General features: G+C 41.2%; 1 protein-coding gene across 2 annotated transcripts; it reads right to left on the bottom strand.

The window, feature by feature from the left end:
* Nucleotides 1-30925: 30925 nt before the first annotated feature.
* MED30 (mediator complex subunit 30) lies at nt 30926-49078 on the bottom strand. Of its 2 annotated transcripts, none has more exons than XM_051609800.1 (5): nt 49000-49078; nt 48107-48312; nt 47022-47180; nt 43426-43536; nt 30926-32804 (listed from the first exon to the last, which is right to left on the bottom strand). In XM_051609800.1, the coding sequence occupies exons 2-5, from the start codon at nt 48278-48280 to the stop codon at nt 32709-32711; spliced, it is 540 nt and encodes a 179-aa protein (XP_051465760.1). In that variant the 5' UTR covers nt 48281-48312; nt 49000-49078; the 3' UTR covers nt 30926-32708. The 2 variants fall into 2 exon arrangements, with proteins under 2 accessions (XP_051465760.1, XP_051465761.1); XM_051609801.1 differs by lacking the exon at nt 49000-49078 and adding an exon at nt 48688-48758.
* Nucleotides 49079-72089: the final 23011 nt, after the last annotated feature.

Genomic DNA, 72089 nt, shown 5'->3' with positions numbered 1-72089 from the left:
GGGAAAGCAGGGGTCACTAGAGCCATTTCTTCACTCACCCACTCATGCTGGTGTAAATCGTGTGCAAAGCAGTTGGTAGATTTACACTAAGGTGTTGTCAGGGAGGACTAGAAAACTCAAGAAGAATTAGATTAGCTACAAAGCTAAAGGATGATCAGAAGGTGATGACAGAAGCACAGTAGGAAATCATGAGCTGTTGTGCATGACAGTTTTACAGAAACCTTTTTCCTTTATATTTTTTTCCCTAAGGATTTTTTTTCTAGCATTGGTGCAATTTTACGGAGTAGCTACAGAGAGAAGAGCTGGCTTCACTCTCTCCCCATTTTTCACTATTCAGTCACCTTCTCTGAGGATTTATGTGTGATTTACACTTCTAGAAGTGAGAAGAGATCCAAGCTGTGTTTGTGCAATTATATCAAAGAGGGGAGAGAGGCCAGCAGAACCGAAGTCAATGGATTTTGGAGCTGCACAGCTGTGCTCCCTGCTTGGCTGTTCAAACCACTGCATAGTCAGATGAAGTGGATGCAGCCGCTTTGGAGTCAGAGCAGTTCAAGTCTAGGGCTGCTTTTCAACTCCTAATGACACCTCTGCTTTGCAAAGTATTTAAATATGAGCTTTATTCCTAACAAGTTCATTGCAACACTTGAACCCAAGCACATGTTTCAATGTTTTTCTGAAGCGGGTCTATGGTTTGATAGCATTTTATACTTGAGGTCAAAGTTAATAAGCATCAGACCCACTACACGACAGTGTGAGGATTACCCATTTATAGAGATCTAGAAATGCCATTTGTAATTCAAGTCATTCAAGGGAAGGATAATTTTCCAATTCTGTACTGCTGCATGGGAGAAAACTAAAGCTGGTTATGTGTTTGTGTGCTCTGTGCTTTTTGTAATTTTGCTTTATAAATTGCTCCAGGTTTGGGGGGATTGAAATCCACCTGATGCCATAAAATCCTTCCTATAAAGCAAAGTCTTGTGCCCTGCTGTAACCATGGGGTTCTATGGAACTGTTGTGTTTGCTTCAGACTCCATCTGCAGCCCTTTTCACCCCGAGTGCCTATTAATTACATGACAGCTTCATACCCTGACATAGGGATGGATGATGGATGATCTCTGGCCAGAGTGATCTCTGCTTTCTAGTCACTTGAGTTGCCTTGCCAATGAGGCTGTATTTCTGTTTACTCAGTTAATGAGGATCAGTGTTACGAAACACACAGAGGGGATTCAGTTCACATTACCAGTTAATAGAAATAATTGAGTGGAAGGAAAACTAGTTTCTGATGTCACAAAATGTCTCAAATATGATAAAGTGATTGGAATACAATTGTTAACGTTTCATTTTGCACTTATGGAGATTTGTGTACCAGTTAATACATATTGTTTGTGAAATTATAACGACATAATAATTGCTTGCAGATATATTTCTTTTATACTGGGTGAACCTTCCTCTCTGTTTTTCTAGTCTCTCCAGTCTTATTAATTCTCCAAACATGCCATCAGACATCTGGTGCCAGGATTTGAGTATTTATTTTTTTGTCTTCACATCTAGACTCCTGAAAAGATAGCCAAATCTCTTCATTGTTTTGTGTTTTGTTTTTTACTTCTTTATTTTCTTCCAGAAATCTAAACATTGAGATTTGTGGGAGTTGGAGACTGAGTAATATGTCAAATCAGGCAACTCTACTATGCTGTAGCACATACGTATTTAGCAGATCAACAGATAAGTGCCAGGAAAGTACACTCAAAGCATGTAGCATAATTTCTAGACTTGGTAGGACCAGTGAAACTTCCTGTTGAGTGTTGTGCATTGTGCAGATTTTTTTCAGCATTTATTGACACTCATCTTTGGCACTATTAAAAAATCTCAGTTCTGGTTTGGGAAAACAGCTAGCAATCTAGCACTGTTTACCTGTTTGTTTGACCATCCATCTTCTCATTTAACCAGTATTCATCAATATGAATTTTTATTTTGGAAAAAAACAGACTCAACTGAGACAGCTTTTTTTTTTTTTTTTTTTTTTTTTCAGCAAGTCCTCTTACCAGTTTCAGCTAAAAAATATGTTTAACTCACAGGTAAATTTACTTTTCCAGCATGGAGAATCTTTAGAATAAGAGGAAAACAGGAAAACATTAGGGGAAATAAACAATATTTTCTTCTTCATATATATAGAAATAAATGTCTAAAAATCTTTTTCCCTCCTACTTGGGTAGGCTAAAATCCTAGAAGCTTCTTATATATGCTGGCTGACTAAAAATAGAGAGCATATATCACATTATCATTCATACAAAAACTGCCTGCACAGCCTATGTAGTCCCTGGACTTCTGGAGGCAGGGAGGATAGTTCATGGCAGTACCATTAGATGTGGCTGTGCTCTTCCATGACTTTTTCTCAGAAACAGGATGTTGGAAACCATGCCCCTTCAGGCTCATGTGTCATGACCAATGTCAGCTTCTTCAGCTTGAAAACACAAGTTGCTAGTCAAGATACTGGCAATTATTTCAGTACTGGTAGTGTTTTTTGAAGAATTAATCGAAAAAAAAGGAAAGAATATAGGCGAGACTAGAAAATGAATCATAGACTCATTGAATCATAGAATCATAGAAAGTATTGGGTTGGAAATGACCTCTAAAGGTCATCTAGTCCAACTCCCCTACAATAAACAGGGATATTTCCAACTAGAACAGCTCAGAGCCCCATCAAGCCTGACCTTGAATGTCTCCAGGGATGGGGCCTCCACCACCTCTCTAGGCAACCTGTTCCAGTGATCCACCACTCTCATATTAAAGAACTATTTCCTAATGTCCAACCTATCTCTACCCTTTTCTAGCTTAAAACTATTACCCCTTATACTATTGTTACAAAATGAAGCAGTTAAACTTGAGGCTTCATATGTTGCATGTGTGTACTTTGCTTCCTTTTGTGCACTGGCATGCAAGGCTCTCCACGGAATCATAGAATCATCAAGGATGGAAAAGACCTTAAAGATCATCAAGTCCAACCATCTGCCCTATAACCTCTAACCACTAAACCATCCCCTGAAACACCACGTCCACCCATGTTTTGAACACCTACAGGGATGGTGACTCCACCACCTCTCTGGGCAGCCTGTTCCAATGCCTCACCACTCTCTCTCTGAAGAAATGTTTCCTAATATCTAATCTGAACCTCCCCTGGTGCAACTTGACCCCATTTCCTCTTGTCCTATCACTGGTCACCAGGGAGAAGAGGCCAACACCCACCTCCCTGCAACCTCCTTTCAGGTAGTTGTAGAGAGCAATGAGGTGTCCCCTCAGCCTCCTCTTCTCCAGGATGAACAGTCCCAGCTCCCTCAGCCTGTCCTCACAAGGCAGTTCTCCAGACCACTCATCAGCCTAGTTGCCCTTCTCTACACCATCTCCAGCCCCTCGATGTCCTTCCTGTACTGCAGTGCCCAAAACTGCACACAGTGCTTGAGGTGCAGCCTCACCAAGGCTGAGTAGAGGAGCACGATCCCCTCCTTGGTCCTGCTGGTCACCCTATTTCTGATGCAGGCCAGGATGGTGTTGGCCTTCTTGGCCACCCGGGCACACTGCTGGCTCATGTTCAGCCAGCTGTCCATCAACACCCCCAGGTCCCTCTCTGCTGGACAGCTCTCCAGCCACCCCTTCCCAAGCCTGTAGCGCTGCTGGGGGTTGTTGTGGCCAAAGTGCAGGACCTGGCATTTGGCCCCCATCAGCCTCTTGAATTGGAGGAGCCAAGCATGTGTTGCCAAAAGCATCTCTATGGGTCTCCAGACTGCTATTGTAGGTCAATTCAGCTAAAGAAGGATTGAGGGAGCCTGTGGGTAGAAAGAAGATGGTGGTTTGTTCTACCAGGTAGAAAAGTAATAAGGTAATTATTTTCTGGTGAGGTGACCAGGGTGCAAAGTTGGAAAGCAAAAAGAAAACTAGGGTAAAAAACAGTAAGTGAGAAGATTGTGTGATCCATCCATGCTGTGGCTCATTATTATTACTTGCAACAGCAAATGTTGATGTAAGTGCTGCAGTGTCAGTAATTACTAGGCATGCCTCTCCAGTTGCTGCAGCATGTGGTCAATGAGTTCCTGCCTCCAAGAGATGTTCCACAGTGTTAGAAAAGCGATTTATGCTACTGATAAACATAAAGAGATATTGAAATAGACCCTATATGCTGCATTAGGAATGAGATTTCTCCTACACCTACATTTTGGGAGAAACAATCTCAGACTAGAGAGCTGGTGGAAGATAAGGCTCAGCATCTAGGGTGCAAGTCAGAATATAATTCTCTCTGTTTTCTTCCCCTTAGACTCCCACCAATCTGTTCAGCTGTATCTGGGAAAAAGAAATCAAGCCCACGTAACATGGAATGCTGCTGGGTGGCTTAGTGACATTCAATGATGAATGTTCAACAGCATTGTCATTATGGCTGATGCCTTCAACAGTTTCAATGTCTGTGTTGTACACAAGTCTCTTAATTATATTTTCAGTCAAATTCTTTCTGCCACCTGTAGGCTCTACACATTCTGCAAGCTCAGTATCACAGAGTCACAGAATAGTTCTGGTTGGAAAAGACCTCTAAGATCATCAAGTCCAACCATGACCTAACTCTACCAACCACAGTCCATGCTTAAACCATACTACTAAACACCACATCTATATGTCTTTTAAACACCTCCAGGTATGGTGATTCAACCACCTCCCTGGCAGCCTATTCCAGTGTTTGACAGCCCTTTCAGTGAAAAAATTAATTCTAATATCTAACCTGAATTTCCCCTGGCACAACTTGAGCCCATTTCCTCTTGTCCTGTTGATTGCTGCTGGGAAGAAGAGACCAACCCCCACCTTGTTACAACCACCTTTCAGGTAGTTGTAGAGGGTGATGAGTTCTCCCCTCAGCCTCCTTTCCTACAGGCTAAACAACCCCAGATCCCTCAGATGTTCCCCATAAGACTTGTTCTCCAGTCTCTTCACCAGTTTTGTTGCTCTCTCTGGACTTGCTCAAGCACCTTAATGTCTTTCTTGTAGTGAGGGGACCAGAACTGCCACAGTACTCCAGGTTCAGCCTCACCAGTGCCGAGTACCGGGGGACAATCACTTCCCAAGTCCTGCTGGCCACACCATTTCTGTTACAAGCCTGGGTGTCACTGGTCTTTTTGGCCACCTGGGCACACTGCTGGCTCATGTTCAGCCAGTATTCAGTAAACAAGGCATGAGCAAAGAAAATGATATAGCAATGAGATGGGACAGATGACTGTACTTCTTGCTAATGGAATAGTCTTTAAGCAGGAGCTAATGTGGTGCCAGGTTAAGAGGGGACAATGATGGAGCTGCAGCCACATCACTTGGAGTCTTGCATGGTATGCCACTTGGTGTGGTGCATAGGGGAAGGGGCCTAAATTCCTCTCTATTTGTGGGTAGATCCCCATACTCCTTCAATGTTGAACATGGCTTTGCACTGGAGACCTACCTTATGGCACATATAGCTTTTCCAACATAGTGAAAAGGTCAGCTATCAAATTTATTGCTGAATTAATTTCTTTAGAACCTCACAAGAATGGAAGTCATCTTTGGTTGCAGAATCCAAGTTCCACACTAACACACCACTGCATCAAACACCCTGGCAATCTTTCCTTGAGCTACATCTTAACACAAGTTTGTTATTTACTTGTACTTCTGTTAAAATGCAGATCCAGCAGCTAACTCCTCTGTTTATTTCTTTCAACTTTTTGGTCTAATTTTAGAAGATTATTTTAAAGCCATGAGCTCTTATGATAGCAAGTTAATAACAACTAACTTGCACTTCTACCTTGCTCATGCTTGCCTCTGATGTTATTACAGAGAATGACAATATGAGGAGAGGCTGAGAAACCTCTTTTTGTTCAGCCTTGAGAAGAGAAGATTTTGGGGAGACGACATTACCATGTTCCATTACTTAAAGGGTGGCTACCAAGAAGATGGGGACTCCTTATTTACGAGGAGTCACATGGAAAAGACAAGGGGTAATGGGCACAAGTTGCTCCTGGGGAGATTCCGACTGGACACAAGAGGTAAATTTTTCACCATGAAGACAGTAAAAAATTGGAATAGTCTCCCAAGGGAAGGTGGTAGATTCTTCTATGTTGGACAGTTTTTGAGTTTCAGCTTGAATGGGTGCTGATCAATCTCATATAAACTATAGTAGTACCTAAGAAAGGCTGAACCAGATGATCCTTGAGGTCCCTTCCAACCTGGCATTCTATGATTCTGATTCTCTCCCCTCCCAGCCTCCATTTTGCTAAGCTAAACAAGACAATCTTTACTAGTGTTCCCTCAAAAACCAAATGCTAAAGTTCCTGAATGTCCTATGAAGCCTACACTGCTTCATTCCATGTTGAACTCTTCCTCTTTACTATGTGGCAGTAGAACCGCGTATGGGACTCCAGGTCTTACTAAAGAATTACTTAGCTTATGGCACTAATTATGTCTTACACATGTGGGAACTACCTCACTTGTACACTCTTGGATGTGAGAGATACAGGACATGGGAATACATGAATGTAATTGTCCTCCAGCTTTAAAATCTATGAATAGCTACACATTTGTTCAGCTCTTGTTCTGCTCATTGGGGCACCTCTCTTTTTCTCCCATAGAAAGGATCATATTTTAAATCAAGAACACACTGACAAATATTTTCATAAACTATATTCTGTTGTTTTGCTTCACATAGGGACTGAGCAGCTTAAGGATCAGAGAGCTTTCTACATATTCTTAGTTTATCTTCCTGTGAGCAGATGATTCTGAGAGTATGTGTTGCAGTGTCTGCATGTATATGTGTGTTACTAATACAGTTTCAACCTCTTGACTGATTTCAACCGTATTTTGACAATCAGAGGTACTGAATCCCCACAGATTTAATGAAAAATCAGCCGCCAAGTAGAGGAAGGAGCTGTGCCATCATTGCTACTGAAGTAAAGGCTGCAGCACAAGCTTTCTTTAACCTTTTCTTACATGCTAGGAAATGCTGTCAAGTTCGCAGATATGGAAAACAGTCATTTGGAGCTCACACATTATTGTATGTTGTATAGCCAAACCAGGATACAAATCCATAGGAAACCAGCCTCCACTAGTTCTGCTACTCTAAGCTATTTGCTACATCTACACATTTTCTCTTGCTTAGAGAACTTGATACCTCTGTAAATGCATAACCACCCTTCTTCTGCTGCTTCGTAATATGTTTGGAAATTGTGAAACTGTCAGACATATGTTTGAGTACATCACATGAATAAAGTTCTGCCTTTCCCTCTCTCTTAGACATGTCTCTGTATCTCTGTTTATTCCAGCTGTTTGTATGCTCCATATTTACATCCTTTTCTCAAGCTATAGATTTTATTGTCAACCTTATAGATAACTACATTATCACCACACATACCTTCTCTCTCCTCACCTCCAGAGTTTGGACCTATAGATGGATGATGTAGCCACACAAAGGACACAGAAACAAAGTCATAAATAGGTTATACACCCTCTGGGAAAGGGGGTGATGTTGTGTTGGTTGTGTACAGCCACGACTTTGGACAATTTATATCTAACCTAGAGGTTTTGACTAGAGTAAAGATTTGGCCACAGTTCAAATGATCAAGCAATAAATATACTATTTGTAACATGTATCTGTTAACAAAATATTGGTTCAAGTTACTTAAGTCCAATAGTTCACTAACTTCAATATTGCACGTGATGCTTGGAAGCTGTTCCAAGGGCATTTAAAGAGAAAATAACAGTCCTTGGATGCTCTGTGTTTTCACAATAAACAGCCATAAATAAGATGCTGCTAGTAGACTCCATTTTCTCTGATTACACAGCTACCTGCCTCTCTGTCTATCAGTCACACAGTAAATCTCTCTCTTTCCATGAAGTATCTTACATTGTGCAAAATCAATATGCTGTCAGAGCACTTTGCTACTTTACTGGCAATGCCAGCAATGGCATCTCCCCCACTGAGTGTGACTGCACAGGAGAAAAAAAAATCATTGTGTCTTAGGGCTGGATTTAGTAGAGGTCTGAGAGGCTGGTTCCCCATGGGGACTTTATCGCTTTTTTGGCTCCACTTCAATTAATTTCATGTTTGGGATCCCTCCACCTGGCCCCTTTGGTTTTACAGCCCCTGGGGGCCTCCCACATCCCATGTCTCAGCAAACTTGGCCAGACTGCAGCCACAACAGCAGCAGCAGCAGCAATGAGCTCCTGCCAGTTCCCAGCTCAGCATTATCAGTGTTAAAACATTTACTACATGTGCAATTCTCAAAAGCTCTTAACTGTAGCAAATCAAAACCAATTTTAACCAGAACACTCCAAGACACTTCTCTACAACAAGGGCTATCTATCTGTCTGACAAATTCAAACTTGCTTCTCCCAGCTGCTTTGGCAATGAAGCCCTTAAAAACATAAAAAATAATTTAAAAATTGCAAAATTTTTCTTCTTTATAGATGTTTAAAAAATAAAATAAAATAATTCCCTTCCTATTAAAAACTGGTGATGGCTTCATGGCAACAAAGCAAATGGGATTTCAACTGCAGGAGCAAGTAGAAAAAATTCTGCCTGATCAATAGACATTCAAACTGTTAATAGGAATTAGCCAGAGGGAGCTGGAATGGAAATACCTGGCTCATCTCAATGACTATAATGCCCCATCTCAAAGCAGTCTGAAAATCCAGGGCTGTGGATTAATCTAGGTTTTGGGGCACAGAAACCTAAATCCTTGTGGCCTGTCATTTCACCTGCAGGTATGATGCCAAGCATGTGACTGAACTCTCATGCTTCCTATGAGCACCCAGGCACATACTCAGCTCATGGCTGGGGGGATCTGATGAACTCTTTGAGAGTTCCAGTCAGACTAAAACCTGTAAAATTCTAATTCTGTTTTGCTCCTCACTTTGTATAGCTTCACTGCTGCATTTATAGGTTCAATATACATATGACCAGGCTGTAAAAACAACAACTGAACAAAATTACACCCTAAGGTCTGATCAGCACCAGACTGGGTTTTACTTCTTTCAGGCTATCATCCTTGATTTTAAATTGGAACAGGGAGCGCAGCATGGTCATGTTATTGATTGGATTAGAGAAAAATTGAGCTGGCTGATCTGTATGATGACATTATTGAGTTGTGTTTGCAGCTATGACAGAAACAAAAGAGTTTTTATTGGATTATTGGGGGCACAGAGAGAAAAGCAGAAAGAAAATGTAATACTGAGGTAAGCAGGAATTAGGCTTGGTGTCTTTGTGCAAGAGCTCTCTTCTTGTCTGCTACCCTGTCTACACAGCTCACTGCTGTGTTGGCTGCTGCTGCCTTTCCAAACACAACCAGCCGCCTAACCAAAGAGACATGGGAATTAGTTGCAGTTCCTCATTAGTATATACTTATGTTACATTTGTTCATCACCTAAAGGAGAATATTTGTGACCTTAAAAAAACGAACAAAACCCACTCGGAGGTGAACATCCTGTTCAAGGGACATTTTTATGCAAGGCAGGTCTTTAAAAACTGTGGTGTTGCATGACATCTACTGACAAGCAGGGCACATCACAGTTCACAGTATAAGGGCAACTGACTCACTCGATTTATTTTTACTGGTGATTTATTTTTCCATTTGTTAAAAGTATGTGATTAAGAAGGAATAAATTGCTATTTTTTACCATGTGAATATGTGACAGTGAGTAACTGGCATATATATGTGTGTGTGTATATGTGTACTCTACCTTATGTTTATATACTGCTTTTACATGTTTAGTTTATAGACAGGTTTTAAACCCACCATGTCCAGCAAATTCATTGATTCATCGTATTTATGGCTGAGGAAGAGTGTTAGCACAAGAGAGCAACCTACAGATTATGCTTTTGAAATGATCATATATTTTATGTATACGATGCTTGTCAGTCATAGAAGTCTCCTGTGAAATATTACTGAAATGAAATACAGCTAAAACTCCATATTAAAATGACAGTCTGAATCTCCACTGCTGTGCATGCTGTGCCCTTAGACTGCTGAAATCAAACCATGTAGAGAAGAACCCTATATGGGTCTGGAGAGGCTCTCTGAAATGAGAAGTGTAACATCTTACATTTCCTTTGCTCTGGTGGGTTTTGTCCTGCTAAATGGTCAGAAAAAAATCAGAGCTGCCACTGGCCTCATTGCTGGGTTCCAATATTGGCGTTTTATTCCCGGATCAAAACGTTGACTGTCTTGCTGGCTCTCATGTAGGACAGGTAAGAGGACTGAGGGACAGATGACCAGGGTTCAGAATTGGAGCCCTACCAAAAACCTTCACCTTCTTGCCATTGCCACAGCCTGTGTAATGATTTCACCAAACAATTAATTCAAGATGAAAAGTTTCCACATTGCAGCTCAACCCGATCCAGCACCAGTCTCTTGACAAAAGATGCAGAAGGAAGTGGATCTTGTGAGGATCATCAGCACCATTCAAACCTTAAATGAAACCAACAAGCAAACAAATGAGGTGTAATTTTATCAGGTGGAAACAGAAATCAGTGGAGCTATTAAGTCTGCAACAGCTGAGACTCTGCTCCTTAAATAAGATGCACAAAGCTATTGCTACAACTGGAACGATTTTCGATTCAGAAAGCATTTAATTGGCCCCATGCCCAAGGAAAAGATACCAACACTGGATATTTTTTGAAACATCTTTTCCATGCTGCAACATTGCCCATGTCCTAGACTTGTATGGATTTCCCAGGCTCACCATCAAACCACATGGCACCCAGCCCATGCAGAGCTTTGATGAAGGTACTAGAGGTAATGTCAAAATCACCACAAATATGGCACCAAAGGCCAAAGGTACAGCCAAAATTGTTCCTATAATTCATTTACAGTGCTGTCAAAATAAGGCTAGAAGCAATATCAACAAGTGTTACTGTCAGTCGCACAGTTTTCTTCTAAGTATGAAATATAAGGGAAGAAAATGTGTCTTGTGGACAATCCAGTGCTGAGGGGAAAATACACCAGAAAAAATTGCTTCATTAAGGTTTTGAAGCTGACACCTCAGGCAGCAAAATTCCATACAAAGCACACAGCTTTCTCATTTGAAATGTTCAGTATCCATATGCAGTGGTGGTACAGTCATCAAAACTCCCCAAACAGCTCTATTTTCCCCAGTGCTGAACACATCTGTGCATGTCCTACACGTGTCTGACTTCCACAGACAATGAGAACATTATACATAGTGACTTCCTCAGCCTCACCAAAGAACAGGCCTGAGCTGTCTCTCAGAACAGCCCTAAATCAGAAGCCCTTGGGAATAAGTACAGCAGCTTCCTGCTGGAGGACAAGACCTCATCTTTCTTTATGACATCAGGTCTGTCTGCTTTGACTAGAGGACAGGCCCAGGATGCCCAGACCAGTACCCACGCTGTGGTAATTGCGAGGGTTCCCACTGCTCTGGTGGGCCTATAAAGACACTGTTGTTCTGATCGGTTCCTTACCATAAAGGATACCAGGGATGGAGCCAGCAAGGAGCAGAAGAATAAAGTTTAACAAAAAAAAATGTGAACTGGACATTGGCAAAATTTTTCCCATAGGTGGGGTCTGACTCTCTTTGGCATAATCCTATCAGATATCTATTATTTGGTCCTTGAAAGGATGTCTGAAAAAAATACCAGAAGACTATTACAAAGTTCTAAATTGGTGAGACACCCTGCCCTGCTTTGCTTCATCCTTGCACTGTTAGGAGCAGTTTACACAGGAGATGTTTACATTCTTAATTTTATTTTTTTTTAGGAAAATAGTTTTTAAACCCTCATGGAAGACCTTCTGTCTCACACCCTGTGCTGTTCAGATTCCGCAAAAACTGCCAGGAGGCAGATAAACATCTAAGACAGACAGTGGCAGGCCAGCAAAGCAGGGAGTTGCCTGAGGTTGAGAAAAATAGAGAGAAAGAAGCATGTGCAAAAAAATCAAGGTTCCTGGGGCAAAGTGGAGAGAGCACAAGCAAGCACACCATGCTGCAGCTGAGCAGCCAGGGCACCTAGTGAGGATGGATGAAAGGTCTTTTCTCCCACTGCTGTTGGTCCCTGCCAAGGGCTGTATAGATAGCCCAGGACTCCCTACGCTGGTCAATTACAGAGTGCTAGGAAGCCTCTAAGAAGACTGTGATTCGGTTGTGTGCACTTTTAAATCATCTGAATGGTTCCTGGAAACATTTTTAGCTTGTGCCACCTCTTGATCTGAGCAAAGTATCCACAATCTGGGAACATGAATGGTCCAGGGCTTCTCTGAGGAGGCAATTTGCATGTGGCTCCCTCCCTCTGCAAGCTTTGATGTCAGCTGACCTTTGTGACAGCATGCATCTGGGTACGTTTGATTTACCAGGATGGCTGTAATCCCATTATGCCCACTCTTAGTTTGGGTTCCACACCAGGGAGTTCTAAAAGCTAGTTGTTGTGGTGCCTCAATTGTAGTTGCATGAGTCTTGCTCTTAATTGCCAGCTACATGCTCACTGAAAGCTTCATGCCCTTGAGGATCCAGCTGGTCCTTGGATTTTAGATTACACAGATATTAAGCACCTAAGAACCAAAACATATATTTAGCACTTGCAGATATAAATGCAACATCATAGGGTTTGTTGAAAAAGAACTGATGAGGACTTAACGAACAACAGTGTTGTGTGCTTTGATACTTTCTAAACTGGTAACTTGGCACCAGACATCTTTCCTTGAAAACCTTTCTTTGATTCCCAGTAGAGTCGTATTTGGAATGAGTTTTGTTGTCCAAAAAGATATCTAAGTCCATCCTGAGGACATTCCCAAGATCTCTCATTTCAGGCACTAGGCAGCCTCTCGTCTCCACCATTCACACCATTTGTGAGCCATGATTTGGCCCGGTCAGCATCCCTGGGAAGGGCTGGCAAAGCCCAAGGAATGGGCCATGCTCCCTGCAGCTGGAACAGCAATGGCCTGAGCACCACCGAGGAGAGAAGACGACACAGAGCACTGAAACAAACAAGAACTAAGAACAACTTTCCAGCAGGATACTGTTGCTCTTATTTCTGTCTCTGATTGAGCTGTGTGGACAGTCATTTTTTCTTCCTTCCAGGATCAGGTTTGGAAACATGATCTTCAGCTGGAGCTGGTGCCAGTCTCTGACCCCCAGCCTACTCAGGCAGTCCCACCTCTCCCCTTGCCTCATCTGCTGTATCTCCCACCCTCCAGCTTTTTAATGCCAGGCACTCTGCCTGCCTCAGACAAGCTGACTTTGACTGTGTGCCCCTTGTGCACATACAGTTACATGTTTTCCTTGCTTTCCTTACACCGGAATACTAGAGCGCACAATATAATGGGATAATGTGCTAAAATGAGATGCCAGGGCTGTCTCTTCAGAGGGCTAGGCTGCCAAACATTACACCCACTGGATGTTAAATGAAGGTGATGACTAAGTGTTCACACAGTGGCTTGCTTTTGCTGAAGAGTTTGGCAGACTGACGTAAATTGAAAGTCTGCTGCGGGCAGATTTCCTCCTACTATTTTTGATTTCATGCAAATAAGGATTGCAGGATGCCAGGCAATTTCTACCTGTGATTGACATATTTAGTGTTGACAGTCCTACACTGTTTTTATACCTAAAAGTGTGGATTTAATAGTACATATGGGGCAGCTGCAGATTGCAATGTCTCATCCCAGGCCTATCTCCTGTTCCCCTTCCTTCCCTACTCCCAGCAGGCTGCACCCAGCCCCTCAGCAGCACTCACTTTGACACACACGTCTATAAAGTGCTGCAGTTTGCTGCTGGGCTGCCAAAGCAAACACAATGGTGCAATATTTTCAGCTAACAAGCCTTCATCCTGTGTGTTTCACTCCCTGGTTATGCTAGATAAAAGCTTCCCGTTAAAGGATTAAGTGGTAGCTTAGTCAAACAAGCATTCCCCATCTTCTGACTGATCCAGGCAAGGAAGCATCTACTGTTCAAAAGCATTTAAACTAATCTAAAGGAGTCTAGGAAGGAGGCTGAGCAGGTGCAGGGCTGCTGGGAGAGGAGCAGGGCACCAGCTTTGAGGGTGATATGGAGGGAGTTGGAAGCAGCTGCAGACGGGCGGCAGCGAGTCCCGTGAGAGCAGGAACCAGGACGTGTGTCTGAAGATGCACGTTTCATCCCGTCAGCTCTGGGTTGCATGTGGGCGCCTCCTCTGGTCAGACGACTGACTACCCAGTCTCCTTTCCTCCTGGAGATTTTGGTTTCATGGCTGGTTGCTGTGACGGAACAGGGGTTATGAAACCAGGCTGGACAGTGTACTAAAATACACAGAGGAAAATTTCTGGGCTGGCAGGAACAAGCAGCAAGAGCCTTGCAGGCTACTTACCCAAGAGTGAGCTTTACCAGGGGCACTGGCAGGCAGCTTCAGTCCCCAGGCATGCCCTCCTGGACTGGGGAGGCAGCAACGTTGCTTGCAAGCGGGGGGCTCTTCGTATCCAGGTTGTTACAGGACCAGAATCCTGGACTTCCCCAGAGCCAACTCTGGCCTCTTCAAACAACTGTTAAGGGAAGTCTCATGGGAAATGGTACTAGATCATAAAGGGGCTCAAGATAGTCAGTCAACATTCAAGGACCACTCCCTGCAAGCTTAGGATCAGAGCATCCCAATGGGTAGGAAATCAAGTAAGGGAGCCAGGAGACCCACATGGTTAAACAAGGAACTGCTGGGCAAATTCAAGTGGAAAAAGAGAATCTATGGATCATGGAAGGAGGGGCTGGCCACTTGGAAGGAATATAGGACTGTTGTCAGAGGCTGTAGGGAGACAATAAGGAAAGCTAAGGCCTCCTTGTAACTTAATCTTGCAAGTGAGGTCAAAGACAATAGAAAGGGCTTCTTCAAATACATTGCAGATAGAACTAACACTAGAGGCAATACAGGCCCACTGCTGAATGAGGTGGGTGCCCTGGTGACAAAGGATATAAAGAAGGCAGAGGTACTGAATGTCTCCTTTGCTTCTATCTTTACTGCTGCAGACTCTCCCCAGGAGCCCCAGATCCCTATAGCCCCAGAAGGAGTCAGGATAAAGGAGGAGTTTGCTTTGGTAGATGAGGATTGGGTTAGGGATCAATTAAGCAATCTGGACATCCATAAATCGATGGGTCCAGAACGAAGACACCCATGGGTGCTGAGGGAGCTGGCAGAGGTCATTGCTAGTCCACTCTCCATCATCTTTTGTAAGTCATGGGCAACATGAGAGGTGCCTGAGGACTGGAGGATAGCAAATGTCACTCCAGTCTACAAGAAGGGCAAGAAGGAGGACCCGGGTAACTATAGACCGGTCAGCATCATCTCCATCCCTGGAAAGGTGATGGAACAACTTATTCTTGGCACTATCTCTAGGCATAACAAGGATGAGGGGGTCATTAAGAGCAGTCAACATGGTTTTACCAAGGAGAAATCATGTTTGACCAACCTTATAGCCTTCTATGAAGAAGTAACTAGGTGGATAGATGATGGTAGAGCAGTAGATGTGGTTTGTCTTGATTTTGGGAAAACATTTGACACTGTCTCCCACAGCATCCTCGTAGATAAACTGAGGAAGTGTGGTCTTGATGGTCAGGTAGTGAGGTGGATCATGAACTGGTTGAAAGGAAGAAGTCAGAGAGTTGTGGTCTATGGACAGAATCTAGTTGGAGGTCTGTGACTAGTGGAGTCCCTCAGGGGTCAGTACTGGGGCCAGTGCAGTTCATTAGTTTCATCGGCGACCTGGCTGAGGGAACAGAGTGCGCCCTCAGCAGGTTTGCTGATGACCCTAAACTGGGAGGAGTGGCTGACACACCAGAGGCTGTGCTGCCATTCAGCAAGACATGGACAAGCTGGAGAGTTGGGCAGGGAGAAACTTTATGAAATTCAATAAGGCCAAGTGTAGAGTCTTGCATCTGGGGAAGAACAACCCCATGTACCAGTACAGGTTGGGGGCTGACCTGCTGGAGAACAGTGTAGGAGAAAGGGACCTGTGTGTCCTGGTGGACAGGAGGATGACCATGAGCCAGCAATGTGCCCTTGTGGCTAAGAAGGCCAATGGCATCCTGGGGTGTATTAGAAAGGGTGTAGTTAGTAGGTCAAGAGAGGTTCACCTCCCCCTCTATTCTGCCTTGGTGAGGCTGCATCTGGAGTATTGTGTCCAGTTCTGGGCCCCTCAGTTCCAGAAGGACAAGGAACTGCTTGAAAAAGTCCAGTGCAGAGCCACAAAGATGATTAAGGGAGTGGAACATCTCCCTTATGAGGAAAGGCTGAGGGAGCTGGGTCTCTTTAGCTTGGAGGAGACTGAGGGGCAACCTTATCAATGTTTACAAATATGTTAAGGACGAGTGTCTCGAGGACAGAGCCAGGCTTTTTTCAGTGATGTCCAGTGATAGGACAAGTGGCAATGGGTGCAAACTGGAGCATAGGAGGTTCCACGGAAACATTAGAAAAAACTTCTTTCCTGTGAGAGTGACAGAGCACTGGAACAGGCTGCCCAGAGAGGCTGTGGAGTCTCCTTTGCTGGAGACATTCAAAACCCACCTGGACAAGTTCCTGTGTGATGTAGTCTAGGTGATCCTGCTCTGGCAGGGGGGTTGGACTAGACGGTCTTTTGAGGTCCCTTCCAACTCCTAAGATTCTGTGATTCTGTGAATGGACAAAAACTGAAACACAAGAAGTTCCACCTCAACAGGAGGAAAAATTTGTTTAATATAAGGGTGATGGAGCACTGGAACAGGCTGCCCAGAGAGGTTGTGGAGTCTCCTTCTCTAGAGACTTTCAAGACACGTCTGGATGTGTTTCTGTGTGACTTGCCCTATGTGATCCTGCTTTGGCAGTGGGGTTGGACTTGATGTTCTCAAGAGGTCCCTTCCAACCCCTACCATTCTGTGATTCTGTGATTGTATGATATTGGAAGCCAAAATTCCACCACCTTCTTCCTCTACCCCAGTTTTTATTCTTGAGCATGGCATTTGTTATACAGTATGGAATATCCCTTTGGCCAGTTCAGGTCAGCTGGGACTCCTTCACTGGAAAGCTGAGTCTGCTTCACCTAAAGCCAGTCAGTTCCAAGCACTGGAGTTGAGCTAATGGATGCAGATTTCAGTGATCAACACTATGTGTGCAAAAAAGAAGTGCAAACCAATTAATGGTCAGACAGCCTACGCTTAGGGGCTTGCTAAAATGTCTTTTTTATGGTTTCGTATTTCATAGGATAGTTCTGTTTAATGTGTTTGAGCTGTTCAACCTCAAACAGTGACTCAGGGCTATGATACTGAGGCCAAAGACCTCACTAAGTGTTTGTGTTTACAGTCCAGCTTGTATTTACATTCTTCCCTTCAGCAGCTGACATCAAAGTATAAAGAAGTGGGTGGCCTGTCCCAAGGCTGGTACTAATTATTGCAATTAGGAAGCTTCATAAGAATACACCCAACATTCAAACAGAGCATCCAGTGTTTGTAGCTTTACTAAGGAAATGTGAGCATTATTTTAAATAAAAATGCTTGAACTGTCTTTTTCCAAAAACATCCAGTTTGTTTAGGACTTTGTGGATTTCCAAGAGTTCATGAAGAACAAAAAAGCTGTACTTGATCCATCATGTTAATTATTTCTTCTGATCTACCAATTCAAAGTTTCTTCAAGAAAACAGGACATAATTTGAGCCCATTTCATGCACCACACCAGTGAGACAACATGGCTACATCCTGCCAGTGCACCTCTGCCTGTTTGTGCAGACTGTCTCTCTCTTTATAGACATTCAAAGCATTGACAGGAACCAGCCCACCTTGCCTCAGCTTTGCCCACTAGTTCATAAACTCCATTTTTTAGCACCTCTTCCAGTGCCTGCTGCTTATTTTCCATGCTCTTTGCATCCACGTACAGACATTTGAGTACATTAATATTCTTCGCCTTCTCATGCTGAGCTACTCCAGCTTCAGTCCTATTTGTAGGCTGGCAGTACATGTCAGATTATTTGAGTTAGGTGAAAATTTCTCCTCTTTCCTTCCCACTGAGTTTTATAGCTATCCAATAAACTTGCCTGGTTTGGAAATGGGGAGTTTGGTACACGGTTTTGGCAGAGTAACATTAACCACAAATTGCTTGCAGCTAAAAATAATACATGATAATTTTGTTCTCTCTCAGAAGCTGGTACACTGCATTCTCAAAAGGTAGAAGAATTAATATGTGAAAATATTTTTGAAACATTTGCTTGTCTATAACAAGCCAATATGAAATCAAGATAGAATTTATACTTTAGCTGTCCATAAAGGTTTATTGAGCTATGTTTCAAACATCATTCAGAGTGAACCTTCTGTAGGCCAAGGAAACAAGGACTTGATCTTTCTAGAGCTTTCTATCCATAGGGAGACAACAGCTCTGAATATTCATCACCTGGACAACAAGTACAGATTGTGACTTTCACAGAATTTCTTTCAGAAATCAGGAAATTGTGAGCATCTTTCATCTCACTTTTTCTTGAGAACCTTCTGGGCATAGCAACACTTAGCACTTTCCTACAAGGAGTCCTGCATGTTAATTAAATCTCCTGAGACTCATCTTTCCCTGTCTGAGACAAGAGCCAGACATTTGCCAAATTACATCATTTCACCATGTGCAACTTCTCTAAGGTTCACCCTTGTCTGCCATGTGACAAAAATTGTGGTCATGCCCTGATCATTTCTCCTCAAGACTAGTAGAGCCTCCTCTTCCTTTTTTTTTTTTTCTTCCCCTTGCAACCTATTTCCAGTGCCTCAGTAAATCATCTGCCTCAACAGCAACACCTCAGAATTCTTCCATCATTTTTTTTCCTGGCATCTGGCATTAAATTTCAGCTACTTGTGCTTCTCTTCAAGGCTACTCAGAACACTGCTCTGACCTGTAGCATCAATGGCAATATTTCCTGCTCCCATTTCCACTCAGCCAGTACATCCCACCTTGGGGCTGCCTTTATCATCTCCTCCACTCTCCAGACCAGCCTCAACAACTGAATGGTTCTTTTATGTAGTTTAACAAGGAATGCACCTCTGTTTTCACCCATGCTTTCTCAAAGCACACCTTCCTCTGTTGATGGGTGCTCCTACAGGACCCCGTGCTCCAATACAACATTCAGACATTGCCAGAACTACGCAGGATATCATATTCTGGCCACTGATGAGCTCCAGCCCTGCATTTACAATTCATAAGCTAAAAGCCCCCAGAGGCAGCAGCATCCCTCACATCTTCCACAGTGCCAACCTACTTCTTATTATCCTTCTTATTTTGCAGATGGAGTGGTATTACCTTCTTCAAATCAGAGACCCTGGGTAAAAAAAAAATAGAGTGAAGTTCAGGGTTTCCAGAGAACTTCCCTGTCTTAACTGGCTGACTAAGGCTAAGCTCAGTGCACATTTGTTCTCCTGCCATAAGGTGTTTTCTCTGTCTTCTTTCTTATTTAGAGAAGTCCTAGAAGACAAGTGGCACTGCAGGCTCATCAATCCAAAGAGTGTTTGAGGATCTCACCTGATTATTGGAGTTCCTGGTTTACAGGTGTGTTTGTAATGAGAAGTAGAGCTACAGGACTGTTTCTTATGCACCATTTACAAGTGCATGGAGAGAGCATAAGAGACTGTGTTGTGTGTTCTCTCTAATGGAGTATTACCTGGCAATTTTGCAAAGATCTGGTGAGAAGATATTGCAATCATGTCACACGCTCAATCCCATAACTACAAATTCACTGTCATCCCAGAAGCAGCATTAGAGGATCAAGTGCAATGCCAATGGATGTTCCAAAGAGTGCAGGAAAAGCCCCTGCTGCTGTTTGAGCTGCAACATAAGCTTAAGGACCAACACATCTGAACCATTTGTTGACCAGGGGAGCAGTTCACTATAGCTGGAAATATAGTTTGACAGCATAAATACCCAGTGGACCTTGCTTCATTGGGCTTCCTTACATGATACTGCCTCTCCTTTTATCCTTTGGCCTTTGTTGCTGTAGCTAAGGGGAGCACTTGCTTGGTCCTCACCATGTAATATTTTTTACTCCACCCTTTTATGGATGCAGCTATTTGATTTGTATTCAGGAGCTGTATCTTCCAACAAATACAAAGTATGCACATATACTGTGTCATCTCTGAGTTTTCATGGAATACATGTTTGCTTTCTCTCTCTGCACTGAGGCTTCTATGTATTAAAAAGAAAAGAAAAAAAAAAAGACTCATATATGGGAGAGCATCTTCCAGACATAAAGTCAACAGCTTTCAGGCCTGATTCCTGCTGCTGTTGCCCTCTTTGCCTCAAGCTGAGCTTGATGTGCCACCAAAGGTTGAAGACCTGTATTTGGGTCTTTCAAGGATGTGCTTTAATCACCAGTGGGATGAGTGATGCACCTCCTTGCACCTCTCGTGCCTCACTTACAAAATGCCTACTAGCCCAAGCTCCCAAGAGTGAGAGGCGATGAAAGGGTCAGAGCGGGAGTTTTGCCAACACTTTGATGCTAGCTAGAGATCACAGCAGCTCAGTTACATCAAGGCTTATAACAGATTTATAACAAATATTAGTGTCACCTCAGTTTCTGGACACAGCATGCCAAGTGGAAATGCAGCATTTGCAGTGCTCAGGTTCCAAGTGCACAACACTTCTAACAACAAAGTAATTGCACATGTAAATGGGCAGAATTACCCAGGTTTCCTTACTCTGTGTTAGGTACACTGTGTTGTGTGATGCAACACAACATCACAGTTACTGTATTTAGCAAATTGGTCCCTTTACAGTTTTTCCAGTGAGATGTAGGTTAATGAAGTAACTTTCTATCATGGATCCAAGAGACAAAAGCTTCTCTGTAGCTATTAAAAAAGGAATCCTTGCTTGAAGGATTCTTGTTTAGAGAATAAAAATGAAGATCAGAATGTGCTGTCTAGTCAAGGAATGCTTCCTATCACAGATACCCTTTATAAATCATATATATGCTACTTAAGTTGTGCCCTTCTTGAAATTTTGAGGGAATTTATGGGCCTTAAAAGTCAATGTTCTTAAACAGTGTTAGACTCAGAAGAGAGGCAAAATCCAGAACAGAAGACTCTCTCAGATAAATGTCTAAAATGTTCTGTTAACTAATTCCCTCACATTAAACTAAAAGGCAACTAACTGGGGTATTTCTGATGCTCTCAGATGCTACACATGCAGAGTTATTCTCTAAAATGAAAAAAGATCCAGCCTATAAAGGCCACTTTGTGCACTCTCTGTCCCTCTGAAACAATTTTTATAGAAATTAATTGGAAATTAAGTTCCACTGCTCTTGCCATCAGTTTCAGAGAGATCAGGGTTTCATCTGCTTTACATCAGCTTAAGGGTTTCTTCTCTGATTTCCCATTTCTGCCATGATCCAGTCCATTGAGTAGCTGAAATCTGTCATCTGGTAGTAGATACTGAGGGTATGTTAGGGGGGGGTAAACCACTCCCCTCCCCAACAAAAATCCCCCTGCTTGCCAAGTCTTGCAGCCTTAAACCTTTAGTGCAGTACAAAGTTTACAAGATGATTTAAAACCTGCATGTGTAGGAAATAAGGAAGGTGGGGTGACTACATAGAAAATGGGTTTGGGACAGACAGAGATTGATGGCTTTGTGACAATGACAGTAAAGTTAATAGCTGATATAGGCAGACAACAGGCTCCATTTTAAATTTAAAATTGGAGTATGTGTTGCTGACAGCATCATACTGACCATTCACTGCTAGACCTAATTTCTCTCTGGTAATGATTACAAGAAGCTGAATAGATAATGATGTGCAGTGCAGAACATTTGGGAAATGGGATTAGCTGCTTTGCATTTATTTATTTATTTTTTCTTGTGTTAAAAACAACTATTTAATGATTTGTAGAGGTGGCTATCCTTGAACATTCCTGAAGGGTAAAGATTAGTCACTCCACTGGGAACATCTCTGTTGCCTCTATTTGCTTTCCTCTTAGGAGACAGACAGGGTGTAAATTGTGCTTGCAACAGACTGGGAAGGCTGACACTGTTAAAATATAAGACCCAAACAAAAGCCCAGGAGATGATATATCACTAGCCTCCCGGGCAGTTGCATTCTACATTTGTATTTGCACACTGCAGATAATTTGTGCCTTTCAATAGCATGAACCCAAACTTCAAGTGCAAATGGTCTTGGAGCTGGAAATGGAAACCTGCAAGCACCGAGACAATTTTCACATATCCAAGTAAAAAGCTGACAAACAAAAAAAAATGTGAAACAAAGAGAAACCAAATCCTTCAGTCCTGAGGGAAGGAACCCTTTGTTCTGTATTTCTGTCATTAGTCCCTCCTGTTTTCTACCCTGTTGTTCAGAGACAGAGTTACCCACCAGTTTTGTACATCCCCACCCATACAAACAGATCTCCATTGGCATGCCAATATAGGGTTGATCACCAGAGTCTTGACTTCACTCTCCACCAGTGAAAGGCCTTTTAAAAAGCACACAAACCAGAACACAAGGCGTTTTTGATCTTTTACACATGACACATGAAAACCATTGACTTCAGGAATAAACACTCGTGCCTCAAACCTGAACACAGCCCACATACACACGTGAAGGAGAATGTTGCTGGCCTTATGTTACCAGTTTGGGCTCTGACCCTGTGACAACCCTTTGTTGTTAGGTGTTGTGTTTACACGTAGCAAAATGGTAGTAGTACACTCCATAATCTGCTCCATAACTGTATTTCAGACCATCAGCAAGCTGAAATTTCCACCTGTTTTCTTTACTCCTGTCTGTTACATGAGTTTGCACAACTGAAGGATTTACTGTCTCTGCGCTGGCTTTTTTGTTCAGCAGGAAAACTAGCTGAATCTTTTGAGTCGTGTTCAAAAGCCCAAAGCTTTTCAACAGCCATATACTCTTTGCATTAATTAATTCCAACTCCACTCTGGCTTTGTAAAGCTAATTTAAACTATAGTGGTCTCTGCAACTTCACAGAGCTGTAAAATAAATAAATCTAATTGTACTGGCTTAACTAATGTGAATCTGCTTATTACTTTCAAAATGGTACACTAGGGCTCATAGTTTTTATGAAATCTGAGCTACCAAATGATTATGAAAAAATGGAACTGTGGCAATAGTAATTAGACTTAGGTAAAAAACCATTTTCTTCTCTGTGAGAAAGTGCAAGGCCTAAACTCTATTTCCATCCCTTACTTCTGTCTTCTGTGATGGCTGCTGGGCATTTTACATGTGGTTGCTTAGACTGTTGAAGACCTTTAGAAAAAGCTCTTATTTCCCAGAAAGTAATGAAAAACTCCCACCCTGAACAAAAATATATGCAACATATGCAAATGCTATAAAAGTAGCATGAGTTTACATAACAATTTATAATGTTACTGAATATCTGAGGCAAATGCAATCCTATGTTTTACCCACTTAGTCACCCCTCCGCTCTGTGGTGGAACAAGGGTGCTCTCCCAGTACAGACTGTGACCCCAGCTCACCCTGCAAGGCTTGCAAGCACGACAGTTGTTCTCACTGTCAGCTGGGGAAGGGTGGTTAAACAGCCTCACGTTTCACTCTAGTAACTGGCTTTCTAAGTTAAACTGAGTCAATAGACAGCAAGCAGGTATCAGCTAATTCAGCTTTTCAGCAAGATCACAGAGCAGGTCTTCACTAGGAAATGAATTAAAACTAAGTGGAGGAGGGTGGGGATGTGGGGTAGGGAGAGAAGGAGGGAGAAATAAGGTACTGCTTCATTTCATTTTCTGCTCTGATTCCCCTAGCAGAAATTCCATGAAGGCATGCTAACCTGAAGAGGAATTTCAGCAGCAAATCATCACAAAGCAGCTGTGAAATCCTGCTTCGTACTTGCAGGTGGCATGTTGTTCAGGTGCTCTCAGAAGCCCATCATCTGACAAATAACTATCTGATAAAAAAATGCTTTATAACTGTAAAATCTAAAGGTGGAAAAACCGGTAAGGTCAGTTTAGTCTACTCTTGCTCTGCCAGAGTAAGATAAGTTGGGTTTTTCGGTTGTTGTTGGGTTTGTTTTGTTTTCTTTTTACTTTTCCTAATGTATTTGTTTAGTCTTTTTTGTGCTGTTTAGTTTTACAATTTCCAAGTAACCCAAGAGACATCCTCTGAATGCCAAGAGAAATTAATAGTTCATATCTTTTCATTCAGAGGTTTCCCCTACTACCCCTCTTCATTGCTGTTTGGTGAAATAAGTTATTGCTCACCTTCTTTCACATTCTGTACTAAACCACTCCAGATCACCCTAATTACCTTCCTTTTGCATCCACCCAAGAATTTCTACATTTAAGCCTCATATTTGCTTTCACAAATTATTCTAATGAGTATTCATATAGTAGCACATCAGTACTCCTCTCTTTCACTTTGTTAGCAACATGCTGACACCAGAACTACTGCCACGTTACTGTATCAGAATTACTGATGTCAGAGCAAAAGCTCTTACACTTCCACTCCCTGCTATGCAGTATTTGGTTGTGCACTCCAAAACTGTAGTGACTCTTTTCTCTCTCTTTAATGCAGGTTTTAAAGGTGTCTTCCCAAATCCTCGTTCCTTGCCTCTATTTTATGGCCAGTTCATGCTCACCTAGGTTTTGATTGTTGCTCTTCTGTTTCTTTATATTTTCCCCTTATAGTCTGAAAGTCTTCCCACTTCAGCAATATATTATTTCAATAATGGACTGTCTTCATGACACTTTTCCCTCCTCTCCAGGACTGTAAATACCAATAAAACTTCTACACGGCTATAAAAACAACTGCACTGTTATCCATTGCTACTCAGACAACTTTCTAATCACATTTCTTTCTTCCTCTTTAGTCAAATCTGAATTTATTTTTCAAGGAAGACTTCATGAGAAAGCTCATGCAGATCTAAGAAAGGATTTTATTACAGATATGTATATAATTCATTCCTTTCAGGCACTCATTTTCAATTCTGTTCCAGGACATTACTCTATAGCTTTGTAGTAGGGGCAGTCAGCTGAGAAGGCAAAGTGAGAGCATAAGGGGCCAGAGAGGGCCTAGAACATCAGGTTTCCTATAGGATTTGGACAGAAAAATACAAATTCATATAGCCTTAGTAGCAATTATCAGATATCAACAGCTGGGAATGTGTAGAAGCAGAACTCTAAGCAATTAGGTAGCTTGCGAGTTGAACATGAAGGCATTCAATGAGCTGAGATCCTCCCAGAGTTAAGTGCACAGCTGAAACTTGTCTCCGCTTATTTGCTTCAAATATCCCTGTGGTCTTTACTGGACACAGTCCAGTGAGAAGTGCTGTAAAACATGTATTCTGCTTTTGACCACATTCACATCAATATAAACACTAGCTTTAATAGTGTTATTTGTTGTGTAGTGTTGTAACAGATGCCAGAATGTGTCCCTTATGCAATGTAAGAAAAATCCTTAACATTTACACAAGTTAGATTTAACAAGACAAAATTTTCACTTTATTGCATTTATTTACCTCTTACCTTCCAGTTGTCCCTTACATTTTCTTAAATAAAAACTAGCACTGGTACATATTTTATGCCACTTTCACTAATGCCATGCAATATATGTTAGATCGTTATTTTTATGTATAGAGTAACTTTTCAACTCAGCAAAAACCTTCTTTTAAAGCCCTGATGCTTTACCATAGTTTTCATTGATATTAAATAAGGAGAGTGAGAGAACTACTCACTATCTTCACCAAATACTTTTTCTACACCGATGTATTTATAAATTCCTTTAGAATTCCCCATTTCCTTTCTTAGCATGAAGTAATTAAGCAAATTCATCCCTTGTAAACTTAGTTGACTCACAGTGTCCTTGGGTGTCATTGGATCTTATTTTTTATGTTTATTCTTAACTTCAGATCTTTAAATTTACATTTGGAGCTGTCAGTCATCCTTCAGCTGTAGTCTTCTTGGCTTGTGCAGCCATTTTGCACACCAATGAAATCGTGGATCCTATGAGACCAGGATCCTTGTCCTAGTCCATCTAAATCCACTCCTTACAGTGATTAATTTCAGTAGCACTTGTGCACAAGTTCCATTTTCTTCATCAGTAAGAAATACTATAATCAAATCATTTTTTTTTTCCTGCAGGACAACAAAAACGGTCATGGTTTATTAGAGCACTCTGGATGTGGCCTTGCTGCTTCTACGGAAGACAAGTAAAAAGGTAAGATCCTTGCATCTCTCCTGAACATGGCATAAATCTGCTTTAGATTTAGAAGAAGGAACCGAACCTCAGGGTCAGGCAGCTCTGCCCACAGTGCTCTGATTTTTGCAAGGAAACTGTGTATACAGGGGAGTCAAGTGTGAGTCACACAATTTGTAACAAAAAATTAATGAGATAAAGGCAACTCAGTCAAACTTGAGGTATTTTCTCAAAGTAATGCTAAACAAATGCAATTTAAAAACCACCAAAACACATTTTCTAAAAGTGATGTTAAACAAATGTAATTAAAAACCATTCAAAACCATTTTCTAAATGGTTTTCTAAAGGATTTTTTTCTAACCTTTTCCTTCCCAAAGGAGCCAGAACCCTTCAAGGGTTCCTTAAAAGATCCTGCCCTTAAAAAAGACAATTCAGGTGTAGGAATGGGCCAGGTGACAGTTTTGGTGCTGTCCTGTAGAACCCACATGCAGCTCAAATCTGAGCACTAAAGGCAGATGCAGCAGCAGCATTTGGCACTGAAGGGGTTCAGTGCAAGGAAAGAGCTGAGACAACCCTCAGACTGAGATCCTGCAACAGCAATACCAGAGATACCAGGCTCATTCACCAAAGCAGCAGGAGCTTACTGATTGAGATTAGGTATTTATGGCTGAAGAAGGTGGGGTTCTTCAAACTCCTGGCATGTGCCTAGGGATTTCTCCATAGGAGATATTCCCGAGAAGATCATAAAGCAGAGGTAAGGAAACTCTCCCATTGCTTACAAACCCCTCCTCCCCAACCCCAGGTTCAAACTGGAGTTCACTTGATCACTTCACACTAGCTGTACTGCAGCAACCCAAGGAGGCAGACAACACCCTGCCTTGAGCCTGGCTGCACTGCTCCACAGCTCCCTGCAAGGTGCAGGCAAAGTGGGTTTGGGAGGACACCAAGAACAGATGGACCTGTCCTTGCTTGGGTGGCCCAGCCAGTGGCCCACAACAGTACAGACAGGATGAATGCAGCTCAATGATAGGATAGGTTTGCTCCACACTTTTCATTGCTTTGCCCACAATATTGCTTGTGCACTTAGCTGTTCCTTACCTGTTCATTCTCGACATTATTTTGGAATAGGATGAGAGCAATAGGCAAGAAATAGAGAGCAATGACTTTCATGAAGTCATTGAGTTAATTACTAAATCATCAAAATGTTGGCACATCTGAAGATACAGCTAATGATGGAAAAAGAAAGCTAAAGTAACTTCAACTATGATTTATTTCGCTTTTCAAACAGTCCACAACAATTTAGGATTTGTAAAATTCACACATATTTTTATTAATTCAAATAGTTCAGTAGCTGGAACGATCAGGATGGGGCTTTCGTTCTGTCAGAAATGAAGGTGTAAAAGACTGAAGCTTGCTAGCACAGCATCCTTCAAACTCTTAAGTCTTCATGTGTTTAGGACAACTTTTCAAGTAAGTGATGTAAGAGAGAAGACAAGCACAGCTGCATACTCGGCACCACGGGGACAACTTGTGAATTTGCCGTTTTACTTTATTCAGAAGCCTAGATGATGTAATTTTGAGGATGTCCTTGTCATTTTAGATATGTTCTCAGGATGGAGGCCTGTCCTTGTCAACTTGCAGATGAAACAACTGTTGCAAAAAGAAATTTCAGAGAAAACTCATTCCTGGGTTTGGTATTCACCTACCACTAAACAGCAAAAGGACACCCAATTTACTGGGCAAGTAATACACAGAAATCGTGCAGCCCCACAACTAGAACCACAGTGTCCTTGTGCCCATCACTCCCCATCCAGTGCAGCTGTAGACAGGAAAAACTTATTTTAAAACCAAACCGGTAAAAGAATCGTGCAGAGCTTGGCCTGAAATGTCTGGATGTGTTACCTCTCCCATCGACACAAGTGAGAAGCACTGTGAATAGCAAATATGGGTGGTCACCTCACCAGATTTTAAGGGACAGACCCACGAGGCAGACTTAGCAACCTCCAGTCTCGTGCAATCAAACTGAAAAGTAACAGACAATGCTTTTCTGAAAGAAAAAAAAGAAGTGCTTGGACTAATGATTCTAAATGATGACAGAAGCCAGAGGCAAGAACGGATTACAGGATGGCATAACCCATGTGGTGATCAATTCTGGGGTCCCCAGAGGCATGAGCAGTGAGCCTGTGGACCACACTCTGGAGGGCCCTGCAGCCAGCCCCAGCACCTTCTAGAGGGATACTCCTGACTGCAGTCGGGCCTCCTCCTGCAGCTCTGCACACTCTGATGTGGAGGAACAACTCGGCACACTGGAGGGTGCACTCCATGTGGGTCCTGGTCACCCCTCACCTGTGCCAGTACAGAGCAAGAGCATCTCCAAGAGTAACTGGAGGAGGCAGTGGCAGGTCTCTCCACTGGCCAGGGCAGGGATCATTTACCCGGGGGGCCCCAGCATCCTCTAAAGAGGAGGGCCCCTGCTCCCTGGACTGTCCCCAGTCCTGCTGTGCCATGACTGTGCCACATATCCAGCCCCAGTGCCTCCTGGGGGTTAACCCCTGCCCCCACCCAGCTTCTCCAGCATCCCTGCAAGATCAGAGGTGGAAGTGGCAGCAAGCTCCTCACCCAGCTAGGACAGGGACTGCTTACCCAGGGCACCCTGCAAAGAGAAGAGTGTCTGGGGATGCTGCTTTCTGCCCCTTCTCCTGGTGCCCTTCTCTGCACCCCATGCCCTAACCACAGTTGGCTCCAGCCTCCTGGGGGCCACAGCCATGGATCCCTGGAGGCCCAGGGCCATGTTGGCGACACATCCTCCCACATGAAATCCTGTGCCCACCATGCACCTGCCAGTGCAGGAGGTGACAAGGGGACAGTGAGCAGGAGGAGAAGCCATTTTTGTCACAGGTCCAGTGCAGATCCAGCTGGACATCACCCCCAGTCCCCACTGGCAGTCAAGAAAAAGAGCTGGGATGAGCTATAACCTTGGCAGCTCCAGCACTTGTCTCTGCCACCCATGAACATTGTTTTGCTTTACCCGTTAGTAAACAAGGCATGTTACCAATGCATTTATTAACACTTCCTGCTCTGAACCTGTCATCCTCACCTGTATGAAGCACTGCCTGTGTGACTTTTGTGACTTCAGGATTTCTATTGAATTTTTGTAATTAATCTGATTCTTTTTTCATCCACAAGTGCTGGGATTTGTAGCAAGGAAGTCAGCAGTGCAGAACTGTCTGGCAGCCAGTTAGAGGTGTTCAGTTTGCAGCAAACTGTCCCTTTCCATCTGCATCCTACTTAACAGGCATCTTCTGTGTTGTAACAGTGACCCACACAGTCAATCTCTGTTAAACTGTCTACAAAGGTGCTGGATTTATTGTTTAATTTTGAATCACAGAATGTTCCTGGGCTGGAAGAGACCTCCAAGATCATCCGGTCCAGCCCTACACCTAACACTGCAAGCTCACCACTAAACAATGTCCCTAAGCATTAGGTTCACATGCCATTTAAATACCTCCAGAGATGGTGACTCCACCACCACCCTGGGCAATCTATTCCAATGCTTGACAATCCCTTCAGTGAAGAAATGCTTCCTAATATCTAACCTAAACCTCCCCTGGTGCAGCTTGCATCCATTCCTTCTGGTTCACTCCAAACTCCTTTCAGGTAATTGTAAAGAGCAATAAGGTCTTCCCTCAGCCTCCTCTTCTCCAGGCGAAATAATCCCAGCTCTCTCAGCTGCTCCTCACAGGGCTTATGAGAGTATGTGTTAACTTGGAGTTCTCCCACAAACATCCTATAAAGTATTCAGCAATTTAGCTCCAATGCCTGCAGTCCTCTCTGGGCAAAACAGAGCCCTAAGAACCCAGACCCCTTTAAATATTTTTGTATTCCAAAACCAGAAAAATTCTAGGTTTTGGTATCTGCTCCTGGGACCGTATGTGTGTTTATTCAGCTTCTGCCTAATCAGAAATACAGAAATATTCAATGATATATAAACAAAACATTGAAACATCCCTGTGGGTATTGCTTTGCTGGTATTTGTAGACACTTCATTTGGTGCCAGTTCATTAACCAGCAGTTAAAAGTTCAGTCAGCATTTCCTAAAATATTAAATTTCAGCATGTTGATGCCCAGTAATGTCTTTAAAACTGTTCCACAGCTAAGGAATTGCCACTTTTCTTAAAACTCTCATCTTTTTGGCCAAATCCTATACTTATTCATGGATGTGGTAGCACATGAATTATGTTCAGTACCTTACTTTCATCTGTGTAAGTCAAAGTGTATGGTTTTGGTCCAACACCTTGCAAAGTTCCTGTTTTGACAGCATTTACTGTGATAATTTACACTTCTGTCAATTTCTGCACTTTGCAATTTACCTACTGCACTATTTCCTCTGGTAGTGGTTTGAAGTGTTTTCTCCTCTTTCCCAGATGAAAAATTGTGGTATAAACCTTGGCTACTGCCAGCAGCTGCGCAGACTAAGCTGAATATTGTATTGGCCAGATATCTATTTGCAGTATTTGCACTCTTATTGGCATTTCAGGTTACTTCAAGCACAGCTTATACGCAGTAAAAAAGTCAACAAACTTTAAAGACATTTAGTAAGAATACACAGATAAGTATCCAGGCAGTAAAGTCTAGACTAATCTTAATTTTTCATCATTGTTCCAAAACCAGAAAAAAATACCAAGAATTTTACACTCACAATTAAGATCTTGGTGCCATTTCAAAATCCTTCTAGGCTGGATGAATGCTTATATACACACTGAACAAAAAGCTGCCACTACACATTGCAAATACACAAATGTGACTGCATCTTATACAACAAAATAAAATCTCTACTTTTAATCTTCATCTCCTTTTCAAAAATCTATCTTCAGAATTTTGATCTGCTTTCTCTTTACTTGTAATACAAAACAGCAATCGGCTCAGAGCTGCTAAAATCAATCATTATTCCTGATGAGCAAGTCTGCCCTAAGGGCCAATCTCAATGAGAAACACAGAGTTCTGCTGTGACCTTTGCCAGGGAGCGAGGTACCCACTCCTCCATTTGTAATGAGGGAGAGAAGAAAGTGCCCAGATCAGTAAGGTGTTTTGATATCCATTCACATCTAGCTACTGTCACACTTACATATCACTTTCAACACTGGGTAAACTAATCAAAATGAGTATTTTCTAACTCTATTTATTTGCAATTATAAGGCTCAGCATCCATTCATCTCTCAGATTTAAAGCCTTCAAAAGGAGAAATAAAATATAACTATAAGGTACCTCATTTCAGGGGAAAGTCATACCAGGTGTGATCAGATCTATTACAGCCCAGTGATTTTTACTTCAGGGAGTAGACAAGTGGGTTGAAATTGTTAAAAAACTAAACAGCAACAAAAGACTGATAAACAGCAAAGCAGTATAACATTTTTAAAACCATGCATCTAAAATAAATGAGAATTCTGTCTCAAAGCCCCATATTGTAAAAAAGTGTATCTTTTTAACTGGACTCTTCAGAAGGTTCTGAGCAAATCTTTCACTCAAAACTATTAAGGAATCTGTGTTAAAAGTAATACCAAAGAGGCAAATCATGAGGATGGTCAGTTTTCAACTTGACAAATATTAGCAGTAGAGTGCCCTATGAATTTGTGCTGAAACAGTATTATTTTACATATTCTTTCATCTGGGAAAAAAGACACACATTCCACTGACAGTCATCTGCAGATAACAAAAATGATTAAGAATATTTTCAGGGCCAATGAAAATTGTGTGGAATATCAGAGACAGCACAAAGAAGGATTAAGGTTGATGATTAATTCAAAATAATGAACTGCTCATATACTCCAAGGTTTTCTAGGACTGGCAGCCATACAGAAAAGATTAATGAGGTGTTTACTCAGTTCATTCTGGTAAACAAAGTATACCAACCGTACATAATGCTATAAGGATACTACACTATACAATTGCTGTAGCAATACTCAAGAAATTACAGTATGCACTTACACAAGAAGTTAATGTTGTGGATATAATGTTGCAAAGTGTTGTCTTCACTTAAATAGGAGTTAGGTAATTTTATGTAGCTTTTGAATTTTGCTCCAATTACCTAATATAACATATATCCAGTGATAAGATATGGAATAAGATGAACTTATATGGCATAGTAACCTGTAGACCACTTATTTTGATCCTGTAACTTACTAGAGTGGCATTTCTGCAGTGCAACTTTTCCTATCTATACTGGTGGTTTGCACTGCAGAATGGCATGAAAATACAGCTTTTTTTAAACAGTGTTAACTATATTATAAAAATTTTCCCGAAATACTTCATTTATAAAAACTCCCATTTGCATAGCAATCCATATATTGATGTAGGTTACTTAGGCTGTATTACATTCAGGTAATCACTCAGGTAAAGCTTGTAGGATAGATTTTTTCTAAAACCCAAGCCAACACCATTTAAGTTATTATAAAAAACCCAACATTTTAATCTCAAAGACATTCCAAACATTAGTGCAATATGGTTGTGGAAACAACATGTTTCTTCTTAGAAAGAAATTAAGTATATCCAAACAAATGTGTGTCTTTTCCAACTGCAAAGTTTGACTTTCCTTGTTCAGTTCCGCATTGCCAACATGGCATTTATGTCCCAAATGAGATTCCGTAACTGATCCATGATCTGCTTCAGCTGCTGATTCTTCTGTTTCAGTTTCTGTGGGAAGAGTATATTAGAAGTTTTTTTGTGATCAGTTCAAAAAGTGCACTCAGAAATTCAACAAAAGTTACAGTGCTATGAAATGTTACATGGATCTTTCAGTTCTCTTTGAGCAGTACTAGGTGGGGTAACACATCCTTTTTAAAGCAGACTCTAAAGATATAAGAAAGCACCAAAAGTCAAGGACCATTGCTAGAGGGGGAATGCCACTTCCTTTCACAGCAGTCTTTTTATCAAAACACTTGATCCCCTCAAAAACTGGAGGCTTGTGGACATTGTCCCTCCCTTTCCAAAGCTGAAAAGATAGCACTTTATGTAGGAAGAAAGAATTGGCAATTTGGACCAAAAGAGTTCAGATAAATTTATGTGAACATATGTTGTGTAACTTGGGTTCACAGAAAAATGAGGGATTAGCAGTAGAAGTTTGAACAAAGCACAAGATACAGGTGAAATCAAACAAGCTTTTCCAGCTCTCCTGTCTATGCAGGTCAGCCCTGTTGTGCTAAGGGGTTCTGTCTTGAAACAGATGTTCCCAAGCATGCCTAATTCTTTAAAATTGTGTATTAGTTTTCATGAGCTGCAGAAGCATCTAAAGGGACAGAAGAGCAGCAAGCTTGCTTTCATTTGGGTGCACAGCCAGAACTTAGTCTTTACAGAAGAAAGTACAGTGTATTAAGACACTGCACAATCTCCCTAAGCTTTCATGTTTCACAATAAGACATATTTATTGTCTGATTTATTAATTTTCCTCCTCAAATCAAAGCTGGCAATAACTAAGTTACTGTTTATTGTTAACAACAACCTATGTCTCTCATTTCCTTCCCATTGGATAAGATGTCAGCCTTTCCACATCGGAGACCAAACTACTTATTCACTAGGGAAGTCCAGCATTCCAAGTGAAAACACAAGAAAGACTTGCTACCATCAAAAGAGAACAAACTATCCTAATGCTTCAGTGTGACATAACTTGTTATTTGCACTACATAAATGGCGACACATTAAGAGGATAACTCAGATCAGTAATGTGACGAAAGTAACTGGAGCAGTGATAAAAAGAAACGACAAAAGAAGTTATATCCTGAAAATCAGTCTTCTGAATTTGGATGTGGACAACATCCCAATATTTTTAAGTTGCCCATCTGGTCAGCCAGGAAAGAAGTCCAGAGCTAAAAAACAAGGAAGGCTATTCTCTTCAGACCTGTAAACATGGTCTGAAGTAACCATTTTAACAGGTCTGAAGTGATGGGGAATACAGCACTTTGCATAGGGGAAATAATCCTGAACACAGATTTTGGTGGACACATTGCCTGGAAGCAGAGACAATGCTCAATTCCAGACTCCTAAAACAGACATAAAACCAGATGTAGGCCAGTTCATTTACACAAATTCAGAATTCCTAATCAAGCATTTGACAACCTAAAAAGTATTTTAAAGGTGTAACTGTGTGCATTTATTTAATGTTTCTTTATTTTTTCATTTGCTAATCTAGGACTTCATGATATACAGCAGAAATCCAGCACCTGAAGACAAGAGAGAAAATTGAGAAGCATGTAGTTACCACAGCATCCAAATGAGAGAATTGCAAGTGTCTCCCTACAAAAACTCATCATAGAAGATCTTCATGCTTGAGAAAGCACAAGAGGGATAGACAAACAACCATGTCCATACCTGTGGCATTTTAAACATATTTCTGCTTGCCATCCTCAACATTCAATCTTAGAGAAATCAATGGATGCTACATCAGAACTACTAGTTTAGCACAACCTGTCACTCACTGATACTGAGTGGATGCCATTTCATGATTTTTCCAAGCCTTCATTAATAGAAACAAAGGCCAGTCAGTGATGGTTATTCAAATCTAAGATAGAACCACTAACTACTGATATGCAGACTGTGCTCTCTCTCCATCCATGTCTAATTGTACTTTTATTGTACTGTTAAATACTGTTACATGAGTATGCCCACATGAACTTTACAAAAGTTAAGCCCAAAAGACTCATTCTGTAAGACTGTTTTAATTGCAAGTGTTATGAAACTGTAAATTGCTTTATCTTTACTTGATGCCAGACAAGGGAACCTTCAAATTGGATGTAATTGGTTTTCAAAGCATCTGTAAAAACAATAAGTATACAGTTGCTACTTTATTTATCTCAAGATAATTTTATATCCCTGTCATCAGTGAAGAGCTATTTTCTTACTTCTATTCTACTGTTACCAGAGGCAGAAAAAAATACCTAATATGAAGCATAATCTCTGGACTGCTAGGTCTAAAAAACATAAAGGGGGGGGGTGAAAATCCACTTCAGAGAGCATGGTCTCCTAATTGAAATGCTTCTACTGATCTTTGTTACCAATCTTTGATAAGCAGTGGTCCACACCACATAGAACTATATAATTAATATGTTCTGCACCACTGGCAGTGCTGGCCTCTGCTTAAGACTTTGCTGAGCCAGTAAGAACATCTCAACTCAGGCCTAACCTTGGAAAGATAGGTCAAATTGCCTTCTTGGGAAACGGGCAAGTTCTCTGAGTAGCTTCTGCAGCAATGACAAATTTTCATTTGAACAGATTGCTTGCAAGTTGTCTCCCACTCTTTTCTCCTTCTACTGAAATGACTTAGTTGAACTCTGGACTGCTTCTCAGGATTAACAGTTGTATGAAACAAAAAAAAGGTAATTCATCCTACACACATGCTACAGCTTATGACTTCATCTGTTTTAAGACAGCATAGGAAAATTATCTTATGTGAGGCAGTTTACCGTGAGTTCAAGAGACCTAAATTCACCTTGTATCTGACAGGCATGTTTCTGCTAGTCCCTCTGTCAGAAAAGTGATCTGACTGAAAACCAATCCTAAGGGGTCTTCTTTGGTGAAATTAATTTTCATTGTGACTAACCATTTTGACTGACAGTGCAAGTACTATGGCCAGCATGATGGAGTTGGCAAAGACTACAAGTTTGCTGATGACACAAAGCTGGGAGGATGGGCTGATTCACCTGAAGGCTGTGCAGCCATTCAGCGAGATTTGGACAGGCTGGAGAGCTGGGAAAAGAGGAACCTAATGAGATTCAACAAGAGCAAGTGCAGAGTCCTGCACCTGGGAAGGAACAACAAAATGCACCAGTACAGACTAGGAGGTGATGTGCTAGAGAGCAGCTCTGTGGAGAAGGACCTTGGAGTCCTGGTAGACAACAAGTTATCCATGGGACAACAATGTGCCCTTGTGGCCAAAAAGGCCAATGGTATCTTGGGGTGCATTAAGAGGAGTGTTTCCATCAGATGAAGGGAGGTTCTCCTCCCCACCTACTCAGCCCTGGTGAGACCTCACTTGGAGTACTGTGTCCAGTTCTGGGCTCCCAAGTTCAAGAGGGACAGGGATCTACTTGAGAGAGTCCAACAGAGGGCTACGATGATGATTGAGGGACTGGAACACCTGCCTTATGAGGAAAGGATAAGAGACCTGGGGCTTTTCAGTCTAGAGGAAGACTGAGGGGGGATCTAACTGATGTCTATAAATACATGAGGGCTGGGCATCAAGAAGGCAGGGACAAGCTCTTTTCACATGTGCCCTGTGACAGGACGAGGGGCAATGGACTCAAACTTGAGCACAGGAAGCTCGACCTCAACATGAGGAAGAACTTCTTTACTAGGAGGGTTACAGAGCACTGAAACAGGCTCCCCAGAGATGTGGAGTATCCTTTTCTGGGGACATTCAAGACCTGTCTGGATGCCTTTCTGAGTGATCCGCCATAGTTTGGTGTAGTGTTTTTTGTTTTGTTTGGGTTTTGTTGTTTTTGTTGTCATTTTGGTCCTGCTCTGGCAGGGGGGCTGGACCTGATGATCTTTGGAGGTCCCTTCCAACCCCTAATATTCTGTGAGTCTGTGACTGCACCTCCCAGTAACCAACAAGACCTTAGTAGGCTTAGGTCAGATAGGACATTTATGAAGACATGTTCAGAAGCACAAAACCTACATAAAGGAAACAAAGTGGGAGAACCATGACACATATCCAGAAAACAGTTGTCTTTCATGCCATAAAACATGCCATAAAAATATTGACATGTTTCATACAGATTTGGGTTCAGCAGGACACAATAGTTTCAACTTTGACTGACTGATTTTTTACTTAAATTCATTTTTGGTTCACTTTTATTTCATTTGAAATCAGTGCTGTCTAGACCAACATACAACCTTCTATCAGAGATGCATCAGGGCTTTCCTGTTCCCATTTCTCTCTTCACCTTAGCCTCATCTATCTTTCACATTTTAAAACCTAAACATCACTATGAATCATTATTCTGAATTCAATCCATTGGTCCCTTCTTCAGGCAAAGATAATAGATAAACACTGTGGAAGAATAGGATTATATTCCAACTGATGCCTGTAAAAACATCAGAAGTACTTACCTGTGTTGTACAGGCACTTTTTCTGCTTAAGAAAAAAAATTATGAAAAAAAATAAAGAAGATGTATTTCATCTTATAGTAAACAACATTCTCCTGAATGTTGTGCCTGCCCTATTCAAGACCTGCAACAGTACAGGCCAGAATCACATACAAGCTTAATAAAGCATTAAATATTAATAGGAGTAGTACCTTTACTTACATAAATCTCAGCAGAATTGTAACTATTACGTTTCCTTCATTGATTACGACCCTACTACAGAGACAAATTGCATCATCATCTTTTTGTTACTCCTTTTGACTGTTAAACTGCTACAGGAAATGATTGTTTAAAGTCTTATGAAGGTGGCAGTGGCCTCTGCTTTTCCATGTAAGTCAAACCCAAGGAATTTCTACAGCATCACAATGATTGTGAAAGGCACAAAAAAGTACAGCCTGCCTTGGCAACTGATTCTGTTTTTTTTAAGTGAGTTCTTCATAATGAAATCTCTGAAGTAAGGAGGTAGAAAATCACTTTTTTTTTCCCTTCACTTTTATAGCCAAAAGATTTACAATGTTATATGCGCACAGTATCAAAAAGATAGAAAACATACACCAACACTTTACTCAAACTCAGTTAAAGCTGCCTGGTGATGTTCTAACTTACAGCTACCCAACTGGTACCAAGGCCCACTTCCCATTGTAATCAATTCACTTATCCATCTACTTATAATATTTTTCCAAACTGATAAGAAGTATTAATCACTAATACACTAATTGCTGTGCAATTAAACATTAACACACTTATTGTTCAGTAACTACACCTTTCTCTGATGTCATTCACAGGTTTAACTGTTCTGTTCTTACAGGAAATGAGAGAATGGGTTTCCTGCCTCCCTCCTCACCTGATAGGTGAAAGGAAACCTGCTCTTTTTGCGTGCATGAAAATAGGTGGATGTTTGTGACATACCAATTTTTTATCATTCAGTGATGAAGTCTGAGGTCTTATTTACTGAGTACTCTCTAATGTAGCTTGTAATGGAATTATCCATTCCTCAAGGTGCTTCTCTGCCACACCCCTTGGTGTTACATCCCAATTCTTAACATGAAAAATCACATAGATATATGATTCTCCATTATAGATTGCAAATTAAACCACAAGAATACACCTTGGATAAAACTGAAGTGCCTGTTAACTTTGTCCAGAAACATCTAAAATTCAGGTACATCACTAAACTTTGTACAGCTGTCAGCAAGGGGAAGAATGAACAACTACCACAGACATTTTGTGGCAGAAACAAGGACAAAAATTCTGTTCTCAAGATTAGCCTTCAGTTACTTACTCAGTACTCATATTAAATCCTTCTTTCTCATTCCCAAATTCCCTGCTTATTCAAAACCCTCATGCAAGTAACACAATACAAAAATCAGGATTCTTATAATCTTACTTATCACAATACTGATTCAATCTAAATAGTGCCTAGTCTGCAGCTAAAGCAGAACAGCTCAGGGACTGTTCCCAGAAAAGAAAGAGGAGAAGGGACAGGGGGGAAGAAACAGAACAAAATGTGATAATGTGATAAAAGTTCTATAATATGCATTTGTATGAGGACAAAAGGACACAGCTGGGATTGCAGGTACAGCTTTAAGCTTGGCATTTCCTAACTTTTCTCAACTTTGTCACCATGATCCTGTTTTGATATAGGAAGCTAACATGAAAAACTTTGCATGAAACATCTTATATTAAATGGGAAAGGAAATATTACATTATATGGAATAAAATGCATCCAAGTGCCAAGAGGGCTGGACAATGCTAGGATGCCAAATTCAGAGGGACTTCAACAGGTGGGAAAGGAAGGTCACACCTACGTCAGGAACTTCAACTAGAGCAATATCCTACATCTGAGAACAGAATAAACTCATACAACAGCATATGCAGAGGGATTACTGAATAGAAATCACATTTGCAGAAAAGGAGCCGAGATCCATCCTGAAACTTTCTGACAAGTTAAACAGGAGTCAGCAGTGGATCTTTTTGCAACAATAAAGACTAACTGCACTATCTTATCAGGTCAAGTAAAATTGCTGTTCTCCTGTATTTGGCTCTGGAGAATGACTGCCTACTTTTGCGCTCAATATAAAACACTAACATACTAGAGGAAGTCTAGTGGAAGACCACCAAGATGATTAGAGCTAAATTTGTTCAGTCTCCAGCAGAGAAAGCTGAGGCAGGACTGAGATGCTGATAGAAAAGACAAAGCTGAACTCTTGACTATACACAGTAAAAGGATGAGGGGCACTGGACACGATTTATAAAAAAAAGAAAATTCCAATGTAACATCAGGAAAACTTTCAGAGTAAACACTAAAGAAGGGCCCAGAAAGAGCAGAATTTCCATCCTTACGGATATTCAAAATGCTATTCAAAATGGATATGAGCCAGAGCAACTGTATCTAGCTTTGACAGTTGGCCCTCCCTTCAGCTGGGGTTTGAATCAGGTAGTTGCCAGACCTCCCACTGAGCCTAAATTCCTCAGTGATTCTAGCATTGCAGAAAGACAGTTCAGGTACCCAAATCAGGATGGCACTTTGAGTGCAGATTGATCTCCTGAGAAGATGTCCAAATAAACAATTCGTCCCCTCTTGTTAAAGCGTTCCTTAGTACTTATTAGTATTTTGGGTCAAAAAGGACTCTGCAAATACAAAAGAAATTAAAAAGACATGCAAATAGTATGAAAGATAGCTTAAAAGGAATGCAGGTTTTCAGTATAGCCAAAAATAGTTTTCAGGTGAAGTTCTACAAAGAGAAATACTAATTGTAGATTGCTGTAATTTTAAGGACTACTCCCCTAAAAAACATCAGCTGCAGCACACACTGTTTTTGTTATCAAAAAAGCCCAGAGCTAAACTTCTAAAAGCTTTACTTAAAAGGACGTCATGTCTTTTCCTCTCTTAGCAAGATCACTGTTAACCAGTTAGGAAAGATAATTAAGAATATAAAGGGTCACCTGGGATGTCCTAATACTAGTTCACCTAATTTAATTTTCACCAAAATGTATTGAGACCACTAAATATGTGGTGGTTTTCCTAAGTGCTTCATGTCAAATATCACCTGCAGCATCTACAAAGCCAAAGCTGGGCTTGCTCCATTTCTAAGAACAAGCAGTAAAAAACCTGCTGATAAGGCAGCAACACAGATTAAAGTGTTCTCAGTCTGTGATTTGATATTTTCTGTTGTAAGTCCTGTCAAACTTACTACAAGACCATGGACTCAAGGTAAGCCTGACATCTTGAAAATAATACAGAGGATGCTATAACTTAGAAGGTAGAAAACCCTGTAGAAAGAACCTTAAAGACTCAAAAAATATAAAGACAAGCAAGGAAGTTTTGCTAACAGTTTCCAGTTGTTGCAAATAGTAATTATGCTCAAGGAAAACTGCATCAGGACTAGTGTTAGTAGCTCAATAAAAATGCTAAACTGAGTCTGGAACAGGAAATTACTTATTCCATAAAAGAGTCAACCACTTCAACAATTTACAGCCCCAAAAGCAAATACAAATGAAAGAAATAAACAATATTTTTGAGAACTGCAGGAGAGAACTGTTTAGTACAAAAGGTAGAGGTAGTCAGTGCTCAATAAATGGTTTGTTTGGTTTATAATAATGATGCGCTATTCTTACTGCTGGCAAAATAGGTTTTATTTGAACCTACAGTTGCTAAATATTACTAAATTGTTAGGACAGAAATTAATTGCCTTGTAAACTGATCTATATTTTAAATCAATGGACAAGTACTTCTTAGTCAAGGTGAGCACATTAAACTTTCTGACATAAAAAATAAGTCTACTGTAGCAGAATAAATAGACCAAAAGATGTCACCATACAGTAAACTAACACCAAAAGCTACCACAGTATTTTGGAACTGCCACATCAACAGGTTGTTCTACCCCAAGAGATGGCAAGTAGAGGAAGTATGTGACACTCCTTTCCTTCAGTGAGGATGCCCCTTCCCAGACAATTGTGGTAGCAAAGAAGAGATGCTATCTTTCAAGTCAGTGGTTCCTGGAAGGAGGGACATTTTTGTGTGAGAATATACGATCCATCTAGTTTGCATGTTCTACTAGTTTTGGTTGTGTTCCACGCTAAAGGGCAGGTGGCATCTTTCACATGCATCCAGACTGACTAAAGAGATCAGACAGCAGAGCAAAATGAAGAGGAAATTACAAGACCCAAGAAAGGTATAGGAATTTAAAGTATCAATAGTGTCAAAGTATTGGATTATTGCAATAATTTTTTTTTTTTTGTACCAATACCATGTAAAGCTGAAAAGATATTGCTTCTCACTGCAAAACAGCAAAAGGCAGGACAGCCAGCTGAAGGGACAAAAGACTGTGGGTCCAGAATGTAAAAAGTTTCTTCATCTGTCACATTTTCTGTTTCCCTGTCACAGCATTTTAATCACATTTTGTGTTACTGAAATTTTGCTAAAATAAATTAAGCAAAATTGAGCTGAGGGTGGATGATATGTACTATAGCAGAATGAAAAGTTGTCAGGAATGCCAGTTAAGAATCAGGGAGGGTTATCCGAGCCTAGGAGCCAGTGTCAGAAATTAAACTGATTCTAGTGACATTTTTCACAAAAAAAAAAGCATTTCCTTATTTCTAGTCATAAAACTTCAAAGTATTTCCTTTTCTGTAATGTATTAAAATTTGAACCTTGAAAGAGGCAGTGGATGTGCTCACACAGGTGAAGAGACAAAAGCAAAAATTCAGTGCACTTTCAAAACCAAGTTTCAATTTCTTCTGCAGTAGTTAGTAAATATTTGCCTACAAAAACAGTACAGGTAGTTTAATTATCTTCTGAAGATTTACTGTGGAAAATCTGGGAACTAGAGCCAAGCATTTAAGAGTAAATACAGGATTTCAGACCAGATTGAAGTGAATGTCTGCACACATTCCTAATTACGAATTTGCTACCGATGGTCCTGTAACACCACCAACATTTTAAAGGTTCAAAATTCATCATAAACATTTATGAAATTCTTTTCACAAGATCACACCAAGGAGGTTTAAAAACATATTAGCATTCGAGCACAACAACAAGGGCAAAAGTAAGTCATAAAACTATCAAAACCACAGTAAACGTGGGCAATTAAGCTCATAAACACTTAAAGATTGCAAATATATGTGCATAAATTTACAATACAACATTGAATACAATATAATATATACAACCCTGCTACATCAGCACCGAACAGAAAGAATGTAACAGGAAAGCTGACAACTGCTTTTCTCTAAATTCACATAGTCTTCATTTTCTCCTGTACAATACACATGCATTTTTCTATGTAAATGGGTTATGAAAAATTTGGTAGATCTCTGATTGTTAGGGACAAATTAAAATATTGTGAATATTTTAAAAGCTGAAAATCCACCAATTATTCTCCCCATTAAAAAAAAAAAAAAATTAATTTATTTCATTTGTTCAGTTACTATGTAGAGTATGCCTCCTTTTTCCAAGCATTTCCAGACACTGCAGCTACAGAAGTATTTAATTAATTCTATCTTTGTACTTTACAGATTGAAGAAACAATGTTCAAAATTGTGGCCTGGCAAAACTACATATTTTTAATCTCAATAGTGTACTAGCATTTACTACAGCATATTTATTTTTAGGTTTGAATCCATCTTTAGTTATTGCACTCAATTGCATACTGCCACTCAAAATGTACAAACAGTACATTTTTTTTCTGAATGTGTCAAGATTCAATAAATGCTACATTTAACAAAAGAAATGGTTTTCCTCAAACTGTCAAAATTGAGAAAATAGCCCTGAAAATCCTTTACCACTCACACCGTGGTATTTACACATCTGATGTTCAATCTCCATTTTTAATGCCTAACCTAAGTTTTGAAGAGAATTGAGTTCAACAGGCACCTTACCCAAATCTGTCCTGCTGATATCTAAGTGAGTTAAACACAAACATAACACACTGTACTCAGAAGACTATATATCAGTTTAAAAGGAGGCACAAGTGTCAGAAGACCTAAACTCTATAGCCAGTGGTACAGCTAAAAAAATTCTTAAAAGGTAATTCTGATATAGTTACACGCAAGAAGTATTTAGTAACAAGTCTAATGGTAGTCACACACTGACAGTAGCACAGCAACCTAGAAATCAGAAGTTTAAGCTTTGTAATGACCAAATGGCAGTTTTACTTAATTTCAATTTTGTTACCTTATTCACTTCCATGATTTCCCTTCTCTCTTCACTAGCAAAACGAAGCTGACTTGCAGCACCCCGATCATCGTGTTTGGAGCCATCTTCTTCAACGTATGGAATAAGTTGCTGTGAAGGGAAGAAACATTAGTTTAATGAGTAAATAAAATAAAAAAGCAAAAACAGGAGATACAGGAGCTACACAGGGTACTACCATTTGCTCCAAAGGTTCAGACTTCCCAAGAGGCTTACTTCATCACCTCAAACCCAAAGGCCTTGCAATGACCTGTTTGTTCTCTGTAAAACAATGAGCTTCAAGAAAACACTATCCCACATATTACCATGCCCAGACCTATGCAATTCTGCAAGTGCAGGCAGAACCCAGTCCTTACATTTTAAGGTGCTTATCAGATGTGACTCTTGAACTCTGTAATTTTAAAATTTCCTATTCCACACTATGAAATGCCACAAACATGAAGCTTTTATTATAAAGTATTTCAGTGATATACTAAACATGACTAGCTTTACACAGCTACTTGGTTAATACCCTAATTATAACTTGCTATTTTAGTGGATGTCTGTTTGGCTATTCTTAAGAACAGGCCTACAGTTACCTAAGGAGTTTTGCTGTAAGAATTCTGCACTGTGATCTCCTCAGACATATAGTGCACTATTTTTTTTTTGTAAGCGTCTACCAAGCCAAAATCTTTGGTGAAAAATTTCAAAATTAGTATTACTGAATGTTTCCTTCCTAAAAAACAAAAGAATTAGAAAGAATCAGTAAATACACTGGATACAAAACAAATCCATGTTTCTGTGTCAGAAGGCTCCAAATCTACTAAAAACTTATTAAAAAATAATTATAAGCTGTAACACTTTATACACAGCATATATCCAAAAAGTATACAGTCTCTTGTTGATTTTTCTGTCCTGAACTGAGAAGAGCTAAAGTTGATAGCAAAATTACATCCCTGTTCAAATACACATTACAGACAAGTTAAATACTAGCAATTGATGCAAATGAACAAGAAGATATTAGTGTAAAAGTCTGGGAGCAAGTTGCTCATCGCATGCTTATTATCTTGTTAATTAGGCTGTGGTGCGATATTATCATAGAATCACTTAGCTTGGAAAAGACCTTTGAGATCAAGCCCTACACTGCCAAGTCCATCAATAGCCATGTCCCTAAGCACCACATCTACACGTCTTTCAAGTACCTTCAGGGATGTTCCAGTTTAGACAACACTTTCAGTGAAGAAATTTTTCCTAATATACAATCTAAACCTCCCCTGGCACAACTTGAGCCAATTCCCTCTTATCCTGTTGCTTGTTACTTGGGAGAAAAGACCAACCCCCACCTCACTACAAACTCCTGTCAGGTAGTTGTAGATAGTGACAAGGTCTCCCCTGAGCCTTCTTTTCTACAGGCTAAACAACTCCAGTGCCCTCAGCCTCTCCTCATAAGTTGTTCTCCAGACCCTTCACCAGTTTTGTTGACCTCCTCTGGACTTGCTCCAGCACCTTGATGTCTTTCTTGTAGTGAAGGGCCCAGAACTGAACTCAATGGTGCAGCCTCACTGAGTACAGGGGGACAATCACTTCCCTCATCCTGCTTGCCACACCGTTTCTGATACAAAGCATTGAATAGCATTGTTCAGCATTCCGATGGAAAACTTACTTTAACTCATTGAATAGTTAATTTCCTTGTATACAACAATTTTTGTGGGGTATTCTTATTAAGCTTATCAAAATGGACAAAAATTATCACACTAAACTCTGCCATGAAAACATAGTAAAGGTTAACAACTAGCTACATTCGTATACCATAAAGGAGAAGTGTGGCTGCTAAATACTTTTGGAAAAAGCTCCTTCTCTCTCTGATGGGAAACTAAGGTACCACTCAAAGTAGAACATTTCCTTTGAAAACATCTCATCTTTTAGAAAAGCTAGTAGAAAAAAACAAAGAAAAGTAAAGAATTAAACCTAACACACAAATAAAGCATAAAATTCAATCTATTAAGAGACCTTTGTAGCCACACCTGCTTTGCAATTATCTCATGCCTTGCTATGCTGGTTAGCATTAAGTTGATAAGAATATCTATTACACTGGTAATACACATTGACAAAGCATAAAAAACATTTATACCAATAATAACAGTTAAGGAACATTAGCAGGAACTGACTTCTCTTGATGTTTTAAAAAAAAGAGATTTGTTGATATTCTTCAAACATGTGGTTAGAATGTCAGTCACTAAATATGACTGAAACTATTACTGAAAAGCTGAAACAGGAATTTAAGAAAATTGCTGCAAAGGGGAGTGCCACTCCCATTCACCTAAACTAATTAAACATGAGGAGCCAGGCATTCTGCTAACTACAGAGCAGAAAAGACTAAGCAAATGAAAGAAAAAAAATAAAATCCAATTATTGACTCAGAACTCTGCTGTGCATAAAGTATCAATGAGACTTTGCACTAAAAAAGCTTAAAGGAACAACTCATTTTCTCTGTGGAGGCTTTTTTTCACCCAGGTAACAGGAAAAAACTGTAAAAAGACCAATCACATCTCATCCCAATCATATGTGAAAACAAGACATGTCAAAAGCTTTTAAGTGAACACTATTATTGAACTATTGCACCCAAGGCAACAAACCATGGAAATGTTTTATTTTTTAATTGGGAAGTTATCTTTCTCCTTTGCTTGCTCTAAGGTTTCTGAATACCTTTCTCTAAAACACATGGCAGTGACTGCTGACTGGAGTCTGTTAGCAGTGTAGAATGGACTGTACAGAACGGGCTCCTTAATTTCTTTATTCCTACTCAGTGAAGAGATTAAAATATAAAATATAATGCTTAAATGTTGAAAACTGACTGGACAATCAGAAGTCTGTTAACAGAGTTGCCTCAGAATAAGTCATTAAAGAACTTCACCATTCTGGTTAATATAGAGCTGTAGTAACACAAATCATAACACAAAACTGGCTTTAAGAGTATTACTAGGAATTAGAAACACCTTAACTTAGGAGCAGAATAATGAAGTTTTGATTTCACTAGGAACAGCATTTTTATTAGGAAAATCCTACTTCCTGGAAATCTTACACTGCTCACTTTTCTATCAGCACTGCACATTCAGATTTGGTTGATGCTGGCTCAGCAGTTTAAGAGTAGCTGAGTGAGGGAACTGTGGAGGCACAGACTGATGGCCAGAGCAAGGGAATAAGGCATATTCAGGGAGCCAGGCTGGCAGGTGAGAACTTAAAGTAGACTTTTCCCACTATAAACACCTCTTTAAAAAACACTTGCCTTGACTTCTTTGACTCTTTTTTTTCCCTAGTGGAAATAAATTGGTCAATGTACCAAGAAGCCTGGGGGAAAAGGCTAACATTTTAAATGAGGTCTGGTTTCAAAACTGGATCCGTCCCAACTGGTAAGAACTGTTGATACTACTGTGAAAGTCTCACAATCTTTCAACCAGCTGAAACAGAATTCAGTCCACTGAACAGTTGCAGTCTCATTTAAAATTTCTAGAAGTCTTGCAACTCAGAAGAATGGATAATAGGCTAAGCAGAGAGTGGTTATTCTGATATGTAATTTATATATGAATAAAGGTACTTACTTCTATGGGAACAGGATCGAGTCCAGCACAGTTTTCATTACATTTGTCATAGACCAGTCTCAGTTTTCTAAAGAGTATTGACAGCTGACGGAGATGTTCCTGCAGCTTTCCCAGTCTGTCTTGATATGTTCCAGTATGGTAAGTAACACCATTTGGTAACTTACAAAACAAAACCCAAAAGCATTAAAAATATGATGTTAAAAGTTTTTTATCACACAAAATAAATATGCTAAAATAAATCAGAGAAGGGTTTGCACATTTTCAAATAAGACACTCTATCCCCACAGAAATCATTCTGCTCATTTGATATGCCAAATCACTGTTGCTAAACAGCTCCATGTATTGTACACTTTGGTCATTGTCAATCCCTCTGTAACCCTTTTCAGTGTGTGTCTTCAAAATGCTTAAGCATGACACTGTTGTTATCTGAGTGTTACACTTTTGAGAGTTTGTGTCTCAACCCCAGGTCACAATTCAGAGACACAATCAAAGTGAATACACAGTTAGCAAACTCTAAGTAGATATACCTATACGTAAGATAATTACAGAAGGGAACTGCTAGAGTAATGAAAACACAAAAGGAATAGAAGTGATTATTTACTTTCTGCTCTCAACAGAAAAACACAACAAATGTTTGTATGTTTTCTCAGTAAGTAGCCACAAATAAAAAAGAAATGTCAAAAAGCTCTAGGTGGAAAATATTACCACAAAAAAGATAAATGAAAATTCCTCTGAAATTGCTCTCCCCATGTTAACAAAAACAAAGAAACTAAACTGGCATATAAACAGACTTCATTATTCATAACTATTTATAAAGGAAAACACAGACATTAAGTGTATTTAGAGTACATTTATTGTGGGGGCAATAACAATCCAGCATTTCTGCATTTCCTCCATCGTCACTTGATATAGTGCAAATATATTCGCAGTAGTATTCACTTCTACAATCAATCCCCCCTTTACAAAGCAGTTTTATAGTTATGTATATAAATGTCCTAAGCTATCTCCTGTGCCTACACATAATGGCAGCTGGTGGTAAAAACATGGGAAGTTGAGGACCATGAAAAGAGTAAGTTATTTCTCACCTGCATGTTCCTCAGTAACTGGAAGATTTCCATAGTTCGAAACACAATGTCCTGCACAGTCTCTTGGCCAATGCGACAGAGAGAGGCTGTATTTACCTCCCTAGCAGCTTGAGCCTGTGTCCCCGCGAAGGCCCCGGGCGGCATGCCTGCCCCTGCCAGAGGGGGGGTTGACATCGCTCAACGTTAACCAGTCCCACCGAGTCCAGCTGCACAAAGAAGTCAAGACGGAACGATTAAGTACTCGTTTGAGTCCACTATAACAAACTTCTGCGCGGTGGCTATACCACCCCTTTTCTCCTACGGTCCTATCCAGGGTAAAACTGTTCAACCGACAGAGACGGCCTGGGCACCGCTCCCTGGAGCACGACAGCTCTGCTGGCCAGGGGAGCTGTGCTCCTCGCACCCCCTCCCTCAGAGCGGGCACCAGAGGTCCCTGCCGCGATCTGCCTCCCGGGGACAAGGAAGGGCCTTTTCCCCAGCTCCAACGCATGAGAACCGCGGCCCCCACCGGCCCCCGGCCTGCTGCCCCCGGCCTGCTGCCCCTGGCCTGCTGCCCCCGCTCCGCGGCGGGGAACGCTCACCCGAGGCACCGCTCAGCCTCCCGGGAGCCCAGGGCACCGCGCCAGGGCACAGGCGGTACCGTGAGACCCCGCACACCTCCCGCCACACTCCCGCCTGGGCCCGCGGGGGCTGCAGGCCCCTCCCGGACGACTGGGCCCACCGGTGCCTCCCAGCCTAGCCCGGCCGCCCGCGGAGCCAGGAGGAGCTAGTGGGTCCGGACGCGGCATACGAGGGGCGAGGACGAGCCTCCCCCGGGCCCCATAGCGGGGGGACGCCCGGTAGGTACCGGGAGCTCCGCTCACACACCCCCCGCCCCGGCGGCCCCTACTCACGGGGCCCGGGCGCCGCGTTGCCCTGGAAACGAGCAGCCGGAAGCCCTCGGAAGCGCGGGCCGCACGAGACGGAAGTGACGCCACGGGCGGTGGCGGGGCGGGGCCTGAGGTGGGCGCTGCCCGGCGGGGACTGGGGCTGGGCCTGGGCCTGGGGCTGGGCTGGGGCTGGGGTTGGGGTTGGGTTGGGGCTGGGGCTGCAGGTGGGGCTGGGGCTGGGGTTGGCGTTTCCCCCCTCCTCGGCCTGCAGCTCTCTCAGCCTTGCTGCCGTCCCTCTCTCCCACGCGCACGGGCTCTCCATTGAAGGCCTTGCCCGGGAGCTGGATTGTTTTTTTTTTCTGGCTTGCTGAGTCGAGCGAGGGTTTATAGGCGAGTTAGCACCTAGAGGTGTCAGACTGGAGCCCTGCCTATGGTTTGTTGGGGTTGAATAATTAGGTCACTCTTCACCACGTTCACACAAGTCACACCACCCCTGTTACGAAGGTGAGGGTTTGGACATACCGTATTTGGTAGATCATGCTCGTAAACAGCTGCAATATCTGCTTTGCAAGGTATGTGTATTTGTGGGTATACACATATTTCGTAACTACAGGCATACTGCTGCTACTTCTTGCATAGATACATTTTTGCCTGTATAGAAAAGGCTGACACTTTGGCCTTCCTCTATCAGAGTATTTGTGTGGGTATCAAACGCTTCCATGCTGTCACCTTGGCGTGCTTGTACTGCACCAGTGCAGCTGAATTTGTGCAGTTTCCAAGTACAGACAAGGCTGCTTCATGTGGAAGAAGAAACACCCTCAAAAAGAAACCAGGCAAGATGGTGAGGGCTGATGGAAATTCGTTGTCTATACAGTAGTTAGTGCTTGCTGTCTGTATGATGAAAAAATTATTCACATAAGTTAAGTACCCAAATTTCTCTTTTTGCACTGGATGCTGTAGCTAGGACTGAGTGATTTTGATGATAAGCACCTGAAAGTGCAGAAAAGGGTATTTATATACCTGCAGGTTATGAGGTACAGTCTTAAAGTCGTTGTGCTGTATTAAAACTGATGTTATGAATGATCTTTTGTACAAAATGCATTAGATCTGTAATGCTGTAAAAATAAACCAGAACTCTGACGTGTGATATGCAGCTTTTGCTAAAGAAAGAGAAACATTCAGGAACAGAACAATACTAACTTGCTGTCAGAGGCATTTTGCTGCAGAAAACATTTTTTACCTCAGAAGCAGATGAAGGGAAGCACCACCCCCCTCTTTAAATTGCAGCTTTTTGCTGCCTAACTAAATTCTTTCTAGCATGCTGCTGTAGCTGAGGAGCAATGTAAATAATTACAAAGTATGTTAACAGATCTTAGCAGAAAATATACAAAAGTGGTTTGTTAAATAGATAGAAGAAAATGGTTGGTAAAAAGAAGAGGGGATATTTTCAGACAGGAAAAGAACATCCCGTGGTGTCTGGCTAGACAACGTTTGGGAAGAGCAGCCTCCAGAGAACTTCTGAGGGCTTGTGTGAAGGCTTACGTCTCATTTCACTGTACATCAAGGAAATGATGCAAGAACTGTTCAAGAGTTGAGCACAAAGGGTAATGTTTTCTGATTACATGCCCAAGAGCTCTGTTCACACTGCTTGACTTGCTGCCCCAAATCTGATGTTATGAGAGTAATGAGCGATTCAGACCACCTACTATGCAGGGCTGCCAGACACAGACTCCATATACAGTCACATCCTGAAGGATATGGCTGCCTCATATAGTAGGCAGCTGAAATACAGAGCCAAGTCTGCAAGCAGAGGGTGCTGAAGAATGTTGCTAGGAGGCCTGATGTTCTTCATTGCCAGTCTGTGAAACCATTCCAATCTGTTTTTTCACTCCTAGACAAAGGAATCTCCTTTTAGATAGGGAATGTTAGTTGAATGAGAAAAAGATGAATATATATATTGTGCTTTTTACAAGCAATCCGTTAAGCAGCCGTTGTCTGTCTTCAGTTTGGGCCAAATGCTTTTATCTGGAAGGCATCCAAATCAAACAGTTCTTCTTCCACATCCATTTCAATTTCTGTGGCGTCAGTTCAGCCAGTGTCTTAGGGCGCTGCAGCCTTTGTTACTGGGTTGTAGAGAAGCTACCAAAAAACTAACAAAATGCATCTGTCTACATGTAATATTCTAGTGCAATCAACTGTAACCAAGTTTGAAATTGGGACTCTTATTTAAACAGTAACTACTTCAGTGATTATAATTTTCAAGAATAATGGCTTATTATTTTTTTATATTTTGAGATGTTCTCCCTAATATACCTCTGAGCAACTCCAGAGATACAGTAACTGTGTTCTGTCAGGAAAGCAAAAAATCCTCAGTAATGAGGCAAGAGGGTAATTGTTGCTTTTGTTTAAACAGTTTTCTGTAAGTCGGTCCCTCTACTTGGAAGGCAATATGAATAATTCCAATGAAAAATAAACAGAACTGGTGGAATTCCTGGATCAGCATTTGTTTTCCTTCACTAAAAGAGCTTGCTCTCTCCCAGGTCTCTGGATGCTATTCCTTAGCAGCAGTGCTGTGATGCTGCTCTGAGGGTGACAGATGGGCTTCAGGGAAACATGTTAACCAGGAAAGGACTTTTGTTCTCAGTCGTGTCCCGTTCAGTGTTCAAGTGTGGATTGAAGGAGAAATAACAGCACTTCATGGAACGTTTGCCAACAATAAACAAACAAGGCACAATTTTACTGTTACCAAGCTGTGATAGATAGCAGAAGGGTACATAACTTTTTTAGTGTGTGACCAACACAGGCAGTAAAGCTGGGTGGGGCTTAATTCAGCAGAGGTTACATTTATAGGCCAGAGGAAACACGTAAGGACTGATTGGGTGAGACAGGTTGCGGGTTTGGGGTTTTTTTGTGTGGTGTTGGGCTTTCTTGCAACAGTATTTTTCACCCCACCCAAACAGGTATTTTCATTAACTGTGAAGGCAGCCATCTGGAGGGAAGCAGGACCATCTACAGTAGTGCTAGATAGGGTGAGATAAAGTAGATAGGATGGGAGCTCAAAGCATCAGAGCAAAGGGCAGTACTCCATGCCTTTGTTCAGTGGAGTCTTTATAGAGCTGTTTTCTGGTCCCAGGAGAAGCTGGGGGTTGGACAGTTATCACCCCTCTGCCAATGATCTCCTTCTACAACAAGGTGACCCACCTAGCGGATGAGGGAAGAGCTGTGGAGATTGTCTATCTGGACTTAAGTAAAGCCTTTGACACTGTCTCCCACAGCATTCTCCTTCAGAAACTTGTGGCCCTGGGCTTGGATAAGTGCACTGTGCGCTGGATAAAAAAATGGCTGGATGGCCAGGCCCAAAGAGTGGTAGTTAACAGAGTTAAATCTGGCTGGTGACCAGTCACAAGTGGTGTTCCCCAGGGTTCAGTTTTGGGGCCTGTTCTCTTTAATATCTTTTAACAATCTGGATGAGGGGATTGAGTGCACCCTCAATAAGTTTGCACATGACACCAAGCAAGGAGGGTGTGTTGATCTGCTGGAGCGTAGGGAAGCTCTACAGCAGGACCTAGGCAGGTTAGATCAGTGGACCAAGGATAGTTGTATGGGTTTCAGCAAGGCCAAGCGCCAGGTCCTGCACTTGGCTCATAACAACCCCATGGTAATCTACAGACTTGGTGATGTATGGTTGGAAAGCTGCAGGCTGGAAAAGGACCTGGGGGTATTGATCAACAGTCGACTAGGTATGAGCCAGCAGTGCATTCAGGTGAGAAGGCCAATGGCATCCTGGCTTGTAATAGGAACACTGTGGCCAGCAGGAATAGGGAGGTGATCATCCCCCTGTATTCGGCACTGGTGAGGCCACACCTTGAATATTGTGTGTGGTTCTGGGCCCCTCACTATAATAAGGACACAGAAGTGCTGGAGCGTGTCCAGAAAAGGGCAAGGAGTCTTGTGAAGGGCCTAGAGCACAAGTCCTGTGAGGAGCAGCTGAGGGAGCTGAGGCTGTTTAGTCTGGAGAAGAGGAGGCTGAGAGGAGACCATATTGCTCTTTCCAACTACCTGAAAGGAGGTTGGAGTGATGAGGGTGACAGCCTCTTCCCCCTGGTGACGTGTGATAGGACCAGACAGAATGGATGCAAGCTGCACCAGGGAGGTTTAGGTTAGGTTTTAGGAAGCATTTCTTCACTGGAAGGGTTGTCAGGCATTGGAATAGATTGCCCAGGGCGGTGGTGGAGTCACCATCTCTGGAGGCATTTAAATGGCATGTGGACCTGGTGCTTAGGGACATGGTTTAGTGGTGAGCTTGCTGTGTTAGGTCTAGGGCTGGACTGGATGATCTTGGAGGTCTCTTCCAGCCCAGGGACATTCTGTGATTCTGTAATATGTGATTCAGTCACACAGCCCTTTGCTGCTGCAAGTGGTAGGAGGGCAGCAAGAGAGTGAGATGGAAGGAGTTCAGCTTCCCTGCTCGCTTTTCTCCATCATCTATATAGCCGTAAGCAAATTTGTCTATACTTGCCAGGTGTTATTGGCACCTGCTGCTGGACTATTCTGTAGTATAGCTGCTGTGGGGACCTGCTTTGCCTCCATAACTCAGTCACATCCACTTCCCAAAATAGGAAAACTTATGGTAAACCTTACAAGCATCATCAGATGATGGTAAGTCAGGTAAAGTGTGGTAGTTCAATGTATATTTGGAGGGGCTATTCTCCACTTCTCTAAAGTTTGCCTTTTGACCTTTAGCTCATAAGTATTGTCCTTGACCCATTTCATGTTTCTTTAAACACCAAAAAACTCATTTCACATTGACTGCTTTCTGGCATGACAATTGTTGAAACAGCCTTCCCCACATTTTACACGATGGGCCATTATGCCCAGCAGTCTCTACCCGCACTGTAATTGTGGCAGAAGTAAATGGAATAAATAACAGGAAGTCCCCTTGCTTTTTCCAATGTATTCCAATGCGAAGTTTCATGTTCTTCCTGCTTTTGCTGTCATTCAGTCGCTTGTTTCGAAAGAGACATCTTGAAGTCTCAACATAACCTCAGTATTGTGACTTTAGGCCCAAGCCCACAGGCAGATCTGTCATGTCTTTTGGTCTTTTGCTACCCAGCTCCTCTCCTGCAGCCTCCTAGCCTGCATCCAATACCAGCTGTATTGGATGCTCCAAATGCTGACACCGAAAATTATTCAAACACAACAGTACCATGTTTTTCTTCTAGTCCCAAAATAGCTGTGGCCAGTCTGTGACTTCTTGTACTGAACATGCAGATATTTCCCCTGGTCCTGTTTTTCCTAAGCAAATGGTATCTTGTGGGACTAGCTGTTTGGACAAGGAGGCGTTCCAAATTGCAAATTATATAAACTATATGTCTTCATCAGCCAGATGTGCATTAATGATGCCTGTGGATAAATTTTCGGCATGCATGTCTGATGGCTTCTCCTGGGGCTTGCATGAAAATGGCTTGGATTTGGAACATTTGCAAAGAAGCGGATGCTGGCAAGAGAAAACATTACAATGAGATGTGAAATATATGCACTGTAATTTATACAGGCAACTAGCTTCTGGAAAACTTGACCTCTGGCCAGTAGAGGACAGAAACATATCCAAAGAGACCACCGAAGCAGCTACTGGTACCCAGCAGGACAGAGATGGAGGGACTAATTATGTTTTTGCAGGTGTTACATCAGTGTTGGAAATCTGTTGGTGACAAATGACACTGTGGTGGACAGCACAGTAGTTAATACTGGAGAAAAGCTACTCTGCCATGTGGTTTGACTGCTTCTGTGCTATTAGCATTATAAGCAGGAGCACAAGGGTGGGTTTTCCCTTCAGGGGTCATTGCTGGTATGCGGTTTCCCACAGTTGGAGGCACAGTTCTCATTAAGATGTTGACAGATTATATTCCTGTTACTCACTCCATGGTAGGATAGAGACAGAGATTCTGTGCTCTTTTCTTTCCCAAAACATTTTCTAGTTGTGTGAGGGTATCCATGCTGTGCTCTCTGTAGTATGTGGCTTTTTGTCATAGATGCTGAAAGGCACAGCAGCTGGTGGTTTCTCTCTTCATCTGCTTCTGGGAATGTTTTATTTCTCTCTCTGGATTTAAATCCCTAGTAGCAGGTGAAAACTTTGACTTTGTAGGAACAAGCCCACCCCACTGTAATTTGGGGGGCACTGGACATGCAGCAGCTGACTGTAAAGAATGCTTCTGTTCTTGAAGTATTGTAAGCCTCATCATTGTTTCTTATATTTGTGCCAAGATAAGTTTTCTTTCACCTTAACTTCATTCTTAGGAGCAAATTTAATTATGATTTATTCAATGTCAATCAATTTAGATTCTCTAGTCTCCTTTCTTACTTACAGCTTCCATAACCCTTCCTGCATGTGAATCACATATTGCCTGTAAAGAGGGATGGCATGTAAAACAAATATTAACAAGGTGGTAAGATCAGCCCTTCTGGTACTACAGGTCTGGTCCTGGAAGTTTTTTGTATTCTGGTCAGCAGCTCCCCTGTGTGTGTAAACATTCATTGATTCATTCTGTCTCCTTCAGTCCCTCATTTGGACGTTCCTTCACATAATCTATTCATCCCAAGGTGCATTTTGCTTGTCTTGTTTTCTTATTGGTAGCTTTAGAATGATTTAGACACAACTGAGCATACATTATTTAGTAGTATTAGATATGTTATGGTAGAAGCAGAAGACTCCAGGCTAGAATATAACCCCGTTCTGCTGTGTGAATACAGGGGAAAACAGTCCTTGCCCTGGATGGTTTACAATTAAGAGATTGTGTATTTCACTGAAAAGAAGAAGACAGATTTAAAAGAGGCCGAATAGTTTCTGGACGAGGACACTGGGGTGTCCTAACTTACCATGAAAGTCAGCAGTATAGAAGGTAAGGTGGGAAAAGTTATAAGGGTATGGAAGATATATAGGGTAGATCCTGTCCACAAAGCCATCATCTCTTGATGCAAGTCGAATGTCACTTGTGTCTTCCCAGTGATATAGGACTGTGTGAACTAGGGAGTGGAATAACAGAAAGGAAGAAAGCGTAGCTGGAGGCAGATGTCTGAACACAAATCATCCCTCTAGGCTGATGCATTATTGTGGGCTTCCTGGATTGACTCATTTACATTATTTATGCAAAACTTCTGGCCACATTCCCTCTGTGCAATATTACAAGTAATACATTACAGAACGGAGGATGTCCTGTTTCCCCAGAGTCTTCTACCTGTTCCTATATAAACTAGATGTAAATCCCAATTGCTAGAAGCAGTACATTTCTCATTATAACCTGGAATATATACACAACATCTGGCCATTTTCCCTGACCACGTTCCCAGCTAGTGCAGGCTTAAATGATGGCAAAACTCATCTTGTCTGATCTGTACTAATTGCACATTAGATTGTAGGCTTTTTATTTTTTTTCTTGAACACTGTGTGTCTTAATTTTGTGTGTCTTAATTTTGTTATTGGATGTTGGAAAGTGTTTTGTAACTTGCAGGGTCTGCTGTGTGTGAAACAGATGTTCAATAGACTCTATATGGCTGGAACTGTACTAATAAATAAAATGTTCATCAGGCTGTTCCCTGGTTGCAAGGCCAATTGGCATGGAACAGCCTATATTCATACTGTTTGACTCTGGTAAACTTTGAAAAGGGCAGCAACACACATGCTGCCTCCTGGGAATGATGCCTGTCTCATGTTAGCTCCCAGACTGTTGGAGGCAGAGTGCTAGGTGGCCAGAGTAGTCTGCTCTTCTTTTTGCAATGTGGTCTTACCAGACAGTACGCCCATAATAACTGGATTTTTTTGTTTGTTCTTGTGACCAGTACCTTTGAAATGCAAAATGGGATGGAATAACTACTAAAGAAGAAACATCATGATTTTGTAATCCATGTCACTTTTAGGAGGATAATGGAATTTGTTGGAGTTGTTTGGATTTTTTAAAAATTTTATAGGGGCTTCGTTAACATGAAATCTGGCATGAGCAAGTGCTGTCTCCAGGAGCCGTGTGAAGTGAGTGAGAAGTCTGGTGTTACTTCAGTTTCACAAGTTTATCAGTATCTGGAACAAGGCTTTTCCTGAAATGAAGATGATAATTAGTGATCTGACTTCTAAGTTGTTTCTGAGGCTACTACTCCAAAAGGCTTCTTAGCAGAGTGAGCACACTGTCTGGTGAGGTGTGACAGCTTGGGAGTCTCTGACCACAGTAATGCTTGGACAATGTGGAGAATTCCTGCTTTGGATGGGAACAGAATATAATCAGGCATTTGTGAGTAGAGACTTGACCACAGCTAGTAGCAATAATTTTACTATAAATAACAATGACAAAAAGGAAGAAAGGAGCATCAGCCACACAGAGTTCAAGTATCAATCTCTGCCGCTGTATCAGGATGTTGCAGATGGGAAGTGATGTCCCTTTGAATGGGGCTGCCATAGACTTGCTGTTGATGGTGCTTTAACAGGGACAGCAGAGGAGCTCCCTCAAGCCTTAGAAAACTCCCACGGCTGCTTCTGTCTTTACAGACATGCAGAGAGCAAGGATGCGGGCAGACAAATTGTAAGGGTAGAGAGGCGGAATGCTTTAAAATAACATGTTAACCTAGCAGAAATAAATTAACTGTTTTAAACCAATGCAATGAATTCTCAAATAAAAGGGAGAAAATTAAAAGTGCAGGTCTCCATTCAAGTAAAGCCCTGCAGCCAGGTCCTCTACAGAGCCAGCTGAAATTTGCTGGGTGCCATGATGCTGTTTTTATTTGCACTGGCAGTGCTGGTAAATCACCTTGGCTCCATCACTGAATCTGTGACTTGCAGCACGGTTTTGCTGTGATGTTTCTCCATCCTCAAGCACCCATTGAAAATAATTAAAAGGGCATTAGTTTAGGTCTTAAAAAAACAAGCTTCATGCTAATAGGCAATGAAGATGTTTCTACCAAGTACTTTCAATATTCAGAGAGAACTGCACATGTGGGGATACCGGACAGAACTGGTTAAAAACCATAAACTCTTTCCCATCTCCTTCCACCTTATCTCCAGTGACTCCAAAAAAGTAATTAAAAATATTTTTGTTTGGGGTTTTCTTGTTGGTTTTTTTTTACACCTGAAATGTGCAGGGTGGGGAGATTTATTTTTGAAAGTGTTTGTCTTTTGATATATGATGTGAGGAATAGCTACAGTTGTTTTAATTTCACTTAATAGAAGCTTTTCATTAAATAAAGTTTTTTGATGGAAAATTTCTGGCCAGCACTATCTGAATGACATATCACATAGCTTTGTGGTAATAATAACAGAAAAAAACCTGAAGTGAAATAGACCAGAAAGTGGCAAGGTGAAAAGGAGAAGCTGGCTAATTAGTTTGGTTGCTCAAGCAAAAAAACCAAACAAACACAACAAAAGAAGATAACAAAACCCCCTTCAAGCTTACTATTTGTTGACCAACTAGGCCTTTGAAAAGTCTTCCATTTTAATGCTGTAAAGGCACTGTTGGCACACGTGAAAAGTATTGTAGCTTTGGGGATAAAAAAATGGAACCTTTAAAAATGTTATTTTAACCAATGCTGACTCTTCAGAAGAAGCCTTTTTAAAAAGCATCAGCAAGTACCACCCATGTGGTTATCTGCAAAAGAAGGACTCTGATATGAAAATGGGTGTGCTTTCTTGGGATGATACTGGTAATGATAATAATAATAATCATACATCAGTGTAAGAGAGAAAAGATTAAAGAAATGTATACCTATCAGAGTAGAAGATATTCTGCATGGGATAGTTCTTTGTTGTGAACTTCTTTTTCTATTTTTAATTTCTAGAGGTATTATCCTTAGCTCTCATTGCATGAGCTGAGGATCTTCAGGCCCATATGTCTTTATTTCTCATGTACAGGTGCCAAATTATCGTATAGAAAAAGGCATAGATAAATAATACAGAAAAAAGGATTATATATTTATTAATTCAGAAAAATTTGAAAAATCCTTTTTGCAGCCTTTACAGAATGAAAGCCTGGGTCTAGAAAGAATGCTTATGGGTAACATCTGTGCCCTGTTGCTACTTCTGCAGCTGAGATGAAATTAGTTTTTAGTTTCATTTAGAAAGATTATAATTTACCACAGGAATATCCTTCCCTCGCACCAGTGAATACATATCTTTCAAATATTCTTTTTTGTTCTCTCAGCTTGTGCACATCTTCCCACCAGAGATGCAAATCTACCATCCCATCTTTCTTCTTAATCTCAATATTTAATGATAGAAATGTATTTAGGGATGCTGCTTCCATTAGTGCCAGAAGTGACAGAGCAAACATACAGTATTAAGAGGGCGTGGGAAGAGGTCCTTCAGCAGCTGATATCTGCTGAGTAGTAGCTGCAGGCATGAGGAGAATTAAAAGCTCATCATCAAGCACAAAAAGAAGAAAACCACAGTCCAAAGGTCAAGTCAGTGTTTAATTATTTGTCATTTAAGTTGAACTGATTTTTCAAATCCATATTCTGTGATAGCATGAAATGTGAAGTTTTCTAAGTGACTTATCTTTTTTCTACATGGCACTATATGGCAGCAGTGGCAGTATCTAGTGATTCATGTCTTCAGGGAAGTGGATAACAGGAGGAAAAAAAGTGTATATTGGGGTTGATGGAAGTTGTCATGGTTCCATTGACGTCAAAGAGCCAGTTATCAAGTAGCAGGGAAATTTACATGAGCTGAGGATCTGTGCCATCCCATATTTTATTAACTGACAATCCTGACTGAAAACTAATGAGGGTGAAACTTAAAAAAAAAAAATAATCCTGTATTATTGAGCTAACAAAACTCTAGTGGGAGAATTGGGGATTTTTTACAGGACACTTAACCACTGGTGGGATCCTAATAAAGTAGAAAAGTCTTTCTCTGATTTTATTTTTTTTTAAATGTTTTGTTTATGTTTAAAATTCATGAGAATTAATTAACCCCATAGTTCAGCCTTCCATGACCAACGGAGTTTAAAAGTTGTAATATATCAGCTGAATTAATTAACATCAGCCCAAGTAATATATTTTGGATGTTAATCACATCAAAACTGCAGGCTAAATGGGAAAAACTGACATTACAGACAGGACTACAGCTACTGAAGTAAAGGAAAAGGCTGCATAGAATCTTTAATGGCCTAAACGTCAGGTCTGAAATAACAATGCTTCTCAGACTCGTAATCCCAGAGGGACTAACTAACAATCTTTCATCTTCTGGAATAAATATAGAGTCAGTAGTTTGCTATGCCTTGGCCTTCAGCATTAGAACTTAATTATCAAGATATTTTGTTTCCTGTGAGCAGGAAAGATCTTATGGGAAGAGAGTGGTTTAGTTAATCCAATTTGCCATAGTTTTTACCAGTTTTTGATCTACATATTCTTCACCCCACCTCTGAATTTTCAGTGGTGCAGTAAATTTAGCATAGGAAGGACATGGGACCTCTAAGTATAAAGCAGGAATCCAGACTAAGGGCAGTGCTGGTGGCTGTTGCACTGAAAACACTGAAATAAGGTTGCATGCAAATAGACATTAATTAGTCTGGTAAATTGCTTTAGAGAACATGTTGATATTTTTGTAACCTGCATGGACAAAATTGTTTATACTGACTAACAGGTGATGCTGTTGCATTGCTCCAGTTGTGCATCTGCCCTGTTTTTCTTTATTGAGGGAACTCCAAACTCGGTTTCCCTTAACATGTCAATGCTTCTGCAGTTCCTTAATGTGGACATAAGTGGTGGATGCAAACACATATGCAATCCCCAGTACCCAGGACTGCATCTTAATCTCTTGCATCTTTCCCCAGTGTTTAGGGCCATACTAAGTTCAGCGGAAAGCAGTCTTAATTTACACGTGGTCTCAGGGAACACATTCAGGTTCTTACTGGGATGCTTTTGGTGGACCCTTCTGATCTCATCCTTCCTATCATATCCAACAGGGGCAGTTATTAGTCCCTCTTCTCTTTGAATCCAGTGTCTCTATGTAATCTACTTTAAAAGCTTCAGTGATCTTTTCCATGCTAACAATTCATAAGTCTAACTTTAATGAATTGCTTATCAGAGCTGGGGTTTATTGGTTCTGATCCAGGGAATTACTTAAGCACGTGCTTAGCTTGAGTATTCCATACTCAAGCCAGCATCATACGTTGGAGAGCTGTCAAAACAGTAACTAATTTTATTATTAAAATTGCTATGCTTTGTGCTGCAAGGTTGACACAAAAATCAGATTAGTATTGACCCTTCTAAATAAGGGATGTTAGAAAGTCATTCAGCACATAAGTGATTTCTGAAAAACTGAAGAAACAGGCAACATAAATACATTTAAAATTAGTTATATGCTGCTGAATGTTGTACATCTTAATAATGTATCCAGTACACAAATCTACATTTAGGAGAGTGCATTTTTCAAACATACGAACCATATAGGCTGATATTACATATTCTGTATTGCATGTTAAATTTGTATGTATATCTGTATCTGTTTGAATGTGTGTATCAATATCAAGTGTGTACATCTACCCAGTCAGCTTTGTGTGGTAAGCCATTGAATTCAAAATGTAGGTGAAGAAAATAATTCTTTCTGACCCATCATGTATTTTCACTACTTGACTAAAATTCTGAGAATTATCTGAACAAGACAGGTTGCCCATCTGTCTTCACACTAAGAGAACGATAGCAGCTCGTGTCTTGTCTTGTCTGTTAGTTATTCAGTAAATGTCAGCAGTATAATTGGTCTATAGGAATTGTGCTACTGCTGGTAATGTTCTGTGCACTGATATATATACCATGAGAAGATACCAATGTGTACCAGTGTGTTTCTAATGGGGAGGACATTTTCAGAATGAATGTAACTGAAGTGTTCCTTAGCCAAAAAAGAAAGGAAAAGGAGAAAATAACTTCAGACGAGATGTTCCTTAGGCAGAGATAAGGATCCTTATTTGACCATATAAGGCAAGACCTAAATTTGAATTCAGCCTTCATATGAGCGTGAGAGCGAGGAACAGATTGGCTTCCTGGCAGAAAGTGAGTTAATTCCTTCAGCAGCCTCTCCTCATTGTGCTGTTCTTGATGCCATAAACTTTGTTATAGTGATAACTGCTGCTTCTGGATTTGTAAGTCTTCTCAACACTGGGTCAAGGGTAGAGATAAGCTCAGGCTATACTGCCTGGGGCTCCAGATCCTTGTGACATTAACAAGTCACAAGATCTGAACTGGAGGAAACTTCTTTCCTAACACCTGGCTTAAAAGGTGAACCAAAAGATGGTGGGGGATTCTAAGCTATGGTAGATAAATCCAAACAATTTTGGATCTTTCTTAGGAAACAACACTCAACTAACTTAATACTGTTATATCAGTATTTCTGAATTCTGGATTACCAAAACCAGATACTGGGTGTGGATGTAGATCTCATATTTAATATCAATTTTCATAATAAATGGATTTTTAAAAAGCTCAATCCCAGAAGTCTGTGAACATTCAGAGCTTTGTGGCTTTCTCCTGCTCAAAATCTTAGTATATGAAGATGAGGAAGTATGAGGTTGGAAGGCAAAAATTATTGGTGACAGCTGAACACAGTTAGCAGGCCAAACAATTGCATGAATCTATATAGTACTGCTAAAAAATTCATCAAGTATGAAATATTTGTGGAATATAAGTGGAATATAGGCCAAATTGAAAAGCTATTGCAAAACATTGTGAAGTAATTTTCCTCCAGGCTACCAGAAGGAGGCTGGATGGATATGGTCAGCTGCTGTTGGAGGATGGCTGTGTCCTCCTCTGTTTGGCCTGATGTGTAACAGGAGCTAGAGTGGTGCTGCAACCTTTCCTGCAGTGGAGGCACATGTGGTCTAACTGGGCACTCTTCAAACATGGGATAGGGGTGTGACAACATTTAATAACCTGAACAGAGATAGCTGGTAGCAGATGGAATAAGGGCATGGTTGTTATTGCTGTATTGAAGATCTGGGATGGAGAGTGGGTAGTGATGAGACTTCCTTGAAAATATTAGTCATCTGAAAGCTGTGGTGTGCAGAATAACTCTGTTATCCAGATTTTCCCATTTGTCAAAGGGGACTAAAAGATACCTGCAGAGAATCATGCCTCCGGGACTGCTGACGATGCTTCTCTCTTGACAGTAAAGAACAGCTTAGACTGGACAGCTGCATCAGGGAAGGCAAACCCCATTCCCAGTGACAGTGGCAAACTCCTGGAGAAGTCTGTGACTTAGTTAAAAATTGGAAGCAGATGTCCAAAATCCAATGTCTTGAGTGCAATGCTGTTCTTTAAAATAAAGATGAATTTACTGGCAAAGAAGGATGGAAGAAGGGAAACCTCCTGCTGAGGGAAAAGAGGTTCATCAGTGTAGATCTGGAGCTTATTCCTGGGATATCATATCCCTTTCAGGGGTTTGAAATTAATCTGAAGGCTGTAGGGAAAGTGAAGAAGGGAAAATGTGGCTGAGGCAGACATAGCGTGGTTAATTAGCAGGCAAGCAGGTTCTAGTTGCAGCAGAGAGCAGAATGTGCCAAAACAGACGCCCCCCTCATCTTGCAAAGATGGCCTACTGTGCTGTGTGACAATGACAGATAAGGGAGTGTCATTTAAAATAATATAAATCGAGAAGCAGTCACTTTGTGGGTCTGACTGATGAAGCCACCCAGAAAGTAAAACCACCTCTAAAGGGGATTAGTGATTTTAACACAAGCCTTGGTGTCCTCCAAAGGATCACAAAGGTGAAAGGCCATCATACCAAAGGAAAAATGGCACTTTGCCACTTAGTCTTTATTCTCAAGATGAATTGGAAGCCAGGGAAAGGAGAGTGAAGATGTCAAAAAATAAAATGTCAGTAAAAGCATGAGAAAAAGAAAAGAATTGTAAAATCATTTCAAGTTCATTTGTGATAAAGTAGAACCTATTTACAGAAATGTCTAAAGCAACTTTCTTTCATCTGAAAAACCTTATACTCCCACATTAGCTGAAGTTAACAGGATTCATATCTGAGTAAGATTTGATTTTTATGTAAGAACATTTTCTTTGATATAATTTTATTTGTTTTCTGGCACTATCTGCCCTGCCATGTACTTATATATAATTTTGTATTCTCTGGAACAGTTTTTTCAGTACTTGTACCATAGATGTTTCCCTTTACAAAACAGCTGAATGTCCCTATACACAGTATGGATATGTGCATGGGTACTCCAGTTCAGTTCACTGAGGGTCCTTAAATGCAACATTCCCTTTACAGTGAGTCACTGACAGCTCCTTTGACCTCTGCCACTCATCACTGGGATGAGAATTTAACTTCCAGATTCCCACTGTCATCTTCACAGATGTTGTATGTTCTTCACTTTTCTTGTACCACAAGGAGAGGAGAGTGTGTAGGCAACTCTGCATTACTCTGACATGAAAGCTAGTATTTCCAAAGAAGTGATCAAGGAGACAGTGGAATTCATATAGGAAGTATGAATACAAACAGAAAAAAATATGCCAACAAAACTGCCTCAGTACAACCTTCTAGCATAGGCAAGACCCAGAGACTAGTGACCTGAGTTACTTCACTCAGTGTGGGGATGTGAGGATTTTATTTCTATCAGAGTCATCACCTGTACCTTGTCCAGCCTTGTTTCACTTCCCCATCTCATTCCATAAAATACGTAATCTGTCTTGAGAGAACTGTCTTAAAGGGACTAATGATGTGATTCGATTCAATTATACTCAGCCTCAAATCTCTTTCAGGAAGTGCCAGGTGCTCTTCTCTGAACATGCCAGCACTTTGTTGCCAGTGTTTTGCATGCCAGTGGGCAGAGGTGCTCACATCAGTTGATTCTAAAAGCCAGGCTGCCTCTGAGAGTTAGCTAACAGGCCTTAGTCTGTTCTTTTTTAAAGTTTGAAACAGGACCTCTGGGCTTAGTTCATCTGGTGCTAAACAAAGGACACAGTTTGTGTTCTTTAACATGTTTGCATTATTTCATAGTTGCACCTGGCAAAAGCCTACACACCCCTTGCATCTCTTGACTTTCCTCTCCCAGCAGTGCACTTTCAGTCCTGGTCAGGTAAGTGATTCAGTTTCCATTCTCATGCTCCCTGTACTGACAGATTATTTCAGATGAAAGAGACAAAGCAAAGGGAACAGGAGTTCAGACAAGCAGCTTGGAACAACAAGAGATGCATATTGCCAAATGGCCAATCTATCACCGTCAGCATCACTGAATCCAACATCTTTCTGCACTTTTGAATCATCACAGGCTTCATGCATTGCCCCTCCTCTCCCCCCAGTTTCTAAATCTCTTTGTTGGCCTGTATCATTTTTCTTTCTGGTGGGTACTATTTTCTTGGGTTTTTCTTTGCTTCCACACATACTTTTATGCAAGTCAGAAAATATGTTTTGTCACCTGCAGCTAAGCTGCCAACTGAAAGTGGCTGGCGTGTGCACATTAGGCCAGGAATCTGCAAGCTTCACTGGCTGCTAATAAAGTGGCAGATTGATGTTAAGATTGTCTGACTTTAAAGTCCCTACACATAGAGTCAGTCTTGTTAGCCTTATTATTTATTTATATAGTACTAAAGGTATACGTGGCACTTTACTAACAAATGAGGAGATGAAGTCCCTACAGTGAGCCACTTACAGTCTAGTTTAGGTTGCTGTGATGTATAAAAGATTAGTGGACACATGCGGGAGCAGAGGCAAATAGCACTGAAGAGGAACTGAGTCATGTAAGACTTCATGAAAGCAGGAAAGATTTAACACTGATGGCTTTAAGGACATCCTTCATAGTGACTGCGGGTAAAGTCTTTGTGCTGCAGCTCCAGAGAGCTGGATTTAACAGCTGGGCCTTTAACAGATCTCCTGTTCAAGCCTTAACAGTGTGAAAGGCTGTTGGTCTTCAAAATAAAGTGTTAACTCTGTGCTTAGTTTTAACTCTTGGCATCTTGACTTCAGTAGACCTGTGCCAGCTTATACCAGCCGAGGGCCTGTCCCTAAAAATAGAAAAACAGTAGCTCCCTACCTTAGCTGCATTCTGAAGAGACATCTGCAAACAACTGTGCTGATTTCTCTGATCTCAGTAGGGCTTATTTGTAGTTTAGCTGGCAGTAGAAGGTGGAATATGCCTCTCGTGCCAATTCGGGGAGAGGTGTCCGAGAGTAAATCAGTGTTAACATACTTTATGTTTTTTCAGCCATAATGTGCATTTTCTTCTGCTATTGTACCAGACACACAAGGAATTCAAATTCTTTGTTGTTTTGTTTTTTTCCCCACTTGATTTGTTGACAAAGCAATGAGCCAGCTCTAATGCTGATCTCTAAGGTATGCAGGCATTCTTTTCAGCAGGCGAAGGATTCATTTATGACAACCTGTTATTCTTATCCCATTGTTCCACTTTCTGCCTTATCTGTTGTTGCTTTTTTTTTTTTTTTTTTTTTTTTCTCACATTAGACATTCGTTGCTGGTGGGCTGTGTTATCAAGTGCTCCAGGACATCTTAGTTAAGGGATGCATTTCTCTTGAGTAGCATGTCAGAGAGATCTTCAAAGAAGTCTTAACAAAGGATGCATTTGAAGGCAAGAGAAGTCTGGCTATTTTAACTATTCTTCCTTTTGATCTCTGAAAGTAGATTGTGAATGTGACTGCTCTATTTTCCTGTCAGGTCCCTTGACTCTTTTTCTAAAAGGTTATGTTAGTTACTTTCTAATCCAAAGAGACTCTTTCCTGTGCTAAATGCATTTCTGAAAATGTCAGCTGAAACCCTTCCCCTTCCTGTTTTTGTTTGTTTTTAATATTCTCAGTTTCATATTACCTGAATCTTGAAGTATCATCAACTTTCATATCTTTCAAACTTTTCAGAGAAGCCTGGTGCTATTGAATGTCTTGTTTGTCCTTATCACTTTGCTGTCTGACAGCAAAAGTGATTCACCTTTTGCATTTAGGAATGCAGCTTATCACTATGTTACTGTTATTGTCCTCTCCTCTGCAGCTTCCACTGACCTTGTGAAACAAACAGGCTTGGAAAATGTGCCAAGTTTTAGTTCTCTTACTGTATCTTTGCTTTAATTTTCATTGCTTTAATTACATAGCAACAACCCATCACATTAACTTCGCAACGTAGACTGAAATTAAACTTACTGTTTAAGTCTCAGTTTTAGTGGGTTTTGTCTATATGCCTGCTGTTGTACAGCTGGAGCTGTACAGGAACTGAATTACTGGAAATTTTCATTTTTCTTTTAAAATCTGAATATAAATAGCAAATTAAGAAAAAATTCCATTAATAACAATGTTTCATTCTGGTCAGCTGACACATTTCTTTTCACTAAAGTCAGAAATTTAATGTGAGTTTTGACAGTCTTAATCTTACAGAATTTGAAGATAAAATGCATCTAAAGATCAATGTGATTTGAAAAGGAAAACTACTGCATTTATTGCTCTACCTGGGAAAAGTTCAATTTTTACATTGTATCCAGACTTCTCTTTTTTCTTAGTTGCACCATCTGGACTAATAAAATATGTTACATCTCCTTGAAAACTGATTCAGTGATGGGTATGGGTAACTTCTACATATTTTAAAATCCTAACTAGTATGCTGTTTATAAAATTGTTATAGTTTTATCTGTGTGATAATCGGAGTGACCAGTGTTAGGAAAGGTGAGAAAGAGAGGTGGATTTCTTAAAAGATTCAGGAGTGTTAGTAAGGGAGGCAGCACCAGAATTAAAATGGCTGTAGGCATACATGCAAGTATGTTTGCTTCCCTAAAATCTAAACACTAATGTGGATTTCTTGTCAAGTCTTTTTATTAACCATTTTCAAGATGGCTGGTTATAGCGTCTAATTGGGAAAATCTCTGGGTGGCTGTAATCTGCCACTTTGCTGTACTCGAGTGCTTCCTTGGGACTGCTCGATTCCATTGCTTCCTGCTTCAGCCATCAGAGACAACATATCAGTAATCTCCATGGGTGAGCCGGAAGGGAACTGAGAAAGATGGGAGGAATTTTAATGAAGGTTTTATTATTCATTACAAAAGTAAATGCTGTTCATTTTTTATTATTTTTTTTTTTTTATTATGGCTTTCCAGTCAGCCTTGAGCTGATTCCTAGTCTAGTAAGCTATTAGAGAGATCAGTTTATGCAGGTGAAATTAGAGGCCCACACACAGGAAAATCAATGTGCAAAGCTGAAGGGACTTGGCACCTTCAATAGGAGACAGTTTTAGCCTGTGCTTCCCTGCATACATATGTTTGTAGGGAAAGAAACGATGAACAGAGGTTTTTCCTCTTCGCCCTGGAGTTTGGCATATTCCCAAAATGACAGCAGACATGAAAGGTGGACAGATAAAGGTGTGATTTGTAGTGCTTAGTGTAGGTCTACATAGTGTAACCAGAGCACATAAAGCCTGGAGTGACTATTTTAATCCAAGTAGCCTTGGGCTTACAACTTGTAAATCAGAGTCTCTACTTGTGTCATGTACCTTGCTATGGATTAGTTAATATCTTGAAGGCATTTTGAAATGCCAGCATTCCCAGTGCCTTAAATTAGGCCTCATTTTACTATTTACAGCTTCATATTATATGTTTGTCTAACTCCAATTCAGTCATTTTTAAAGAGAAGACAGTCCCAAACAGAAATACTCAACAGCAGGTTCATTCCTGAGGCTGTGGGACACCGATTGCATGTATGACAGAGCAGCTGACACAGAGAAGGAGCATCACAAGAACTGAAAGTTTCTGTGTGAGGAAGACCCACACATACTGGAAGGTCACTGTATTAAAAGAGAGAAGACCCTTCACCAATAGCAAATTTAGGCTCTTATTTAACAAAAGTCACCATCACTGTGAAAAAAGCTAGAGAGGACCTCAATTTGAAAGGCTCTACCAAGTTTCAAGAGGTTGTACATCCCACCCCTTTGAAATAATGTCAAAAATAATGCCAAAACATTCTATGATTCTATAAAAAAGAAGGGCTTTGCTACCATCTCAGTTAATCCTGAATTTCTGTGCAATCCAGAAATGTAGTTTTCCTCCAGTAAAACAAAGACATTTTTACCTCATCAGTCTCAGAAAATTACCTTATTATTTCCATGTTTGTTATTATATGAGATATGTTCATTTATGTGGTATGTAGAAATGTTAGAATACTTTGCTCATGAAATAGAATTACTTTCTTTATTTTAGTTCAAGTGTGAGTTTTATCCTTATGGCCCACAGAGTGGGAAACTGTTACACACATATACAACAAAATTTGTTTCCAAGCTTGAAGAGCTTGAAGAAACAAACCAGGCCAACCAGGCACATGTGTTTTCAAGTGGTAAAAAGAAATTTCTCCAAAGGGAAAGACAGCAATTCTTTACAAGAGGAAGGAGGGGCTTCTTTATCCTTGATCTATTTTTTGAATGTCATATCTGAAAGTGTGAACGGGATGCAATGCAAAGGGGTGGTTGCCTTTGGTATCCATCTACCTGAGTTAGCTTTCTATTAATGTCTTTGGATCGGAAGAGCTACAGTTACCGGCTGCTCATTGGGAATTTTATCTGACTTTATGCAGCCTGTATCATTGGGCAAGATGCTATTTGAGTACAGTGTTTATCTCATCCAGTGGTAGAAAACAGCAGCAGAAAGGTCCCTGACAAGTCCTCTAGTCTTTCCTCCTCTGCCTTTTGTTCTAAATCAATCTCACTTGTTCCTCAAAACTGGTGTGTTGAGGTCTCCGTACCCACCCTGTGCAATCATTTCTAGTTGTTTCCTCTCTTTGTTACAGCATTTTACCTTCGGTCTAACCTACATATACTTTATGTCAATCTAAGGCCATTATTCTTTGACCTATTCACAGTGAATGCAGAGGGCAGCATATCCCTTGTTCTTTGTAAGAATTTCTTACATACCTGAAAACTGTTCATGTGTCTCTTTTCTCTTCGTTAGAGAAGATGAGACTTGAACATGGCTTAACACAAGGAGAAATAATAATAACTATCGAGTCCTATTCACTGATACGTCTTTCCTCCTTACCTCCTTTATGTATCTTGTGCCCTCGCCACGAGATAAAAATAGAGCAGTAATCCGAATTAAAGTGCAGGCTCCCATCTGGTCCCCCAGCCGCTCTCTGCAGCGCCCGCAGCCGCGCACCCCGCTCCGGAGGGCCCGGCAGACGCGTGGGGCGACAGTGCCACCTGCTGCCACCTCTGCCACCTCTGCCGCCTGCTGCCACCTCTGCCACCGCTTCCACCTCTGCCACCTGCTGCCACCTGCTGCCACCTGCTGCCGCCTCTGCCGCCTCTGCCACCTCTGCCACCTCTGCCACCTGCTGCCACCTCTGCCACCTCTGCCACCTGCTGCCACCTGCTGCCACCTCTGCCACCGCTTCCACCTCTGCCACCTGCTGCCACCTGCTGCCACCTCTGCCGCCTCTGCCACCTCTGCCGGCTCTGCCACCTGCTGCCACCTCTGCCGCCTCTGCCACCTCTGCCACCTCTGCCGCCTCTGCCACCGCTGCCACCTCTGCCACCTGCTGCCACCTGCTGCCACCTCTGCCACCGCTGCCACCTCTGCCACCTGCTGCCACCTCTGCCGCCTCTGCCACCTCTGCCGGCTCTGCCACCGCTGCCGCCTCTGCCGCCTCTGCCACCTCTGCCGGCTCTGCCACCGCTGCCACCTCTGCCACCGCTGCCACCTCTGCCACCTCTGCCACCTGCTGCCACCTCTGCCACCGCTGCCACCTCTGCCACCTGCTGCCACCTCTGCCGCCTCTGCCAGCTCTGCCAGCTCTGCCACCTGCTGCCACCGCCCGGCCCGGCCAGGACAGGGACTCCGCAGCAGTCAGCAGGGAATGAGGACGGACAAATCTCCAAACAGCTTGAGAACAGCCTAAGAAAAATACATTCATTAAAACAGCGTAAAATAAATATCTCCTTGTTGTCAAGAAGTCCAAACCCTCTGAGCTTCATTTCTTTTTTTTCCTTCAGGAGCAGCAGCTACCTCTTCTTCGTGACCCATGCTGCTATGAAAGGCTTTTCAGAGCTAAATATTTTCTTAACTAATTTAGAGTCAGTATGAGACACAGAGATGCAAGCCTTGAAACTTCTCCAGGTATGATATCTGCCTCCCACTCTCTGATGTCAAGATCTTATTTTAAACAAAGTTGACTTGACACCAATTAGGCAAGTAAACAGCTGAGGAAAATAAGAATTGTTCTGAACTTTGTAATCTGACTCCAGCAGAGCAGAAAACTTTTAAGAGATTTGATCTGCTCTAGAAAATTACAGAACATCCAAGTTTTTCACCTTCACCTGGCGGGTCAGGCTTAATATCTGGTATTCAGATTTCGGCTACAGCTACTAAAGGAGAATAAATTACTGTTGCTATTGCCAACCTTCCATCAGGGGAATGATAAACTTGACTAGAAGTGGCCAATAATTTCTATCAGAAAATGCCTATTTGAGGAAATAAAAATGCTAATTAGATTTATCAGTTGCTCAGTTGATTTTTTTTTTAATGAAACAAACTTTGAAACCTAATGCTCTGGCAGGGGCAAACGATTTTATACCAAACTCATAAAAATGCTTATTTTATATATGGCTGTATATTTGAAAAGGTTAAGAAAAAGGAGGTAAAACTACTTCAGCAATATTTAAACAATTGTGTGAAAAATCTTCTTAGCAATTTTTGTTCTGTATTTCTAAAACTTGTATGGCTGTACTGGCATTTCCTTGCAATGAGGACAAGAAATATATTCCAAAATTTTTAATCATCTATGGAAAATCCCCATTCTATATGGCAAAAAAACGGGGAAGAGGAAATGGTAGTTACAAAAGTTAACATGGAGATTTGAGAATAGAATTGCATAAAGAGAGCAAGGAAGACCACAAGAAATTAAAATGCTGGGTCAGAGAGATAAATAATTGAACCACCAAAGGAAGGAAGAAGGAACGAGATCATCTTTAAAAGGCTATGGACATTGCTATTTTATTATGTAGTAACTCAAATCTATTTATGCATTATAGTGTATGAATTTTACATTAGATCTACCCAAGTAGGCCTCTTTTATAATCTTTATTTTTATTTTAGACAGGCTTATCCTGCACATCAGCAATCAATTGCATTTTTGCTCTGTATATGTATTTTCACTAGGTA

This window comes from Apus apus, chromosome 2 (assembly GCF_020740795.1).
Source record: "Apus apus isolate bApuApu2 chromosome 2, bApuApu2.pri.cur, whole genome shotgun sequence".
Classification (NCBI taxonomy): Eukaryota; Metazoa; Chordata; class Aves; order Apodiformes; family Apodidae; genus Apus; species Apus apus.
Note: the sequence above shows the minus strand (reverse complement) of the source record. Positions and strands in the feature narration are given on the sequence as shown.

Bases quoted from the DNA above. Each gene is read 5' to 3' on its own strand.
- MED30 (XM_051609800.1), bottom strand. From the start codon at position 48,280: ATGTCAACCCCCCCTCTGGCAGGGGCAGGCATGCCGCCCGGGGCCTTC. The intron at 43,537-47,021 runs GTAAGTACCTTT...TTCCCTTCACAG, and splicing joins TCGATCCTGTTCCCATAGAA to CAACTTATTCCATACGTTGA. The intron at 32,805-43,425 runs GTAACAAAATTG...CTCTTCCCACAG, and splicing joins AAATCATGGAAGTGAATAAG to AAACTGAAACAGAAGAATCA.